Source organism: Lepisma saccharinum, chromosome 24 (genome assembly GCF_977018435.1).
Source record: "Lepisma saccharinum chromosome 24, izLepSacc3.1, whole genome shotgun sequence".
In the NCBI taxonomy this organism is placed as follows: domain Eukaryota; kingdom Metazoa; phylum Arthropoda; class Insecta; order Zygentoma; family Lepismatidae; genus Lepisma; species Lepisma saccharinum.
Window position 1 is genome coordinate 60581764 of NC_139252.1, and position 72089 is coordinate 60653852.

The window sequence follows — 72089 nt, forward strand, 5'->3', positions numbered from 1 at the left end:
TTCTAACTTTCTTTTTGTACAGACAATATTTACTAATTAGAGGATGTAAAACTCAGTTATATTTTAATATTTTATCGATAATACTGAATGCAGAAAAATTGTAAATGATGAAATAGTGTGTTATATTTTTAATATGAGTAGTAAATAGGTGAAAATCATTGTGACGTTTGTTTGGCGTCTACCTTCTGCTTCCGCACTGTGCGCCTGCGCCCCAGGGCGCGGTGGGTGAAGTTCGGGCTGACACCTGGCGGGAAAAATGACAACCGTACTACAAGGGGACATGCAGATTCGGACGACTTGGACGTGACTTCGACGGCATGCGAGAGCAACGGGAGAGAACGGGATGGAGTGCTTGCCAATCCGGACACGGCTTTTTCTCTCGGGAACGATGTGCCACACACACACGCGCGCGCCTATTTATCTATCATGGGTAGATCATGTTCTGCGCATTTATTTGTTGCGCTGACACAGCGTGATGAGTAAATGCTTTTTCTTATTTTTGAAGTATGAATGCATTTTATTGTAATCTTCCAAGTCTCGGGGACACCAATGTTTGTATATCGCGATTTTTGTAAACCTCTCTCGGGAACAATGTGCCACACACACACACACACACACACACACACCAACATTGCTGTAAGATGAGGAGGGAGAGAGACCTATAGCTGGCAACAGTGGTGAGCGAATACGTATTATTTCCAAGTCCCGGGCGCCAATGTATATCGGGATTTTTGTAAACCTCTCTCGCGGGAACGATGTGCCACACATGTGTGCGCGTGCTTCTTATTATTTTTGTATTGTGATGCAAACAAACAAATAATAATTTTTTTATTTTTTAGGATTTCTGGCCTCTATAACCTCGCCAGGGTGCGTGGGTGCTCAACACCAGTTCTAACGGTCATAGCTATCAAAAGCCTAATGCCTCTGTAGAGTTTTGTGAGTTATTATTTTTTTAATTTGCGCATCGAACTAACTTATATTGGATTTTGATCGTAGTGTGCAGTGTTAATTTGATCAGAGGTGCCTTATTGGCTGGATTGTTGTTATTCTGCAGCACTGTTGAGGTGAAATCCAAATTGTACATGTGCTTGTCGAAATGTTTTTGTATGCGTGGAAGAGTGTGCTTGGACCAGTAGGGAAATTTATTTTTCGCACCGAGGTCTGTCGCGAAAGTCTTCGTGCTTGAATTATGCGAGAGAGTTGTTGTCGAAGATTCGTCCAATAGGAGTTGTCAACACTGACTAGTTGCTTCACAATTTTTTTGTTTTTTAAATATATGATATTTCACAGGTGAGGCTAACCTACAAGTTACAAGTTGACGGCGTAATCTTCTATAAGATGATAAGTATGCAATAAGATGAAGAAGATGCTAACTGGCAATAGCGGTGTTAATGTTTCTAGCTTTCTACCCCCTCTCACCGGGCTTCCTCCCTCTTATGGTGCAGTGGTATTTAAGGATTCGATACTTGCACAAGTGGTTTTTGAAACTGTAGGTCCACCCCTGATTAGTCTTACTTACAGGGGACTCTTGTAAACACTACGAGGACGAAAAAAAGCATATTTTTGTTTTTCTACATGTATGTATGTATGTAATGCGATTTGTGTGGGGGTCAAAATTTTGAATTTACGGCTTAATTAATCTGCATGAATGCTTAATGTTTGATTTTTCTTATTTCTAGTTTGATATGAGATATACACAATTTTATTTTTTGAAGTACAGTTAATATTACCTAGTTTGGGTTAAGCTGTAACATACAACTAGCGATCGACACGACCACCTGACACACAGACAGAGAGAGTGTGAGTAAATTCAAAGTGTGATTTATTGTGAACTAAACTAACCTCACTTACCTACCTACATATAGTCTTACAGGTAACTCAAAAAGCAGAAAGTAGTACATAGCATGACAAGTCGATCTATCGTAAACTAAACTAACCTCACTCGCCCATTCACATATAGCCTTACAGGTGACTCAAAGGCAGAAAGGCAGTTATATCACTTGTAAGGGTCAACACACAAGATTTATTGCAAACTAAATTAACCTACGACATAAGCCATGGACACATCTTCCAGATAGGGTATAAGCAACTCACCTTTTTGCAATTGTATAACGGGGAAAATTAACCTACAGCTGGCAACACTGTTTGAGTTGCTTTCGACGAGCCAAACTCAAATAGGCTAAAGCTAATCTTCTACAGCTAGAAGCTTGAAACATATACCCTCGCAGAGTATGCCAACTTACCTTATGTAAAAATATTACCTAGTACGGTTAAGCTGTGACATACAACTAACGATCAACACGACCACCTGACACACATACGGAGAGAGTGAGACAGCTTATACGCAATATATTCCTACACATGTACTGGGTTTAAAAGGTAATTTGCAACAACTATTTCATTCACTCCCTATCAAAATCTTCTAACCATATGTTTTTGACACTTGCCGCCAGAACATGGTGGTTTTAGACTGTAAATTCAACCCGATTATTCTATTTGTGCATGATGCCTGCATTTGGAATATTTTATTCTTGGCATACGGTATTTTGCGTGCTCCAGTAACCTTGCGCTCGATTCACGGAAGCTATGACGTGTATTTCCTGTTTCGCGAACATGCGAGAATTTTTCACAATAGATAATATATTGCAAGAGCGAGTTGTTTGTGTATATAAATCTAGTTTTGGAAATAGACATGAATATAATGTCAAAAATTATTGCATAACTTAAAAATATTGATATTTATTGCACTAGCAAAGGTAAATGTGGAATGCCCCGGCCCCTCAGCTGTTAGGTTAAACACCATAAAAATTTTATTACTGATAGCAAGCATTCTCATATCGACAAAACAGATCTAGTAATGAGCTGTCTTGCAAGTCTCCCGAGTGAAGGAATATGATGCCACTATAAACTGTAAACAAGATATGCAGTCCCTCGCATGAGATGTACGAGGCTTATGAACCTCGACCTATAGAGTTGTACAATGGATGTTTTTTTTTTTTTAAGCATAGTGGTGTGTTTTCGTTTATTTCAATGTCATCGAGCGGGCATGTAAAGAAGGGGAGAGAAAAAAAAAGGAGGAGGGGTTATAACGGATAATTCATATTTCGATTTCAATATTTTTGCTAGTCACGATTCACCTGCTATCTAGAAGGACACTGGACGAAGGCTAAAAGCGAGTGAAGGAGAGAAATGTTATTTTTTTTATCTTTTTGATTGTGTGTGATGAAATAGTTTTAGATAATAATAGTAGGCTAATAGAATTGTAGAAAACGGCTGTATCGTGATGCGAGGCTGAAAGCAATTTCGAAAGCAGTCTCGGGCATCTTCGCGTTCAGCCAACAAGGAAAATGCACATGGAGGGCGCAACGGTATTGTCCATGGATGGTTTTTCTGAATAAACATACATATCAGTTTTTGCAGTCTCCAGATGGGACCGGAGCTTTTGTTTTGGTTGGACAAGGGGGTTCAGATAAATACATGGACATCAAAATAAAAGAAAAAAAAATTATTCCACTGCTCACATGTATTGAGTCTTCCAATAACACACCTCGCGGGGGCGTACCTACATGTATGCAAAATATAGTTAATGTCTTATTTCTCGAACCTGTGGTCTGTAGATTTGCTTTTGTTGGCAACAGAAACAGAAAAAATGGCACCATGTTATTGAATACTGATATGGGTGTACTGTAATCATAACAATTTTTCTAGTTAAAAATCTATGTCGAAAAGCAATGTTGGGTGACTTGTCTGTGTTGGGTCTTATTAACAACTTCACAGCTGTACCTGCACAACTCATCGACTACAAGGCAACAATGTTAGGAAATGTGTGCGTGGCTCCGAGAATACAATTTAAAATCACTAATGTGGCATGAACCCCCTCCACTTGTGTGTATTTGAATATGCGAAAATTAGACATTTTGAATAATCGATGAGAACAATCACAAAATCAGGTTGCACCTGTATGACGTGTTCAAACTTCAGACGATTTTTGTTAATCTACAAAAGCCAAGTGTGAACGGAGATTACTACGAAAATTGGGGAAAAGAAAAGAAGCGAGGCTATTTTGGCTAATGGCAACGATGAGGATGAATAATGGTTGTTTTGATAAAATTGACGAAGTCAATATGCCTAGCCTAAAATAAAATTCAACAATTAATGTTAAACATTTGCCACTCTGAAATGGCGACGGCTATCATCATAATATCACTTGTTTCTAACCTGTTCATATTGGCCCTCTCTCTACCCCTCCATAAATTCGATTCGAAAGGCACAATCATTCCAGTTCTTGAATAAGACTCGCATATGCCCTCAGAAAAAACAAGAGAAGAAATAAATAAATCAAGTCATGTATATTCTTCATCCCCCCAATTTTCTTCCACAACACCGCACGAAGCCTCGAGTTTCGGATATTGTTGTTGTGCGACAGGATAGGATAGATGAACCGTATGTTTACCGAGGACCAGACGTAATCAAACATTTTTTTGAAAAGATAGTTGAAGAGGTTGAGACCATTGGCAGCCTCTTACGCGAATCGAAACCAAATGCTCCTATTATCCAGCGATGAACTTCAATCTCACAATAACATTGAAACGTGTCCGGTGTGCGATCAAAGGTTTTACCGACGAGAACCGGAAAGTAATTTCATCATAATTATTTCACCGGAAACTACATCGGTGGAATCTGTAACATAATGTATTTATGTATGTGTTTGACAATCATATATCACTTACTAGAACAATTTTCACATTGTTTTCACTATGTAAGATGATATTTTATTTATATTTACGATAAAATAGAGGTTTGGGTGTAATAACAGTTTTTATTAATTAATTTAGAGATGTATTTTTTATTTGTTGAGTTAATGATTAGGTTAATTTGTTATTTTCTCGCGAAAAAAAAGAGGGGACCACAGCTGAAAGAAAATACACAACTTGTATTATTGAGGTCAAGAGTTTGTTTTAACATCACTTTTTGCACACATAGGCTAATCACGACTCGGGATATGTTTAAAATGGAATCTGAAACATTGATTATGCGACCTGACTGGAACTCGGAATAGGACACACTGATTACAAAACGTCGATATATTACCACTTGGTAAGAAATTGAAGTGTTTCAATTCACACACACACTCACAATTTAAAACAACTAAACTGATCGCAGGCCCAACTGGTGGCTGGCATACACAACTATCCATCCACCAGTTGTCTTCTGGGGCGTGTGTCTCGATGAGTGTCAACAACCTCCATTGTGAAGTAAAATCTGTAGGGGTAACATCACTCTCCAATTACAATGTTGGCAAACTTTCCAACTTCATCGTGAACGACGACAAAGGTATCGGCTACCTGATAAAAATTATCAACACGCTACCTCCGAGATTCTGGAACGTTGCCGAAGGAAAGGGACTCGTGAACGACATCATCAACAAGTTATTTTTCGAGATGCATTTACCTGGCTACCAATACTGCGAACCGGGTACCAAACTCGAGAAAAGATTGGAGAGAGGAGACAAGGGTGTGAATCCGTTGGACGCGGCATGCAAAGATTACGATATTGCTTACAATACGCACACGAATTTGGATGCACGTCACGAAGCAGACAAGAAATTGGAGCATGTCGCTTTCAGGAGGGTCATGAGCAGAGACGTTTTTTTTTTTTTGGGAGAAAAAGTTGTAGCATTGGGCATCACTATCGCCATGAACACGAAACAAAAATTTGGATGGGGAATCCTACCTAGAGTTATTTTTAACTGGCAACGAGGTGATCTTGGTCAGCACGACGAACCCTCAGCTGTTATAGAAGATATCTGAAACCAGCTTACACTAGTTACTTATAGCTCCCCCAATTTTCTCACGATGGTGGGTTGCTACCGACCCTATACGTAGGCCGGATAAATTCCGACCAGAGCCGGATTCGAACCTATGCCGTCTCGCAGCGAACAATCTCAAGACGAGTGAACGCCGTAACTCGCTCAGCTATGGAGGAGGACTCTCTCTCTCTCTCTACTCTTTCTCTAATTTTCATCATTATTGTTAAAATTAATCCAAGAGAAAATATATATTTTGTGTTGACATGGGAAATATGCAATAAAAAATGCATGATCAATAGTTAAGGTCAAAATCTGAATAAACAGTGAGGGTGATACACGCAAGCTTCCAGGCATGTGATTTGCACAGAATTAAATATAAAATGAGAGATGGAAGGTTTTTGTTACTATTAGAATTTAAGGACGGAAAATATGTACAGCGAATGAATACTACGTTTGACTAATCGTGAAGATGAGTATCACAGTACGTTTTTATCGTTCTTATATAAACGTTGAAACGTTTAAGAACATATAAGAACGTTTACCAAAACGTTTCAACATTGTTGATGATGTCGTTCACGAGTCCCTTTCCTTCGGCAACGTTCCAGAATCTCGGAGGCAGCGTGTTGATAATTTTTATCAGGTAGCCGATACCTTTGTCGTCGTTCACGATGAAGTTGGAAAGTTTGCCAACATTGTAATTGGAGAGTGATGTTACCCCTACAGATTTTACTTCACAATGGAGGTTGTTGACACTCATCGAGACACACGCCCCAGAAGACAACTGGTGGATGGATAGTTGTGTATGCCAGCCACCAGTTGGGCCTGCGATCAGTTTAGTTGTTTTAAATTGTGAGTGTGTGTGTGAATTGAAACACTTCAATTTCTTACCAAGTGGTAATATATCGACGTTTTGTAATCAGTGTGTCCTATTCCGAGTTCCAGTCAGGTCGCATAATCAATGTTTCAGATTCCATTTTAAACATATCCCGAGTCGTGATTAGCCTATGTGTGCAAAAAGTGATGTTAAAACAAACTCTTGACCTCAATAATACAAGTTGTGTATTTTCTTTCAGCTGTGGTCCCCTCTTTTTTTTCGCGAGAAAATAACAAATTAACCTAATCATTAACTCAACAAATAAAAAAATACATCTCTAAATTAATTAATAAAAACTGTTATTACACCCAAACCTCTATTTTATCGTAAATATAAATAAAATATCATCTTACATAGTGAAAACAATGTGAAAATTGTTCTAGTAAGTGATATATGATTGTCAAACACATACATAAATACATTATGTTACAGATTCCACCGATGTAGTTTCCGGTGAAATAATTATGATGAAATTACTTTCCGGTTCTCGTCGGTAAAACCTTTGATCGCACACCGGACACGTTTCAATGTTATTGTGAGATTGAAGTTCATCGCTGGATAATAGGAGCATTTGGTTTCGATTCGCGTAAGAGGCTGCCAATGGTCTCAACCTCTTCAACTATCTTTTCAAAAAAATGTTTGATTACGTCTGGTCCTCGGTAAACATACGGTTCATCTATCCTATCCTGTCGCACAACAACAATATCCGAAACTCGAGGCTTCGTGCGGTGTTGTGGAAGAAAATTGGGGGGGGGGGGATGAAGAATATACATGACTTGATTTATTTATTTCTTCTCTTGTTTTTTCTGAGGGCATATGCGAGTCTTATTCAAGAACTGGAATGATTGTGCCTTTCGAATCGAATTTATGGAGGGGTAGAGAGAGGGCCAATATGAACAGGTTAGAAACAAGTGATATTATGATGATAGCCGTCGCCATTTCAGAGTGGCAAATGTTTAACATTAATTGTTGAATTTTATTTTAGGCTAGGCATATTGACTTCGTCAATTTTATCAAAACAACCATTATTCATCCTCATCGTTGCCATTAGCCAAAATAGCCTCGCTTCTTTTCTTTTCCCCAATTTTCGTAGTAATCTCCGTTCACACTTGGCTTTTGTAGATTAACAAAAATCGTCTGAAGTTTGAACACGTCATACAGGTGCAACCTGATTTTGTGATTGTTCTCATCGATTATTCAAAATATCTAATTTTCGCATATTCAAATACACACAAGTGGAGGGGGTTCATGCCACATTAGTGATTTTAAATTGTATTCTCGGAGCCACGCACACATTTCCTAACATTGTTGCCTTGTAGTCGATGAGTTGTGCAGGTACAGCTGTGAAGTTGTTAATAAGACCCAACACAGACAAGTCACCCAACATTGCTTTTCGACATAGATTTTTAACTAGAAAAATTGTAATGATTACAGTACACCCATATCAGTATTCAATAACATGGTGCCATTTTTTCTGTTTCTGTTGCCAACAAAAGCAAATCTACAGACCACAGGTTCGAGAAATAAGACATTAACTATATTTTGCATACATGTAGGTACGCCCCCGCGAGGTGTGTTATTGGAAGACTCAATACATGTGAGCAGTGGAGTAAATTTTTTTTCTTTTATTTTGATGTCCATGTATTTATCTGAACCCTCTTGTCCAACCAAAACAAAAGCTCCGGTCCCATCTGGAGACTGCAAAAACTGATATGTATGTTTATTCAGAAAAACCATCCATGGACAATACCGTTGCGCCCTCCATGTGCATTTTCCTTGTTGGCTGAACGCGAAGATGCCCGAGACTGCTTTCGAAATTACTTTCAGCCTCGCATCACGATACAGCCGTTTTCTACAATTCTATTAGCCTACTATTATTATCTAAAACTATTTCATCACACACAATCAAAAAAATAAAAAAAATAACATTTCTCTCCTTCACTCGCTTTTAGCCTTCGTCCAGTGTCCTTCTAGATAGCAGGTAAATCGTGACTAGCAAAAATATTGAAATCGAAATATGAATTATCCGTTATAACCCCTCCTCCTTTTTTTTCTCTCCCCTTCTTTACATGCCCGCTCGATGACATTGAAATAAACAAAAACACACCGCTATGCTTAAAAAAAAAACATCCATTGTACAACTCTATAGGTCGAGGTTCATAAGCCTCGTACATCTCATGCGAGGGACTGCATATCTTGTTTACAGTTTATAGTGGCATCATATTCCTTCACTCGGGAGACTTACAAGACAGCTCATTACTAGATCTGTTTTGTCGATATGAGAATGCTTGCTATCAGTAATAAAATTTTTATGGTGTTTAACCTAACAGCTGAGGGGCCGGGGCATTCCACATTTACCTTTGCTAGTGCAATAAATATCAATATTTTTAAGTTATGTAATAATTTTTGACATTATATTCATGTCTATTTCCAAAACTAGATTTATATACACAAACAACTCGCTCTTGCAATATATTATCTATTGTGAAAAATTCTCGCATGTTCGCGAAACAGGAAATACACGTCATAGCTTCCGTGAATCGAGCGCAAGGTTACTGGAGCACGCAAAATACCGTATGCCAAGAATAAAATATTCCAAATGCAGGCATCATGCACAAATAGAATAATCGGGTTGAATTTACAGTCTAAAACCACCATGTTCTGGCGGCAAGTGTCAAAAACATGTGGTTAGAAGATTTTGATAGGGAGTGAATGAAATAGTTGTTGCAAATTACCTTTTAAACCCAGTACATGTGTAGGAATATATTGCGTATAAGCTGTCTCACTCTCTCCGTATGTGTGTCAGGTGGTCGTGTTGATCGTTAGTTGTATGTCACAGCTTAACCGTACTAGGTAATATTTTTACATAAGGTAAGTTGGCATACTCTGCGAGGGTATATGTTTCAAGCTTCTAGCTGTAGAAGATTAGCTTTAGCCTATTTGAGTTTGGCTCGTCGAAAGCAACTCAAACAGTGTTGCCAGCTGTAGGTTAATTTTCCCCGTTATACAATTGCAAAAGGTGAGTTGCTTATACCCTATCTGGAAGATGTGTCCATGGCTTATGTCGTAGGTTAATTTAGTTTGCAATAAATCTTGTGTGTTGACCCTTACAAGTGATATAGCTGCTTTTCTGCCTTTGAGTCACCTGTAAGGCTATATGTGAATGGGCGAGTGAGGTTAGTTTAGTTTACGATAGATCGACTTGTCATGCTATGTACTACTTTCTGCTTTTTGAGTTACCTGTAAGACTATATGTAGGTAGGTAAGTGAGGTTAGTTTAGTTCACAATAAATCACACTTTGAATTTACTCACACTCTCTCTGTCTGTGTGTCAGGTGGTCGTGTCGATCGCTAGTTGTATGTTACAGCTTAACCCAAACTAGGTAATATTAACTGTACTTCAAAAAATAAAATTGTGTATATCTCATATCAAACTAGAAATAAGAAAAATCAAACATTACAGTTTCAAAAACCACTTGTGCAAGTATCGAATCCTTAAATACCACTGCACCATAAGAGGGAGGAAGCCCGGTGAGAGGGGGTAGAAAGCTAGAAACATTAACACCGCTATTGCCAGTTAGCATCTTCTTCATCTTATTGCATACTTATCATCTTATAGAAGATTACGCCGTCAACTTGTAACTTGTAGGTTAGCCTCACCTGTGAAATATCATATATTTAAAAAACAAAAAAATTGTGAAGCAACTAGTCAGTGTTGACAACTCCTATTAGACGAATCTTCGACAACAACTCTCTCGCATAATTCAAGCACGAAGACTTTCGCGACAGACCTCGGTGCGAAAAATAAATTTCCCTACTGGTCCAAGCACACTCTTCCACGCATACAAAAACATTTCGACAAGCACATGTACAATTTGGATTTCACCTCAACAGTACTGCAGAATAACAACAATCCAGCCAATAAGGCACCTCTGATCAAATTAACACTGCACACTACGATCAAAATCCAATATAAGTTAGTTCGATGCGCAAATTAAAAAAATAATAACTCACAAAACTCTACAGAGGCATTAGGCTTTTGATAGCTATGACCGTTAGAACTGGTGTTGAGCACCCACGCACCCTGGCGAGGTTATAGAGGCCAGAAATCCTAAAAAATAAAAAAAATTATTATTTGTTTGTTTGCATCACAATACAAAAATAATAAGAAGCACGCGCACACATGTGTGGCACATCGTTCCCGCGAGAGAGGTTTACAAAAATCCCGATATACATTGGCGCCCGGGACTTGGAAATAATACGTATTCGCTCACCACTGTTGCCAGCTATAGGTCTCTCTCCCTCCTCATCTTACAGCAATGTTGGTGTGTGTGTGTGTGTGTGTGTGTGTGGCACATTGTTCCCGAGAGAGGTTTACAAAAATCGCGATATACAAACATTGGTGTCCCCGAGACTTGGAAGATTACGATAAAATACATTCATACTTCAAAAATAAGAAAAAGCATTTACTCATCACGCTGTGTCAGCGCAACAAATAAATGCGCAGAACATGATCTACCCATGATAGATAAATAGGCGCGCGCGTGTGTGTGTGGCACATCGTTCCCGAGAGAAAAAGCCGTGTCCGGATTGGCAAGCACTCCATCCCGTTCTCTCCCGTTGCTCTCGCATGCCGTCGAAGTCACGTCCAAGTCGTCCGAATCTGCATGTCCCCTTGTAGTACGGCTGTCACTTTTCCCGCCAGGTATCAGCCCGAACTTCACCCACCGCGCTCTGGGGCGCAAACAAACATGACAATAATTTCCACCTATTTACTACTCATATTAAAAATATAACACACTATTTCATCATTTACAATTTTTCTGCATTCAGTATTATCGATAAAATATTAAAATATAACTGAGTTTTACATCCTCTAATCAGTAAATATTGTCTGTACAAAAAAAAAGTTAGAATATGGCTGCCAAGCGCAGCGTCACAGCAAGTTCAAGCATGCATCTGTCGCGCCTCTCTACTCTTCCCTCCAACTCCACGTCTACCGCAAATTCGGACAACAGAGATTGGCTGAGTCCCGGATGGAACAGCGCTCTAGGTAACATCTGTTGCTAATTCGGACGCAGCCCTGGCTACCTCCACTAGTCAGTATTGCCAACTCCCATTCGTAGGTTAGCTTCGCCTGTAAAATATCATATGGTGAAATATTCTTGAGGTGAGTTGGCAACACTGAACCGCAATTGATGTTGCCAGTGTTGCCCGGGACTTGGAAATAATACGTATTCGCTCACCACTGTTGCCAGCTTAGTCTCTCTCTTTATCTTACAGCAATAGGTATCTCTATCTTTTTTAGTTGCAGATGGGTTGCCAACACACTCTAGTTAATAATACTACATATTATACGCACACACGCACACACATACTGTGTTGCTATCCATCCATCTCTTTCTCTTTTACGGCAGTATATATTTGTTGCCGGCACTCCTTGCTAAATTGGCTAAACCCTTGCCAAGTAAAAAAGCTGTAGATAGATGTTGGCAATACTGCCGGTTGTTTAACTCTTCCCTCTCTCTTTTTTTTTTGTAAAAAACTATGGCAAAAATACCAGTAGGTTGGCAAATTGCTTTATGCACTGTAAGGCCTCAAGCAGAATTGCCAGCTCCTCGCTTTAGGTTAGGTTAGACAAAAACAAAAATCTTGGTGACTTTTCGAGTAAAATGTTGGCAACTCTCCTTTATTCTCGGGATTCATGTCAAACTGCAGTTTGCCGGAGATGGGGAACTGGTAATAATTCAAGTTGTTGTTGAATATGTAGAAAGTCTTGCCCACATCCTCGTCGTACTGGGTCAGGATGCTATTCAAGTGTATAATCAACAAACCGTTGAGTTTAGACAATAGGGAGGGCAACAGGTCCAAGCTCGCAGGTGGCGACGGTGCACTTTGGGCAAATGCCTCCATAGCCTGCTTCCTGAAGCCAAACAGGTTCATAGGCATTGTTATTTTATTTTATATTTAGCGATTCGTTTCGAGCGTCAAATAATAATTCGAGCCTCAAATAATAATTCGAGCCTCGTCAGTACTGCCACTATTTGTAGGTTAGCTTAGCCAGTGAAAGATATAGTGGAATCTTCGGATGGGTTGGCAAAACCCCCTCAAAAAACTAAAAAATTATACACCGTGAAAGGCTACGCCGAATTAGAAACACTGGGGTTAACACCCAAAAAGCTACGCCGAGTTGGTAACACTGCTTGTGTGAGGTTGCCAACTCCCCCCCAAAAAACTTCAAAATATCAGTTGGTGAAATTTTCGTGGGGTGAGATGGCAACACTGAGCCCCACATGATGATTCGAGCCCCAAATGAGGGCTGTGAACTCTCTAAATGGGGCTACTGAGGCGGAAGAGGAGCAGATGGATCGACCCTCTAGCAACGCCACTGAGTCGATACAGAGTCGAAACAAGTCTTTCTTGCTTTACTTTGCGACTTCTCCAGCGATTTAAAACGAATATCTCGTTGTTTATATGTCATATTTTATTTTAAATATTTACAATTGTAATATATTATAGTGGGAATTGTGACCCTGTGTTGCGCGATTGCATATCTTTTAAAGTTAAAATTCCTATTTTCAAGAGTTCGTAACGTCACGACGAGGCGTCAAATGAAACAAGTTTATTTAGCAGTTTGTGTTAAATGATCTCTCTCTACACGATATGTTACAACTTGGGGCATCTCGGAGGGCCGTTCGCAGTATATGTCAGACTACATACATTTTTCGAGACGAGACAGAGACAGACTTGCTCTTCGATACCGAGAACGAGGTAGGTATATGCATGACTATGTATGCCGAGACTATAACCTGGATTCTGAGGAGTGCCTCTAATAAATTTTATAACAATGTCCATAACTATTGGAACTAGTAAAGTATTTTCCTTGCTTAGAAAGTTTTCTTATTTTTATACTCATTTCCACACAGTCATATTTACATAATATTCCACTTCCCCAGTTGTGATTTGTTGCCAAGTTCAAAGCATACCAACAATACATCTGTGTTTCGGTTTTCAGTAGCGGTTCCTGGGCTAAATGCATATACGTCTTCAACCTGGGCTTACATGAGGCGACGCCTAAGTTATGTGGCCCTATTGACAGCAGCAGATAAAGCTCTCATACTTACCACATTAGAGTCCCATAGCATAACTGGACTTCATGGCACGGTGCTGTATGCACGGGAAACTTTACTTTTTTTTTTTTTTTTTTTTATCTTACCTCGGCTTATCGACAATTTCAGTCTGAAAATTTGGATCAACGTTCGAGAGTAGAAATACGAGGGTTGGGGCATGGCAACTTTCTTTCCCGTGAGAATGCAAGACCGGCACAACAATTCGAAATATACAAATGGAAGAGGACAGTGTATGAAACTGAACAATGTATGAAAAATGAAGTTCATGTGTACCAAGGGTTTTGGTAGGGAAGATCATTAAAACAAGTATTTTTCTATACATGCGTGTATTTGTTTGTTTGTTTGTTTGTTTGAGTTGGTGTTTTAAGTCCACTTTATGCACAGTAAGGCTAATCGGGACTGGACCTACAGTTTAAAGTGGGATCCGAACCACTTGTGCCTCCACCGGGTATCGAACCCGGGACCCCTTCATTACAAGGCAATGACGACATGCGTGTATTCGTCACAAGGCTACATTAGTTGTACAAAAAGAAATAAAAAAAATTTGGGAGACAGAGTCATAACAACTACAATATGTGTTGTGAAGCTCTGGGGTACTACTTTGAGGGTTCATGGAGCACTTTGTGCACGTATTTCGTTTTATATATTTTACAGATAATGTTACACATTTACGGTTTTAACGAAGGGGAATAATAATAGTCTTAAAAATACCTAAAGTTTTACTGTTAAAGAACATTTTTATTGATATTTAATGACTAAATAATCGTATGAAAGTAACAATAATCTCAGATAAATTTCAACATGAATTAGCAACTTGCTTATTATGTTATGCAGTAGTAACTTCCATTAATTCTTGTCAACAATAAATCCGACACTTTTTTGGAAACAAATAGCCACGCATCCAGTGAAAGTACATAGTGTTTCGGATCCCTGTTTAAACTGTAAGTACAGTCCTGATTATCCTTTTTGTGATGAAAGGGACTTAAAAATAACCTCAAAGAAAGAAACAAATAGTCACGCTTGTGCAATCACAAATAAGTTTTTGGTGTTAATCAAGGGAAAGATCCGGTTTGGCACCCCGTGCAGTTGTCCAGGTCGCCAGGCCCTTTTGCCGCCCTTGAATATCTGGCTGAGTTTTGCACAAAAATTGACAGAAAATTCTGTATAGGATTTCATATGCATTAAAAATGGCAGAATATGCATTACAGCCATTCCACAGAATGTGAGCCTGGATTGTCACGACAGTAACAGCGCTTTCAAGGTTTCTCTGTTGGTCACCACTTCAAAGGGAAATTGGTAAAAACACAATCGAGACTGATGACCGTTAGTAGTACATGATTTGCTTGATTACTTTTTATCATCATTCATTTATGAAGAGAAAATTATGTTTTATACACAGTTACGGTCTTGTCATCTAGCCTTACTTTTATTTCTGTGAAATGGCACATTAACGACATTCCTGCCTTAGCCTATCTGTGATTAATAGTGGACCTAAATAAAAACGCAGACAGAAGTCGCCGGTTTTTAGCGAATAGTAGATGGAACGTTCATGGGTGAGACGGTTGTGGTACCGTTAAAGGTAACATTCCAGCACAGGGGTGCACCCTCCCACACACACACATCAAGGCCAATGGCGCGTCCCCCCCTCCCCGATCATATAATAATCCCAACAAAGTGTTCAGTTACAATAGAGTGTCTACTACCATCCTATTACTGAAAGCCGCTTTTATTTATGCTTTACTGAGCATTTGACTTGATCTGCCCCCCGTAAATCTTCCGTTTCTTCATATAACTGATTGAATGTGGTGCATCTAGTACAGCAGTTAAAGTAACTGAATTACTTAACAAATATATCCTCATTCACTCCTCCCCCAGCCACATCTCAGATATTGCAGCATGTTACCATGTGTAATCTGTTACGTGTTGAATTTTTTTAATATTAATTTATAGAAAAATCCCTCTCCCTCATTTTGATGGCACGGTAGGCGCCATTACTCCGCCTCCTCCCTCGACTTCGTGGTCAAGCTCGTGCCAGAATCAGCAGAGTAGCTGAGCGTAAAATGGGAAAACTTTGAGGAGAGCCGCCACGACTATTTGTTCTGAACAACGGATACATATTATTGCATTGCGGGTTCGAGACCTGTTGAAAACACTTTTTGGTTCCATTCCTAACTTAATTTGTAGGTCCAGTCCCGAAACCCTGTGTGCGCATAAAGTTGACTTATCAGGAAACTGAAACTCCAACATTATGTATATGGCCGGATCCTGTGTCAGAGTGGTTAGTACATCGCGCTACGACGCCAAGGATCCCGGGTTCGAATCCCAGTCAGGCTTGGTTGTTTGTGAATGTCCATTCATCAATTTCATCATTTCATCACTCATCCCCATCTTCGCAAATTAGTCAAGAGGCACAAGACGCCAAGTAAAATAAACTAAATCAATCAATCAATAAATCAATCAATTTTGTATATGAAGTCATCCATAACCATCTTATCTCTCCCTGATGGCGTAGTGATAACACTGTTGCCTTGAATCTAAGAGGTTGGTCTCGATGCTCGGTGGAAGCGCATATTTGTTCGGATCCCACTTTAAATTGTAAGGTAAGTCTCGATTAGCCTATCTGCGCATAAACGTCAGATCACATAAATTTTGAAATTCTGAACAACTTTCTTAGCTAAATGACAACAATCTTCCTGAATTCGAGACGCAAGGCTCTCAACTCTAGCGTCCTGGTGGTCGAAGAACTTCCGCAACCATGTATTGTAAGCCACTCAATGGAAAGGAGACGCACATTCCAGGAGTGTAGTCACGGCCGGGGGTAAAGAGAAGACTGTAAAGTAATTGAGAAGGCCGTAATGTCAACCTCCCATCCGAGCCCTAGACAGGTAGGGACAATGAGACGTCGATAGGTTTTGACCCTCCACGTGTGTGAAAAGTTGCAGCTATTGTGCGAAGACAAAGTTGTCCGGGGTTTAACAGGATTTATGTATTTGGAGACCCTGGGCTATAACAATACATCGAGCTTTGAAGAGGAGAGCGTCAAGGGCAAAATTAAGCGCATAAGACAGACGAAAATCACTCTGTAACAAGTGGGAGCACGATAGATCCTGCGAGGCAAGGGGTGACCTAACAAGGCACCCAAATGTAAACCTCCCTTCCACGTAGTTCACCCTGGAGTGTATTTTGCAGACTAACGAGGTTCTGGCATCCAGACTAGCCGATAGGAAAATCGTCTGTGGGGCTTGTATTTCTGATCGTCCCTTCATCCACTTCATCCTAACACCTTTCATCCTAATAATCACGATTAGCCAAAAGTGGCAGAAAGGCGATGTAAAACAAATCAATGGCAGTTACTGCATATGGATTATAATTAAAGTGACAAGAGTAAGGAGAGTCCACTCAATAGTGTACGAGGATTCACTCTTGCGTTTTAACCAGAGTCGCAGGTTCAGTCCCCAGTAGAATCATACTACATAGTATTTCCGATCCCCTTTTAAAATGTCAGATTAGTCCTGATTACCGCAGCAGAAAACGAAGTGAATGTTAAAAGAGGTATGAAAATTGTGTACGATCTCTAATGCGAATCATCTATTAATGTAGAAACTACAAGAGAAAGGAATTTTCCAAACAAATATAAGATTGATTGATTGATTTGTTGTTTTAAGTCCACTTTATGCACAGTAAAGCTAATCGGGACTGGACCTACAGTTTAAAGTGGGATCCGAACCACTTGTGCCTCCACCGGGTATCGAACCCGGGACCCCTTGATTACAAGGCGACGACGCTACCACTGCGCCATCGGGGAGGCTCAAACAAACAAATATACAAAAGTGGACAATTTGCCATTTATAACCAATGATACAAAAATATCTGGAATTTTAAAATGTTTCCCCACGAGCACCAAAAAGGAGAAAATTCCAGTTAGAATTATTGGAACAGGTAAATTACGGTGCCGTGCCATGAAAACACATTTATGGGGTAGGGCCTCATACATTCTCGATGTCTATTTTGGACCTAATGTGTTCACCATCACGCTACAATCTATCCCAGACTGAGTGAACATCATGTACGCACGGACAAGGTCTGAAAATTTACGAACTTTCATCACCCACCCCGTGAATAGAACCCAGGCCTCCCACGTGGAAGTCAGACACACTACCGACTAAATTACAGTGGGTCCCATAAGTTAGAAACAGTACATAACGTTTACAAAAAAATCCAGCCACCTCAACATTTTCAACCGGAGCAAGGGTGTTTGATAAAAGAGGAGAGATTTTTTAATATATATTTTTAACGAAGTTCGAGTTTACAGTTGAAGAGTCATCTTGGAAAACATCTCCCCATCCCAAATCTCCATGCATGAATTTTGAAAAATATTTCAAATGTCATTCATAAATTTTGCTTCTGTGAAACTAGTACAATATACATCATTGGCAAACATATTTACACACTTCTTTTAATAAAGAGGGCTGACAAAGGCAAGAAAAAAAGAGTCACAACCACACATGAGGTTCTCAAGAACTTAAGATAAGTACGTATATATGAAGGAACACTAAAACAGGGAAGATAGGTGAAACACTGAATTTCATAGCAAGGGAGTTGTTGTCCTACATAAGAGTAATTCCATGCCAAATCAACACAGATATGTGCAATTTTTAACCTGACCATCTCCGATTTTCATGAAATTTGGGGAGTTCAAACTATGCATAGAACTTAGTAACTATGAAAATTTTTAGTCTCGTGCGTCTTGTAATTGTTAAATTATTCAAGGTCAAAATTTGCAGAAATTGCCTTTTTTGAGCCCGCTTAGCTATACTAAATGTGCTGTAACTCCGCCACTATTTTGCCTAGGAAGCTCAAATAGCTAAAGCTTATTGTACAGGGAATTGAACAAGCTTTCCAGTGATATATAACAAGCCTACCTTTGGATAAAAATATAATTTTGTCACGTGACCTTCACTTTTGACCTTGAATATCTCAAAACATGTCATCATCCAAAATCGTGAAAAAAATATATTTGGTCCCTCATACCATACTCTAAAACATACCAAAAAATCATTTTGGGACAGCAATGGGATCAGAAGATACAAAATAATATGTGTAACTATGTGACTGATAAAAGCCCCATTACATGAACTATGAAGAGTCAAATGTCCCTTAACACTCCCTACAAAATGTGAATGAGTTATCCTGGGTATAATTGGTCATGAAAGAAATAGGTTAGGCACAGGGAGATCCCTAGCCGTGTGTGTCAAGCGCAGGTCCGGCATATTGTTGACCGCCATATTGAATTCAACGGAAAAATTTCAAAGGAAAGGGGGTGATGTGATATATCAAATGAGGCTAGAAAGTCCCTGATATTGACCATCTGAGAGAAGGCATAGTTGCTGCTTGCGATGTTGTTGCACATGCTACATTGCCAAATGTTCTATGCGAGTGTGAGAGACGTCAACGAGTGTGCTCACAGGAACATTGACAACATTATAATGTGCATATATCGTAAGTGAAAGATATGTGTTTAACTTTGAGATACGTTGGAAAATCCTTCGTCACTTCATTTCTCATGAAATTCTAGCCTCATTTGATATATCACATCACCCCCTTTCCTTTGAAATTTTTGCGTTGAATTCAATATGGCGGTCAACAATATGCCGGACCTGCGCTTGACACACACGGCTAGGGATCTCCCTGTGCCTAACCTATTTCTTTCATGACCAATTATACCCAGGATAACTCATTCACATTTTGTAGGGAGTGTTAAGGGACATTTGACTCTTCATAGTTCATGTAATGGGGCTTTTATCAGTCACATAGTTACACATATTATTTTGTATCTTCTGATCCCATTGCTGTCCCAAAATGATTTTTTGGTATGTTTTAGAGTATGGTATGAGGGACCAAATATATTTTTTTCACGATTTTGGATGATGACATGTTTTGAGATATTCAAGGTCAAAAGTGAAGGTCACGTGACAAAATTATATTTTTATCCAAAGGTAGGCTTGTTATATATCACTGGAAAGCTTGTTCAATTCCCTGTACAATAAGCTTTATTTGAGCTTCCTAGGCAAAACAGGGGCGGAGTTACAGCAGATTTAGTATAGCTAAGCGGGCTCAAAAATGGCAATTTATGCTAACTTTGACCTTGAATAATTTAACAATTACAAGACGCACGAAACTAAAAATTTTTATACTTACTAAGTTCCATGCATAGTTTAAACTCCCCAAATTTCATGAAAATCGGAGCTGGTCAGGTCAAAGGCTGTGTTGATTTGGCATGGAATGACTCATAAGTATCTTGACCGTAAGTACATTTCACTGAATTTGAGAGCCTCGTTTAGAAATAGGCCGGTCTTTTGAATCCGTTTTTCGCTTCAAGTGTTCCTCGTTCGGGCCGACGCAACGTTCAAATTCAAGGCGCTGTAGTTCAAAGTGACGACTTTGGAGCTCGATATGAGGGGGTAGATAGGTGATTCTATAGGTTTCTCTCAGGTTGTCCTGTTGTGCGACATGCGTACATTGACGATAGGTTCATTTTAGGAAATTGTATCCCGTAATTTGAAAATAGACCGGCCTTGAATTCGGCTTTTCGGTACGTATCTTCAGGATTTCGGTTGGTCAAGAATGCCGTTCTCAAGAAGAATGGTTGTTCTGACAACTACTTCAGTGTAGGACGAGCATCAAAGTTTAATCGGAAGAGAACAGAAACACTGTGTGAGCTATACCGATTTTATAATAATTATTATCTTTTTATTTCATTTATGTTTGTGATGTATCATACATATCATACATACTTTAAAGAATATTAGTAATAGTGATAATAATAATAATATTAATATTGACATTAATGTAATAATTAGACCTAACCGATTTTTAAGGGGGTGGTATACTGACCCTCTTGGGATGTCCCCTTTTCGGGGCAAGATGTTATCCGCACCTTAGCTACCAGGCCATGTACATCGGGTTCGAATACTGTTATTATTTGTTAGTGTCACCACCAATTTCATGAAATGACATGATCAATCATCCTCATCTACGCGATTAACCAATGGGAGGAGATAAGGAAAGGCTAATAAAACAAATCAAATCAATCATGCCCACCTAATAACTGTAGGAGTTATGGAGTTATTGTTTATTGATTTCCTTTATTTTACTTCGCTTATTGTGCCACTTTTGGCCAATTTACGAAGATGGGGATGAAAATTTGCAATTAAAATCCACTCATCGTCGTAGAGTTAGGAGACACACAAAACACCTATATGGGAGGTAGGTATGTGATACAATGGTATCCTTATGTATAGTGCTGTTGTTCGATTTATGGCCGATAATGAGTTATATGAAATGTTGCGCCTCATATGTTTCCAAAAGGGCGAACTGTGATTTTCCTTGTGCCCCTGTAGGCCAGGCCACCCTACAATTCTTGGAATTCTTTTGGCAGTGGAGTACCCACCCGAGAGGTGCGATGGTATTGGTGAAGTCATAAAGCATATATAAGTCACAATACACTTTTTTGATATTTATACTGGATTGCAGTACTATTTCTCAACGCGTTTTTAAGTCAGGACCCATCTTCAAGGATATTACACTTCATGGGACCCATAAGCATAGCCGCCAGCAGAATTAGTTGTAGGAGTGTGCACCCAGTTTATAATTACATTTTTGGCAACATCGAGTACTTTAAAAAGCCTCCTTTTAAGCTTGCTTTAAAAAGCTGTAGTGCACGTAAACTAAAAAAGAGCGCCAATTCCCGATAAACTCTTGAAACACCCGCAATCTATTTGTTCATAGGCGATTAGCTCTGTAATCCAAGCAGTCCATTACCTTCTCAATCTGAAAGTCTCATGACTATGCGTCATCAACTGGAGGCGAGATAGCCGCCATGTGTGATTTGCTACTTCGGAATCAATGTTGGACATTTTTAGTGAATATGGAATTGTAATGCAAATTTAGGAACTGTAATCGTTTACATGACGTGTAAATATGCTTAAATGTGCAAGAGGTATGGTGTATAAGTGTTGTGTGCTAAATTACAAAGGCAATTATGATGAAAAAGGTAAGAGTAACGTTAACATTTCTTCAAGATGTTGCTGAAAATGAGAAATGTTTAGGGCAATTCCATGTGATTCGGTTCCTACGAAAATATACAAGTTAAGTAACAAAGGTTTTATACTCATAAATAAATAAGAGTAATAGTTCATGATGTAAACATTTCATGTGCACGGAATAGGCATCTAATATACTCTTAAATGTGGTCATGTTTTATCTCTTGTCAACATTTTTTTTAGAAATATCAAATAATTTACCCTGAATTACAACTATCCAAGAATATATTACTTATGCTTCAAATACAAATGTTTTCACACAGAAAGCATATTGTTACCTAGCTACGTTAATATGAACTACAAATGTATTACATTTTATAAAAGTGTTTCATATGAACTGCTTTTTATTTTTTGTCTTTGTAAAGCTTCAATGTTCGTAACTTTTATTATTAAATCAGTGATAATGTTTATTGTTTCATAATTTATTAACATTCTTCACATTGTTATTAACAGAATGTTAATCAGTGTAAGGAAATATTACAAATGTTTATATCCCAAGTGAACGCTAAGATCGAAATATTATCTCGCTTTTTTTCAATGAAACTCTTAAGTTATTGACACAGATCTTAAGCCCGCATCACACGGAACTGGATTTCCAGCAGGTTTGCCCTAGTTGGCGCTGGACTGGCTACCAATTTGCTAGTTTTCGCCTCACACGATACTTATCAGCGTACTTGTCGATAGACTTTTGTTCCCATACGAGGGAAGTTGTAATGGCGGCCGCGTGAGATGTAAACAATGTATCACTTCACATTTTTAAAAGCCGATAACTATTCAGCCGAGAGGAATAACGTTTCGTATAAAACATTATTAGGTACAAAACAATGGCGCTGCTTAAATACATACTTTACAACGTTTACTGTACACGTATAGAAAAATATTTTAGTTGTTTCAAATGTAAACACCGTGCACTCAGCATAGATGGTGTAACTCAACGCGCCTTTCATGCTGTATACGTTATGCATTGCTGGAGTAATACTCAGAAACCACAGACAAAGCGCTCCCTTGCACACTCACAGATTATCTTCACATGGTGAAACTTTGCGCTGATTGGCTGTTCCACAGATTCCAGTCGAGGAAAGCAAGTAGCAATTAGAACATGTCCTATTCCTCCAAACCAGTCAAGCAGTCAGCCAGGCGGCCATGATTGCTAGAGTTGACGAGCTGTATCTTTGCGGGTGACCTTGGCTACTCCGCGTAGTGTGTGGTGTGAGAGAGATACGTTTATGTAGTTGCCACCTACTCGCCCGTTGGGTGGTCGACAGCAAGGACACAACGCAAGGATAGCTCCTCCACTTTGCTAGTGCGCAGCCGGGCTTGGGCAGAGTTCACCCGCAAAGATACAGCTCGTCAACTCTACCTAGAAAGTTAGTTCAGCGCAAACAAGGGCATTCCAACTAGAAATCCAGTTCCGTGTGATAGGGGCTTTACTAACGACAACGAAAAGATTCAATTTGTATATTATCTTTCGTTCAATAAAGTCAATAGGATTGAAATTACAATATGACAAATGAATTTGGGTTTACTCTTTATTCACAGAAATGTAACATTGCCCTTGTACTAATTTGTTTCGCTTTTGCTGCAAGGATATAGAAATTAAGCTTTTGTATTGAGATTGTATAGCTAAGCAGAATATCTGCATATTTTACATACAAAAGTTCATACAAAAGTGGTTACGAGTTTTACTGCAGCTGACAAATATTCCCGATAATATTTTTGAAAGATATACAATGTTTAAATTTTTCCGCCAGGAAGTTTCTAACGGTTATCAACTCTTTCTTTGTGCTATGGTAGGAATTTTTGTGGTGGCCTGAATGAAAATTTTGATGTAAATATTCAGTATTATACATTTTTCTTCTATATTCGTCGGGAGGGTAAATGTCAAAATTTAACATCATAAAAGAAATAAATATACCTTAATTATCTACTGTAAAATTACGACAAGGGGTTTACAGCGTTAAGACTATCGCCTCCAGATGATGACGTCTTGACTGAGCGCTGTGCTGCGCTGTTCTTGACTGAACCTCAAGATGGTCATCAGCAGTCTCGATAGCAATGTGAAATAAAGACAGTTGACACCTCTCGTCCAACTAATATACACACACAAACAAGCGGACGCAAATATAAAGCAATAGCTTAGGTCGACATGAATGTGCAGTGGCGCACTATGCTAAACACTTCTACAAACGGATAGTGTCTTTGCCCCCTCCCCCCGGCCCCCTCTCAGCTCTCGCACCTTGCCCACCCAGTTTAGGAACCCAATCGCCGCTACAGTGCACGTGGCACACAGATAATTAAGAACTCATGATGCGACCGAAAAGAAAACGATGCATATTCTATTCCCTTGACTCAGCGATGCTGGTTAAAAGCAATGGTGGACTGCGAATAACAAAAACGTAGAGCTTAATTTACACGGGTTGAAATAAAATTGTTAAGACAATGTATCTGATTTATATAAATGTAATAGGTACTTCATAAGTATAATGACCGTAATAACATTTTGTGGAATTCGACGCCCTGCTTTAGAAATTAGCACAATCTCTTTTGCACTCCTGTTCTCCTGGTAGTAAACGGTGGATATCACTTCGAAATTTTAGAAGTGCAGTACAAAGGGAGGGTGCGAGTGATTTGTCGCTCCCCTTTATTCGAGAAGTATATTTGATATGTAAACCTTAATTTAGTTTCATAGAATATAACTTGAACATATTGATTAATAAGACTTTCTGGTTATTGTAGAGTAGATCCGAAACGAGGAGGGAGAAGATAGAATTCATTCCCGGAAAATAAATAGTAAGAGTTATCTTATTTTCATAGACAAGTTACGAAATTAAATCCTTTCAATAACAATTAAGCGTGAAAATTGTATTTTTTTTAAAAAAATATTAACTTTATAATTTTTCACAAGATTATACGAATAACGCTTGATTCAGCCGGTTCTTTGGCACGGTATGAAAACGCGTTTAATAATAATAATAATTTCCGCAAAAATATAATTTTATGTATATTTCTGTAATTTGATATTTGATTCAATGAAGAGATAGGCTGGCCTTGAAATCGGCTCTCCGCTTCTAGTGTGTTGCGCACAGCCTAAGTACATGCTTAGCCCGAAGGATTTTGAACTTTCTTTAAAGGGGTAGATTGGGGCAGCAAAGTATTTGATAGAATGAGGTTGTAGTACTATATAAGTATAATTACAGTAACTATATTTCGGGGAATTCGAAGGCCTATTTTAGAAATAGGCGGGCCCTTTAAATCGGTTTCTCGCGTCAAATGTTGCTCGTTCGGGCTGCACAACCTATCTTGCACTCCTGTTCTCCTGGTAGTAAACTGTGGTCACTTCGAAATTTTAGAAGTGCGGTACCAAGGGAGGGTGCGAGTGGGTTGTTGCTCCCCTTCCTTCGAGAAGTATATTTGACATGTAAACTTTAATTTAGTTTCATAAAGTATAACTTGAACATATTGATTAATAAGATTTTCTCGTTAGTGTAGAGTAGATCCGAAACGAGGAGGCAGAAGATAGAATTCATTCCCGGAAAAGAAATAGTAAGAGTTACCTTATTTTCATAAACAAGTTACGAAATTAAATTCTTTCAATAACAATTAAGCGTGGAAATTGTATTTTTTTTTTTAAAAAAAAAATATTAACTTTATAATTTCTCACAAGATTATACAAATAACGCTTGATTCACCAAATCTTAGAGCCGGTTCTTTGGCACGGTATGTAAATCCGTTTAATAATAATAATAATTTCCCCTTAAAAATAATTGTATGTATATTTCTGTAATTTGGTATGTGATTCAATGAATGCAATGAAACTTCACCTTAGGCCAATACAGTGAAGATTCGTTGCATCATGAAGAGATAAGCTGGCCTTGAATTCGGCTCTCCGCTTCTAGTGTGTTTCCCGCAGCCGAAGTACATGCTCAGCCTGAAGGATTTTGAAATTACTTTATGAGGGTAGATTGGGGCAGCAAAGAATTTGATAGGAAGGAGGTTGTTGTGCTACATAAGTATAGTGACGGTAACTACATTTCGGGGAATTCGACGGCCTACTTTAGAAATAGGCGGGCCCTTAAATCGGGTTTTGGCGTCAAATGTTGTTCGTTCGGGCTGATGCGATGCACAAAGTGCCGATTTTGGAATTCCATTTTAAATGGTATATCGAGGCAGCTCTGTTTTTCATAGCAACAGGGATGTTGTACTACATAAGTATTACGACCGTAAATATATTTGAGCGAATTTGAAGGCTTACTTTAGAAATAGGCTGGCCTTGAAATCCGATTTTCGGCACATTTCTTCATTTGTCCGGCGTGCTCTGAGGGGGGGTTGATAGATGAGAGAAATTATTTGATTGCAAAGCGTTGTAGTTTGACATGCCTTGAGTCACCTTAGGCCAATACAGTGAAGTTTCATTGCATCATGAAGACATAAGCTGGCCTTGAAATCGGGTCTCCGCTTCTTGTGTGTTGCGCACAGCCTGACTACATGCTCAGCCTGAAGGATTTTGAAATTACTTTATGAGGGTAGATTGGGGCAGCAAAGAATTTGATAGGAAGGAGGTTGTTGTGCTACATAAGTATAGTGACGGTAACTACATTTTGAGGAATTCGACTGCCTACTTTAGATATAGGCGGGCCCTTAAATCGGTTTTTCGCGTCAAATGTTGTTCGTTCAGGCTGATGCGATGCACAAAGTGCCGATTTTGGAATTCCATTTTAAATGGTATATCGAGGCAGTTCTGTTTAATAGCAACAGGGATGTCGTACTATATAAGCAATACGACCGTAAATATATTTGAGCGAATTTGAAGGCTTACTTTAGAAATAGGCTGGGCTTGAAATCCGATTTTCGTCACATTTCTTCATTTATTCGGCGATCTCTGAGGGGGGGTTGATAGATGAGAGGAATTATTTGATGGCAATGCGTTGTAATCTGACATGCTTTGAGTAACCTTATGTCAATACAGTGAAGTTTCATTGCATTATGAAGAGATAGGCTGTTTTAAGTCCACTATGTGCAAAAGGCTAATCGGGATTGGACCTACAGTTTTAAGTGGAATCCGATGCACTGTGTGATATGTGCCTCCACCGGGATCATAATATATGTTCTTATCAATCCCATCTGCGGTAACTTTATATCTATACAGTAAAATCTCATTTCAAATTTTATATGTCGCATTTAATTTGATTTCATAATTCGAATAGCAGACGAGAAGAATATTTTCAGGTCAAGACCAGACGGTGATTGAGAAAGTAGTTTCTTTCGTAGTCAAAAGGTGACGCTAGTGTAAGGGAGGGAACTTGACCTCTACCGGGCAAATGGAAAACTACTACGGAAGCACTGTCCTGAAAATCTCTTTTGCCCTCCTGCTCTCCTGGTACTAAACAGTGGAAATCGACTCCAAGTTTTAGTGAAGTGCGACACCATGGGAGGGTGCGAGTGGGTTGTCGCTCCCCCTCCTTCGAGAAGTATATTTGATATGTAAACCTTAATTTAATTTCATAGACTATAACTTGAACATATCGACTAATTAGAGGATACAGGACCATAGCCAGAGAAGATTGATTTTGTGTTTTAAGTCCACTTTATGCACAGTAAGATTAATCGGGACTGGACCTACAGTTTAAAGTTTGACCCGAACAACTTGTGCCTCCACCGGGTATCGAACACGGGACCCCTTGATTACATGGCAACGACGCAGCCACTGCACCATCGGGGAGGCCAATAGCAAGAGAGGAAACTCGTGGTAGTTTTTATTTTAAAATATTCATCTTATATTTTGTTATGTGAAAACTGTAAAAACTGCTTCTTGAAAAGTGTAATATGAGTGTGTAGATTTTCTTGTTATTGTAGATCCGATACGGGGAGGGGGAAGATACAATATATTCCTGGAAAATAAACACTAAGAATTATCTTATATTAATATAAAAAATTACGAAATTTAAAATTATTAACGTTACAATTATTTCAGACGATTATACGAATAACGCATGCTCCACCAAGTATCGAAGCCAGTTCTTTGGCATGGTATCAAAATGCGTGTAATAATAATATTATTATTCAAAATAATTTACCTTAAACTTCAACGTAAACCTTAATTGATGGCTGAAATATAAATCAGTGAATGTCCAGAAATATAGTGGGAAGGCGGAAACATTTCATGTAAGAGCAAAACAAAAGTTTCGACACAAAAAAGGATTACATTCACCGTTTTTTTCTACTTCACTGACTTTTTCTAACATTTTGCACTTACATCCCTGGCAACCTTTATATCATACACCCTGCACCCTGATACAGCGGGAAGTTAGCTACGCTACGCTACCTTCCCGCTATTGGTGACTAAGGAAGGACAATGTGTGGCTAGCTTCACTGAGGGATGCGCAGATCAGGCTGGCGCTTCAGGCTAACTTCACGGACATCAACACAGGAGGTTTTTTAGGCGGAAATGGGGTCAATGGGAGTAGCGAGCGTAGCAGTGACAGGTCATGACCAGGCACGTACCTAGAATGTGTTTCGGCGGGGGGCGGGTCCGAACCAAGTAGGCTATCTCAGGAATAATAATAATAATATAGCAATAATGTTTAAATTAAAATATATTAAATGGTAAATGTCTGTTATATCGGAGACACATTTCTATCAGATATTTTCAGTTTTAAATGGTTCGTACTTACCAATTGTGTATTGCGGAACATAGTTGAAGGTGCCATTATGCTTTTTACACGAAAATAACTTTGATTTTTCACATTACGAGTAATTCTTTAGGGTTCTTTCTTCCGTTGCGGAACATACAATATGGCATGCACAGCTGTGGATTATCGCGCGTCGTGCTTGTGTTTTGTCGATTTGGAGTGGGTATGCAGTGTTTCAACCTTCTTAACCGAAAAATACCTACTTTCGTCTTCATTATGTCATCACAAACCAGTGACGGAAAGCCCCCAAAAACCATTCACGATAGCCACACGAACCATTGACGGATAGCCCCGAAAACCATTCATGATAGCCCCACGGACCATTTCCGGCAAGGTTAGGTTAGGTAAGCATAGTTAAAAAAAAATCTTATAAAAAAAGGCACGTTTGGAAACACAGCGTGACTTTCGACGCTCGCGCCATCTGCAGGTACATAATGGAAACAACGGCATAATGTTGTCGCTTTGAACAAAATGCAAGTTTATTATATCAAAAGTGCTTATTTCTTGTTGTGCAGCATTTTACGGTGAGAAATTACCTCCACGAACTTTCAAAATGCTACAGACTGTATAAGAATAGAGATTTAACAACGTAGCTTACCTGTAGTTAAGATCGGAATAATTTACATAAAAACAAGGGTACTAATCTGATATTCCCCGGACAGATTTCTTCATTTTTACAGAATAAACTACTTACGATAATAAGTTCCTGTAGCATTGTCTAACATCTGGAAGGTGTTTTGTGTGATGTGGGAATGTTTCATAACGGAAATTCAACCATTGACGCATAGCCCCACGAACCATTTCCGGTAAGGTTAGGTAGGGTCACGTATAGGTTACAATAGTTAAAAATTTGTTTCGAAAAAAATATGCGTAGCCCCACACACCATTCTCGCATAGCCCCACGAACCATTGACACATAGCCCCACAAACCATTTGCGGAAACATATGTTCTTCAGTTACAAAAACACTTTTTTTTTAAAAAAAAAATTGCAATTACTTTGATCAAAAAAACGTGAATACACGTTAAAGAATGTTCCGCGAAGCAGATAGGTAAGTACAAATGTCAAAAATTGACAAAACGAAGAAGTTATAGGTGTCCGGGGAATATCAGATTAGTACCCTGGCAATGAAATTGATATCAAATAGATGAGTAATTGAATACTTATCTAATAACAAAAATGATGTTACATGTATTTGGAGAAAAGTAAGTTTCTGATTAATATTTTATGCATATTATTTTGAGTAGTAGTGAACATAAATCATCTTTGTAATGTCATTCAAAGCCATGATCCCAATATAATCCTTGCCTTCTAAAATGTTCCGAGGAAATAATAACCGTCGATTATGCAACAAATGCTTATATTTTCATTAGTTATTTTAGTACTTGGCAAGTCTTTCGGGGGAGTCCCCCCCTGTACCCCCCTAAATACGTCCTTCAAAGCCGTATGATGCCAATATAATCAATCCTTGCCTTCCAATAAGTTTAGACGAAATTATACAACAAATGCTAAACGAGTATATTTTCATTATATTTAATTTTTATACTTCATAATAAGTCTTTCGGGTGGGGAGAATGGGTCTGGACCCCTAAATAAGTCCTTCGTGTCCTTCAAAGTCATATGATCCTAACATAATCCTTTTTTTTTTCAATAAGTTCAGAGGAAATTGTACAACAAAGGCTAAACGAATATCTTTTTCATTACTTAATTTTAGTACTTGGTAAGTCTTTGGGGGGGGGGGGAAGCTCCTTAAATACGTCCTATGTCCAGACCCAATCTTGCAGCTTTAGGAAGTTTTAATCAAACCCGGTCGGTAGCTTAGGAGTACTTCAAATGTTGTTTTTTTTCCTTGCTCGTGAAGTATCATGAGATGAAATAGTCAAATCTCACATACGAGAAGTGTGTAATGTTCCGCGTAAATGAAGATTCATGAATGAAAAAGTTCATTTTGTGCTAATTGTTTGTAACGAACAGTGAAATCGAAGTTGAAATTTGACAAATTTTCCTTCGTATGATTAATTTCCTTGGTATTTGACACTGAAAATTGTGAATATTTGTAGTGATGCATTTTGTGGGAATGCTTTGCATTTCACAGCATGTATGGATTAATCAACCACAGACAGAAGAGAAATGCAGAATGCCTGATCCGTCGTGCACTCTACTTCATAAAAAATCCACACTTTTCTTGTTTCTAATGTCAGGCAATTTTCTGATACGAAATCTAGGACCACGCTTTTGCATTGTAGCATGCATTTCTACATGTCTGTGAACATACCTACAAGATGTGAAGGAACAGTGTTGCAATATGCACGTATAAAGAACAACGAACACAGATACTTGAAATAACTTTGAGAAACAGGCTAATAGCAAAGAGTTCATTCACGTACTTAATGTTAATAGAAAGAAGTAATATTTTCACCAGACCTGATACATTTTTACAGATTCAGCATGGAAATAACGTTGCTGGATTTTAATAGGGAGAATGCCAGAGGTTCAAAATCGTTTGATAAAACTGTTCCAATGTTCTTTATTTCTCTGTCCGATCTGTTACTCAAATCTTCACAGATGTGTATATTGTAACATTATATGTAGATTTCAATGTATTCTTACCTCTTGAAGACGATTACTGTATGTGTAATATATTGAAATGTTAATAAATTAAATAATTTAAGGCTTATACAAAATATTATTTGTTGATCTGTTGCATTTAAGCTGTTGTGCATTCAAGAGGTATTCAAAATGATAATTCACAATAACTGCAATTTTGTATTTATTCATTTATTTATTTTATTCTTGTGCATGACTTGCTCGGAAGCTAATATATACAGTAGTTGTTTTTAAAACGTTAATACAAATGGATGTCTTGTATTTGAATGAAAAGTTTTGATGGCTTAGATGAGTTATTACCTTTGAATCAAGGTGTCCTGAATTCGATTCAGAGGTTCATATCCTAATTTAAGCTGTAAGTCAAATACAGATTAAACTATCGAAGAAAAAGGCAAGCTTAAAAGGGGAAGAAGTTGCTATTAAAAAAATTACGGAATCGATTGGGAAGTGACTAGGTTCATTTATATGTTTTATTTAAAATTTATTTAACGCACAATGATCTTGTTAATAATTTGCGAATAGACTCATCATACAAAAACGTAAAAAAATGTTGGCGTCAGCCAATGGTCCAGCTTAGCTTTAAGTGCTTCTTCTCTAAATTAAATTATCACCTATTTTACCCCCATAAGTTAAAGTTATTAACTTTGTCAAAAGGTGTCCGAAAAACTTTACTTTTTGGCCAATGGAGATTTTGTTGAAATTAGAGATGGTAAGGAGATGAGAGAAATCTGTTTTTTTTTTCTGTCCTGTCTCGAATTTTGAGACTAGTTGCGGTGATATTTTAGAACTTGACACCAAAATGAAACCAAACCTTTTGAGAGTTTTTGAGACGAGATCGAAGAGAGTTCCTCTCTCTTCCTCGTAGCTACGTGGAGTCAATGCTGTTCGCATTTCCTGTGAACACATGTTTACGGACGTAATGGAAAGTGAACAAGTGTTATTTCAAGAAGACGTTTCTTGACCTGTATTCGATTTTAAAATCATCTTGGGCGCTAGGACGTTTAGATTCCGCCACTGGTGTACGCACACAGGGAACTCATGGGGCTACATCCCCTTCCAAAATTTTGATTGATTTTGTTCATTTTATTTCACTCTTCTGCCACTTTTAGCTAATTGCAAAGATGGAGATGAAATTGATGAATGGACACTCACAGACAATTATGTCTAAGAAGCCTGGACCCCTGGTGTTGTAGCGCAATGTGCTAACACACCGCCAAGGGGACGGCTCCGAAATTTTGAGAAAATTCAGGAAAAACAAAGTGATAAATGCAAAGTCCCCTTAAAATGACACCAGATAACCAACCATTCTTGTCTTTGAACAAGTTTTAAAATGAAATGTTTTATTGTTGTATCCTGCTTCCTAGAATTAGCTACACCTTTACAATTCCAGCCCTTCCGAAAAAATCCTGCATATGGTAGTGGACTCCGCACATAGTCTTCTGCATTGAAATATAAACTATACGCATTTTTGTATGTTTTATATTGCTATTTCAAAAATTTGAACAATGTAAAAATGTAAGTATTGCTGTCAGAGTCCTCGTCCGTGACCGTGCAGTCTAAGTTTTGGACTCCGACTGTGGGACGGCATGGATTTGTGTCCGCCTGGGTTCAGTCTCCGGCTACTCGGCCTGTGTATAGGACCGGCGGCATCCCACCATCGTGAGGAAATTGGGGAGCTATACTCTTTCCCAGCTAACTGTGGAGCAGGTGAACGAAAACAAGTCTCTGCACAAGTAGTAACGAGAGACAGCTCCACCAATGAACACATGAGAGGGACGGAATTGCGTTAAGGGGGTAAAGCGACTGCAGTTCGAGCAGCGTGTTCTGCTTTGCTCTGGCCACTCGATTACCTTCGCTTCTCTTACGCTATGCACAGCCTTGCTCCACAGTAGCTGGGACAGGGTATACGAGTGAGTAGCGTAACCCGGTCTCTGAAATCTCCTATAACGGTTGAGGGTTTGACGTGTTGACCTCACGTCACCCCATTACCGGTTGAAGATCTCCACACCTCTAGGTAGGATTGCGGGAAGGAGACTGGCAGTCGAGAGATAGGCCCAGGCCCTTCGAGGGCTGTCGCACAACGGGTTATATTGCTTGCATCTTGACGCTTGCAAGCACGAATTCACTGGTCACAAAGGAGACGATTTCTTTGGCAACTTCAGAAATTAGTAGTATTATAACGTAACCATATTAACAAAACAGCTTAGTGTATTTATAAGCACAATACAACTTTTTTCATGTGTAAACACTGCTTATGAATCGTTGATATGGAATATGCTGCTTGAATACCGTAAAAAAATCATAAACTTTCCTAATTCAGATGAATCACAATTTTGATAGTCTTCTATGTCGAAAGAAAGAACTTAAACGCTCTTGTATGACACAACAGAAAATTAGTAAAAATATTAGTAATGTGGTTTTCCTCAGTTGAAAGATTGCGTTCAAAGACATCATTGTTTTTTTTTTGTTTTTCTTCTAGAAATGATGAGGTTTTAATTTCACAGTTACATAATGGTATAATTTTTCACGATTCAGTAAATATTGATCATTTTAAAATGGATTGTACTTACTAATCATGATATAAATTATTTTCCACTAAAATAAACACATATTTAAATTTTTCGAATTAAGTGAACCATATGATGTTTCATGAAAATATCATGTTATTCCATACAGTTATTGACAAAGATAATCAGAATCAGCAAAATACAAATAAGAAAAAAAAATCGCTACCGGATTCGATCTTACAATCTTCAGATTGTGAAGCAAAAACGATACCACTGGACTAATTTGCCAATACAAGATATGTGAGTTATGAATCGTGTTTTTAGGGTTGCACTAGGAATCAAAATATACTGCTTTAACAACTTATAATTGCTTTTCAGTTTAAAAACTTGCCTTTGCATGTTATTTTGTTTAACGTGTAGCACTAATTGTGTAAAAGAGTAGCACAAAACATTCATTCTGCAAATCTGAAATGCTGAAACATGGCCTCGGATTGCATATTAGATAGCTTGCATTTAAATCTGAAAATTAGCAATTTAAAGCTTTTTGATACGAAAACCTCTAAAGATTGTTAATAATTAGGAAGCATAAATGAACTGGCATATCAAGATATAAGCATTTCTGTGTTTCATTTCAAGTTTACAGCTCTTTTTTGATATGTGGATAGTGCAACACTTTTATGAAAACTTTCGGGGTTTAGATTCACTGGATCCCACGATTCATCATCAGATCGCATGCATTTTGAGTAAACAAGCTTACGCCCCAACCTTATATAATTCTAATAACCTTGGTTTTAATCGCAATATCTATTATCGAAGTTGCATTAGTTTGCTGCTTGTTCAGACTGGAAAAGTTTTTCTCTCTGTTTCTAGTTCCCACACCCCTCACATCCAGTCTCTAAACAGCTGCAAAGGTCGTGGTTTCAAGTAGTCTAAAAGCCTGTCACTGTCACCTGTAGGAACTGATTGGGGATTGTTTTCCATCGATGACCTTTTATTTCACCCGAAAAACTCGCGGGAGAGATTTATGTGGCCATTATACACCTGTAATATTACCACCATAAATTACATATTACATTTATGCATAACAGCACGATACAATCATATGGTTTGAACTGTCTTAACAATTTATGAAATGGTAGACATCAAATACTTGGAAATGTTATAATTCTCTTCAATTTTCTCAAAATTAACATATTATTATTATTATTAGAAGTAAATTCAAAGAAATTTCTCTAGTTTTAGTAGTATTTTTTTTTAAAAAAAATATGTTCATATCTTGTCTGCAAGTGCAAGTGCTAATCAATACAGTAACATAGCATACAATCAGGAATCTGCAGGTGTGCCTGCAGAGGAGGACCACTTGCCCCCCTGAAATATCAGGAAAAACTTCATAGTGAAATTGAAGCATGAAAACATGGATGAGGGATGCCATGGAAAGACAGCATATGAAGTGGTCTCTGATACATGTGGTTTTGTGAAAAAGCACAAAAGACAAAGATTTGTTCATCAACAATGTGATAGATGTTTATGGAAACCAGTTTCTAAGTTGATTTAAGTCTGAACGTGATAACAAAGCCAAGGTACTTTCAATTTCAATTTTATAATTTGTAAATAATAATAATAATAATAAAAACATAAAATGCGAGTTTTTATGACTGAAGGGCAAGTGTAATGTAATTAAGCCTTGTTTCCATATTAAAAACACTAAGTTTAGTTTGTTAGAGGAAGTTGAAAGGATGGGATAAGAAGAAGGAGGAAAGAAGAAGAATGAACAAGGAAGAAAGAGAAGAAGACCAGGGGAGGAGGTATTCATCCATATCCAAAAAGACAGGTGGGGTGGGGAAATGATAAACAGGTAGTTCCAGACACTTGCTAATCTTGACCTGTCAATGAACTGTCAAGAGGCGATATGTATTTAATTCCTTTGGATAAATCGTCCAAGATAAAGACTGTCAACATGATTTGTTTTTGTGTGGCTAGTCACCCTGCTATGTGCATGTAATCTTTCTGATTTCATCATTTTAGTTTAGTTCTTCGTGTGAGGAAGACCCTGATACAGGGTTGAAACGTTACATGTTAAGTGTTTTATATCTTAATAAACTCCCTTGGTCAGCAACTTAGTGTTTTTGAAGGGCAAGCTATGAAATCGTATTCTGCCTCCCCAGTGCTCAAAGTGTAAACTTCTAGTTGGGGGATGCTTTGCCCAGTTTAGGGAAATGTGGGGGGATGCTTTATGAGAATTTTCGTAATGGGGAGATAGCTTCCCTGTCTTAAGCACCGATGCTCACCCCTTGAGAAAAATCCTGCGGGCACCCTTGTGGGTGTGCTTTGTAATAATCTTGCAGTGTGGGTAAATTTCTTATATCGGACAAATGGATTTCTTCAAATTTACAGGAGAAATTACTTACCGAATGCAGTTTCTTTATAGTTGTGGAAGTTGGGGGAAGTGTTTTCTCGCATCGTTCATTGAATGTTGTTGGTAAATTATCTATTTTTCGATATAAATATGTGACCGATGCACGAAAGCTGTTGCATCCATTTCCTTCCAGCTGGATGTTGCCTGTGTGTGATGACGTAATCATGGTCAATGCCGGTCAGTGTTTCCAAACACGTGTTTTTGTAACTGAAGAAGGTACATTTCCGCAAATGGTTTGTGGGGCTATGCGAGAATGGTGTGTGGGGCTATGCATTTTTTTCTAAACCAATTTTTAACTATTGTAACCTGAATGTAACCTAACCTAACCTTACCAGAAATGGTTCGTGGGGCGATGCATCAATGGTTTGTGGGGCTATGTAGGTATTTTTGGGTGCACTGGGGTGGAAACACTGCATGCCGAGTACGGTAGTGAAACTGTGACCGCCAATTTGCGTGTTACCGAAGGCAAAAAGAAACGAAGAAAACTTACTCGATATGTCGCAAATAGAGCTTATTTCCGTGAAATAAGTGAAATGCCACCTTCAACAATGTTTCTCAGTGCAGAATACGTAAGTTCGAATATTGAAATAAAAAAAACTAGCAAATTTCAGCAGTGTGTCTGATATAAGACATTTACCAAAAATTTATTAGCGAAGATGAAAATAGGTAATTGAATTGAATTGAATTGAAAAGTCCTTTTATTTACTACAGAGCGAGATTCAGTCTTGGGTTGCTCTACCACCTAGTAATGAACTCGTAGAAGTGATGAGGAAAAGAAGCCATAAACATAAGTTATGGGAAATATAATGTGTAATACTCCAGTATATTTCATATACATACAAATAAATAAAATTTTGGTTGTACCAAAATACCAATTTATCAACAAAATTGCCAAAATCTTTTTCTGGTGGCCCTTGGTCCAAGTACGCAATGCAGCAATCTATGTATTTGTATGTAGGATGGTTACACAATGCTTTAAAGCAAGACCTCCTGCAGGCTTTTTCCTCAAAGGGGAGGCAGTAGTGTTCAACATGGGGTGATACTACCCCCCCCCCCCCCAGTTTTAGAGAATTCTCATAAAGCATCCCCATTTGCATAGGCACCCCCTACCCACAGCAGATTCTCTACATTGATCCATATAAGAATCCCATATCTTTCTCCAAACTGGGCACTCACCCCCCCTCCCCTGCATGAATTTCCACTTCGAACCCCGGGGGAGGGGGGGGGGTAAGATTTCACATCAAATACCATGGTGGCTGGTATAGACTTGAGTCCACTAATTAAATAGAAACTGGATTCAACTTGCTTCCATAAATGTTAATTAATATTGTTGATGAAAAGTTCTTTGTCTCTGTACTTTTGCATGATGCTCATAGACCACTTATTCTGCTGTCTTTCATGGCACACCTCGTCCATGTTATTCACGATACGATCCATATATATCAGGGGGAACATGTGCCCCCTTGTCCCCTCTGTGGATGTTCTTGCTTTGAAGCACTAATCATGAAAGTTGTAAACTTAATGATGTCTGTATACCCACACAAACACTACTACCCCAAGTGTGGAGGTCATTGCACAGCACTGGGTGTGTTGAAGCAATGCTTTATCCACGACCCTCCATAAAAAAATTCTCAATAAACTCCCTGTGCTCAGGAATTTCTTAAGTAATGAGTACAACCAGTGGTGTGTCATACGGAAAAAAAAAAACAATAAAAGGACTGTGGGCCTCGAGTTACTATCTCATATTCCCAGACTTATACACATTAAATCAACAATTTGCCAAATTTTTAACACAGTGTATTATTCATCATGTATGACAAAAGGAAAAAAAGAAGTATTTAGGATAATGCTTTTCTTTTTAGCACTGTAAATTTCTTATCATCCAGTGCATTACATAGTTGATAGTCATCCAACTTATAACATACATGAAAACTTTCATATGCCGGAGAACATTCTCTGAAGTTAATAGATGGAATATTTATGAATAAAGTTACTTATAAATAATTTATAACAGTGGGTTGAGCAAATTGTTTATCAGATGTTTTGTTGTGATGTTTTATAATTGAAGACTACAGGGAAAGAATGGGCTTTGTCCATTTTTAGGCAAATTGAGGTGAAGGTGTTATCAAATAGCTCTGTGAAGGGTCTTTCTAGCTAGGAATCTTACAAGAATAGAACGTGCTTTTTCCATCCATTGCAAAGAGGTTTTGGTTGCGTATACAGGGAAAGAATTTGCTCATAAAAAGGAAGTAACATGCTCTCCTGTAAAATCAAGAAATCAAGAAAATGGACAAAGCACATTTTATCCCAGTGGTTTTTAATTAGAATCTATTTGAAATAAAATATATTTATTATAAAATTTCAGTTGTATACTATCCTATGTCCTATGACATCATAAATGGAAAACAGTTTTAGAAGAGTGACAATTGGAGGGTAAAATTGACCACATCACCAATTATTTCATTGGTTGCCTTTTATATTGGCCCTAAATCTGTGCAGGAAGTTGAATACCTATCTGGGGGATGATGATATTTGATTCAACATGGAGACAGTGAAGTAGGTGGATGCTTCATAACAATTTTCTTAACTGGAGGATAGCATCCCCCTCCCCTCAATCACTACCACGATTTGAGCTATATCAAGTGATCAAGGTTCAACTCTGATTACAATATTAACGATCCCTTTTACCAGATAATTTCTCTACTCAACAGTTAAAAAACTAAGTTCTACTAGACTGGTTAATATACGAAATCATTTCTCACTTTGAATTCTAGAAATGATTTTGTAAAATACGGGCACTAGTCTCAACACATATATTTTAACAACATACTTTTTAACTTATGTATTCACATGTAATAATCAAATTTTTAATATATTAATAAATATTTTCATATTTAACAAGTAGAATTCATGTACGTTATGAACTTGAGTATTTACAAATATTCTAATTTCATTTTGCATGTATGTTTGCAGATGGAAAAGAATGAATAAGTGCTGACAGGAGGTTTAAGTGCACAGATATTACCACCATCTGACGAGATTGAATCTGTTGCTCCTTGTATCAAACGGCAGCAAAATATGTAAGTTATATATCCTTGTTATCCTTATAGTAATGGGTTATATCCACAGCTTGAAGTGGAAATTGTTAGGTGGAGGATTTTTGCTAGCTAGCTAGCTAGGGAGATGTTCCTATGTTTAACATGGTAGCAAGACAACTGTTACAGTGCAATTATTTATTAATTATAATAATTACAAAAAATACTAAATTAATAAAAAATAATAACCAATTATTGCAGCCGTGCCTCACATATGTTTTATCATTCACTAAAACTAACAAAATCCTTAATAATTTTTTATCAATGCTTTTTTGTTTGTAGAAGTGTAGTTGTTTATTAAATATAATAATTACAATAATTACCATCAAAGGCATTTGACACTGTCAACCACAAACTCTTGGTAAAAAAAATGGACCAGTATGGGATCAGGGAGTAGCAAAAGAATGGTTTAAACCATATCTAACGGACAGGAATCAGATAGTAGAAATAACTCGCATCGATGAGGCTAATAAGAAGGAAATTTATCGATCAAAGAAACAACGTATTACATGTGGAGTACCCCAAGGATCCATTTTAGGACCCCTACTTTTTAAATTTCCATCAATGATCTTCCACAAAACTGTAAAGATGCAAATGCAACTCTCTTTGCTGATGATACAACCGTTCTTATAGCAGGAACAAACATGGAATGGTTAAAACTCGACATAAAGAATACAATCACACACATCTCAGAGTGGATAGAAAAAAATGGTCTTGTGGTAAACACTAAAAAACAAATGCAATTAGATTTCAAATCAACACCTGTAGTAGTGAAACACCAGAAATTAACTTTCAAAATCAGGGCATAGAATATGTATCTAACATAAAATTTCTTAGCATACAACTATGTGAAAATTTACATATTGAAGCTACAGCAATAAGAACAGTAAGAAATGTAGTAAATATAGAAGCAGCAAAAACACTATACTATGGAATCATTCACTCTGTAGTACGGTACGGCATAATTTTCTGGGGGAAGATGAATAAAAGCATTACATTATTCAGACTACAAAAAAGAGCTGTTTGAATTCTGTAAAATGCTCCAACAGATGCACCATGCAAACCATTATTTCAAGAACTGAAGATATTGCCACTTCCGTGCATATACCTATATGAAATCTTAACAGGCATGAAAATTGGTCAAAATACACACACAGCAAATAAGGACTACCACACCTACAACACCAGGGAAAAAGAATGACTTCCATATGGAATTACACAATACCACATTCTACCAAAAAGGGGTAACATATAATGGTATACGCTTATTTAACATGCTACCAAATGCATTCAAAAACATAAAGTCATTGCCAGTATACAAGTTACATCTAAAAAGATTCCTAAGGGAACATTGTTTTTACACAGTTCAAGAGTACATTGACACCGTAAGTGGCAGGAATAACAACAATAATGTAACAAAATAAAACTGCCCTATCATTAGATTTTTATTTTTCCTTTGTAACTGTTTGCTGTTGGATTCCATTTATCTAGATGTAAGTATAGGTGACTATTTAATGCTCAATATGTGTTTGTGTGTACATATATATGTGTACATAATGTCATAGCAGGTGAAGCAAACATTGAATGTAGAAAACAAATTTTTAGCCAATTTGTATCAAGAAAATAACATTGAGCATGCATTTATTCTCTTTTATTTATATTATATCTTGTATCTCATGCTAGCTATTGTATTTTATATTATATTATGCCTGTAATTTTATAGATGTATTCTAATTGTACATGTACAATATGACAATTCCAAACTGTTGTAAAGTTGAATGGATGCTAATAAATCAATCAATCAAACAAACCAATTGCACACTGTCACTGGTATGAGTGTCTCGAATGAGACACATTTTTGAGATGGCACCTGTTATGCCCATCAAGTGCAGTTTGCCTCCTATTAACGTTACATTTATGTTTTTATGAACAAAAGCAATACAGAAATATTGAGAACATCGTAGGGAACAATGTAATTTATTTTCAAACAGTTGAAAAATCTAAAAAAATAGAGGTGGTTGGTCTACAAGCCCCTCCTACGTGGTAAGCTAGTGTTAAAACTGTATCTGAACCACTATGCAATATGTGTCTACTGGGATTGGCCAATATCTGTCTCTTGGCTGCTACATCATGTAAATTTTTTTAGCTAGTTGTAAAATATGTCAATACAAACTTGTAAACTCATAACAGGTAACTTCAAGTGAAATAGAATAGCTGTAATTGGTAAAAAGGCAAAAGAGCCAAAATTTACAGTTCCCCTTCCCCCGAAAAGGCAGCTTTTTATCGAAAAAAGCCAGCTTTTTGCAACTCTAGTTTTGCCAACGATCGTTCTCTTTGAAATTCTATAAATAAAAAAAAAATGGGTTGTCCGATCGTGATTAAATTTTAGTATGGTGCAGACAGAAAGGTTTAAAACACAATTCTTAATTTTCAGATATTTAAAATTTGTCAAAAAAAAAAAAACAACTGTTCTTATCAATTTTGCAAAACAACTTTTTCTTAGTATTGGGCTTGGTTTGAAGCTCTTTGCATTTGTTTTTAAAATCCATTATCATTGTCAATTCACGTTTGTGAAACCGAGTTTATACAGATTTTTATTCAACTGAGTAAAGATGTATGTGGAACGTGGCAACACCGCATGCAGGGATGTCCGTTGACTTGTGGAAACTGCAGATTGTCAGTGCGAGCGGTGTTGCTATGTTCTACGTGCATCTTTCCTCTGTTGATAATTTTTAATCTGACGGAACATTAATTAGATGTAATAGAAATAGAACACCAATGAAGACATGCAAGTAAATGAAAAACAGAAGTCAGACCACTTCAAATTTTCCGGCAATTTATATAATTTTCATAAGTTTTCCCCCTTTACCTAAATTTAGACCTATATTTCCCTGCAGCAGCGTTCTCTCGTCAACACTTGTGGGGTTTGTGCAACTCATGCTACAGGCCATGTTATTTTAAATAGCCTCTTTCCCATTTTCTCTGCGACAACCTAACCTCCCCACATACAATCGGAGGGGAAACATGGTCGTCAGAAGGATGCGATAGAGAAAGATCAGTGGCGAACATTAACCAGTTTTAAGTTCTTTAAGTAATTTTCTTAAATACTGGTTTAGAAACTTGTTTTAATAGTTTGCATAACATACAGTGCATTCATTCTGGCTCGGTGCCGAGATAGCTGGGAATGTGTGAATGCAGTTGGCCAGCACTTTGAACAATTCTTATAACACAGGTTAGAACTCGTTATGCAATATAAATATAACTGTCTGCATGCTAAAGATATGTGCGTAAAAATAAGCAGGACGTTATGGATCAAAGATGCTGGCATATGGGTCATGCCTCGCGTTCTGCAGTCACACGCTATCACTGCCCCGAACCAAACTGAACGCACTGTATAATAAGCATTTACCCATATATTAAAGCTAAATACATAAATGTATATGAAACATGTTCAGCACGGTAATGAGAATATGGCACTGAAGTTGTTGACCATCGATCGAGCTTCATTCAGACAAATAGTCTCCCTGCTGCTAAAAAGGCAATAAGAGGGACTGTTTTGCAGGGTGCAAAACATTGTAAACTGGTGGGGGGGGAGAAAGTTCTTAATATACAACCCCCCCCTCCCCACACACATATGTGTAAATTATACGATATACATATTTGTAATGTTATTAAAAGGAAATAAATTACTCAATTAAAATATATTATTATTATGATTATTAGTTACATAAAGGAAATTAATTTGTTACTTTTAATTTGTTTGTCAGACAGTGTAAAGCAGCTAACTAATTCCTTTACTAACTGGTCAAAGATGTTAATAAATTATGAAATAGTTGAAGTGGTTTTATTGTGTGTAAGTTTTTGTTTAGTTTGTCCATTATATTAATATAAATCAATTAGATTCCATAGTTATTATTGTCTTGGATTCGTTTTACTTTTATTGTGTGTATTGATGTAGATTTGTTAATGATCTCTTGAGAGAGAAAAAAGCATTGAACACTCACAACTACACTAATTTGTGTGTGTTTTCAATATTATTCTTAGTAAAGTATATTTGAAATTAAAAGTAATTGCTTATCTTTTGTTTGTTATAACAAAACTCCCCCCCCTTGGAAATTTTTTGGGGGATTTTTGAGGCCAAGATTGTTGGTAGGAAGGGAAATCCCCTCGTCCTCCTCTGGATTTTGCACCCTACTGTTTTGTCTCCTAGGAACAGAATTCTGACTGTTAGTTTTGTGAATGTGTTTGTGTAAGTGCATGTTCTGTGCATGTGTGTTGTGCAGGCAGATTTGTGATCTCAGTTTTTGTCTGGCTTGGAGCACCTTTCCAAAAGATGAGGTATGTTTGCATGAAATTTTAAATTTACTTTTTGTCTTTACTAAAATTGCATGTATCATCCTCATGTTGTGAGTACACTATTTTTAACTTCGACTTTGTAGTCAAACATTTTATTTTTATTGTTGTTGAATTACTGTTTAAAGTCCAATTATGCACAGATGAGCTAATCATGACCTGCAGTTTAAAGTATGATCCAAAGCATGATGTGCCTTCAATGAGAATCGAACCCAGGTGTGCCGGTTAATAATTCTTAATTGATCCGAAAGAAAACAAGTGTATCTGGGGAGAAAGGTAACAAATGCTTTATTCAAAGTATGCACCATCGCTAGCTATACATTGTGCCCATCTGTCCGTCAAATTGTGGATGCCCTTCCAGAAGAATCGTTCACATTTTGAGGTGATCCAGTCAGCAAGCCATTGTTCGACATCTTCGTAATTGTTGAAGTGTTGCTGGGAAAGTGAGTGAGACATCGATGAAAACAAGTGGTAGTCCGAAGGAGTTAAGTCTGGTGAGTATGGTGGGTGGGGCAATAATTCCCAGTCAAGTGCAGAAATGGTGTCTCTGATGCCTTTCGCTGTGTGTGATGAGGCGTTGTCATGCTGCAAAATCACTTTTCCATGTCTTGTTGCCCAATAGGGCATTGCATGTAGGTATGGGAAAAAAAATATTTTTAAAATTATATGGTGCACCCCTCCTATGTTGTTTCTACTGGTAAAATATGAATGCATACCAAATTTTAGGTCATTTGGTGATGTTTTGACCCCCGCCCAACACGATTAACTGATTTAGTTTATTAATCATCGCTTTCCTACACTAAAATCATGACAAAAATGTTTGCAATGTTAGACAGTTTATTATACAGAGAAGACAAACTCCATATATAGTAACTAACAAGTATGGTAATATTGAACACACAATTATTTGAAATCACTTTACAGGATTTATGGTTTAATGGAGGAGAGTGCTGTTAAGTTCTTTAATGTCTCTTTTTGAAAGTTGGGAATTTTTTTGCGGTGATATTCGACCACTTGCAATAAGAACTGTTTTTTTGTTTCATTATTGGTAACACTAGTTGAGAAGTCTTGGTTTAGTTTCACAGCCCGTTCCGACAGATCATTCACCACTTTGACATGCCGCACATATGTCTCAGCTTCTTGGTAATTGGGATCATTATGCCATTCACTAACAGGTTTTCTTAGCCAGTCGCCGCCAATTCCCATACTGTGAAACAAGAACCAGGATTTAGGCCCAATAAGGGATGTTAGTTTTGTACTGTGGCTAAGAATAGGAAAAGTTGGATGGGCCCTTTCAAACTCTTTTGGTCGAGAAATTCGGAGCAATGTTCGAGCAATCTGCTGCCGTTCTGAAGAGGAAAGTCTGTTTGAAAATAGAGAGAACACAGCACATTCTTCGGTTAAGTACCAGAAGTGCCTTTCCATGGCTTTTATGGCTGCCTTTGCAACTTGAGGATCATGCTTGCAATACTTCTTCAAGTTATGCCATAGCTTGAGATCATTATACACTGCATCGGCACCAATGGATGAAGAGAGCCAGTTTTCAACGTATAATAGTGCATTAAATTTGCATAGTGCTTCCAGTTTACTGATCATGTCCTTGTCATATCCTGCTTGAGCACTGAAAGCAAACATCTTTGCAGGATACAAAATGGATGGCATCCATCGAGCTTGATGCGCTGCTCCTGGTTTCAGCCAGTGTATTCCTCTTTCAGGTGTCTCACCCAGAAGTATCAACATCAATTCAGCACACTCCCGAAAGCCAGCGCGAGGTAGCAAGTTCTTTCTATTTGGAGTAGAAAGTATTCTCTTCAGTGATTGTATAGAATTTTCCATAGTGAGTTTCAAACTCCTGTCTTTGATTTCTAGGATGTTAAAACCAGCTTCTGTGTTAATAGTTGACCAAATAGAGTCTCTGAATTGAATGAAATTGGTGTTTTCAGGACCTGATGTTGCACCAAACAATTCTTTGTGAACTGAACTCAGAATTCTTTCAAATATGTGATGCCGACAAGCCAGCATAAACAACTTCTTGTCAAAGAGTTTTTCCAGCCTAACACAAGCTCCAATTTTCCATCCTGAGTTTGAAGCTGTAGTGTCAAAAACAAGGGATCTCACATTATCTGAAATCTCCCACTCGTTTGCTAGGGCAAACGTAGCGCTTGCTTGTTCTTCACCTGTTGTGTTTGTAATTACAGGGATACCAAGAACTTTGCCTTCTTCACAGACTGGCATACCAGATACCAACATCGCTAGTCTTTCTTTGTTTTCTTTTTTGAAGTCTGGAACCAGCTTACCATCCCAATGTAGTGTTGAGTGCTTCGGTGCTGTGAATGTAGTCTTAATTGCTTGCGCTGATGATTTCCTAACTTCCTTACCTGCTTTCCAAGTGCTTTTAATTGAAAGAGTTGCTTTTTTCAGTGGAACTCCACCTTCTGTAAGAATTGCTCCCATGAATGCTGTTCGTTGACCAGCTGATAGATTAAGCCTGTCTCCCATGGTTGATATGATTTTGCTTGTAAATGGATTTCTTGGTAGATTTAAAGCAATTGACGAACTTTTTCTACGAAGTGTTGTACCTGTACCTGTTGCACCACTGCTAGTTGAAGGGAATAGAAACTCAGGATCTTCAATTGCATCAGGTTCAGCATCCAAGCCATTCGAATCACTTGAATCAAGGCTACCAACTTTATCAAATTCTAGGCTAGTACTTGTGTTCATGTTTGTCTTGGTTGAAGCTTCTTCTTGGCGACGCTTCTCCCTCGGAGCACGCTCAATTTCTTTTTCGTTATGAGATAATTTCCTCATAACTTTTGCAAAGTATGTCTTATCAAAAACACCTAACTCCATTTTTCGACATGACCTTTGATCTTCTAAGAATTGCACATCTTCCAGAATCATTTTTCTAGTCCTACATCTGTCATGATCTATAATAGAAATAGCATTGTCATGTGCTATGTCAAAGAGTAGAAGAAGAGACTTGAGAAAGCTTTCACTCTCAGCTGGGAAGTTCTTCCTTGTTTTATGTTTCCGAAGATTTTCGTATTGCACAATTAATTTATTGAGTTTTACTTTGGAATGTCCCGCTCTGACAGGCATCACTGGAATGCCAGAAAGCTCCCAAAACTTTTCTGCGTTCAGGATAACGAATTTTATAACATCATCCCTTTTATCTTCCTGCATGGGTCCACGATTGAGAAAAACAAAGTATCAAAGCACATCCCCATTGGTGGGCAGTTGAGATCCTTTTTTTCGGGGTCAAATCTTGCAGTAAATTAATTAAGAGCCACGATTCAGACACTTCTCTATCATCCTTTCTAAGTACCGGGCGGTTTGGTGTGGATGAAATTGAAGGAACTGCTTCATGGGGTGGTTCTTTTCCCATATTTACACTCATATCTGCCTTGGTTACAACCTATAAAAGAAAAATATAAGAGGTTACAACTTGTTGCCATGTTGTTAATGTCCGTAAAATGAACAAAGTATATAAAATTACAAACAACAGATCAGACAACTATTTTTGAGGTGGGCGGGGGTCAAAACATGGCCTACAGACCTGAAAATTTGCAGGCGATTATGTTTCAATAATAGTAACAATATGGCAGGGGTGCACAAGAAACTTTCGAAAAAAAATTTTTTTGCAATGGTCTATTGCCCAATCTGGGCACTTTTCGATCAATTCATGGTTCAAATTGATGAGTTGTTGACGATAGCGAACGGCATTCACTGTTTCACCTGGTTTCAGAAGCTCATGGTACACCACACCCTTTTGATCCCACTAATGCACAGCATTGTCTTCCTTCCGAAGCGATTCGGTTTTCCGGTCCATGTTGGAGGTTGTCCTGGGTCAACCCATGACTTTTTGCATTTTGGGTTCTCGAAGTAGATCCATTTTTCGTCCCCAGTCACTATCCGATGCAAGAAAGACTTTTTCTTTCATGCCAAGAAAGCAACACTTCACACACCGTTTTTCCCTTTTCCATTTGTCTTGACGTTCAGATGATGTGGGACCCATTTTCCTGCCTTCTGGATCTTTCCCATGGCATGAAGATGATCAGATATGGTTTGGCGAGCAACATTTAACTCTGCCAGTTGCTGTTGCGTTTGCGTATCGTCTTCGTCCAACAGTGCTTGCAATTTGACGTCTTGGAATTTTTTCAGCTTGCCCGGGCAATCTTTGTCTTTGAAGTCGAAATCACCACTTTTGAATCGTCGAAACCAACTCACACACGCATCTTGCGTTAGGACATTGTCACCATACGTTTCCACAAGGATACGATGGCTTTCACTCTTTTGATCGAAGAAGAAAAGCAGGACATGCCGCACATGCTCCTTATTTGGTTCAACATGTTTCCCACACAAACCCAATATCACGATCACTCGCACTCGGTTGCACATCCACGGCATTTTGACAGGTACTGTCCTGACCACACACTGACGTAACAGTTGAGACTGTGCACCAACCCTTGCTTCCAGCACCATCCAGCAACGAAATTAAGAATTATTAACCGGCACACCTGGTACCTCTTGATTACAAGGGGACAATGTTACTGCTATGCCATCGAGGAGACCCTACTTACTTTTCTTAGAGTACTTATAATGCAAGGTGCATTGCTTTATAAGTACTCTAAGAAAAGTAAATAGGATGCACTGGAAGTTTCAGTAACATCCTACAAAAGGATCAATATATTTTACATACTTACATGCATGCTAAAAATATTAAACTAAAGAGGGAGAAATCCTTCTCATCCCCAGCCTTCGTAAAACAATTTACGTTATTATTGTTTGAAGAACCACTAACAATTTTATCATAAGCTCTCACTGCATCACTTCTGCTTTAGTGTATTCACATAGAAATTAAGTTTGTAGTCTACCTGTGCAAGTGTATCCATATTCTTCTTTTTTAAGTCTGTTTTATGTACTTGTGAAATACTAAGAATTTTTTCCCCTTCTTTCAGCTAAAGAAGAATCAGAAGTGTTACTATGAACAGGCAGTTTGCAAAGAAGATAGTGGAGTCTTTGATTGAGCTGAAATCCGTGGAGCAGAAAGAGCCCTGTTTCTACCACTGCGGAGAGAACGTTCTGAAAGCTTGCTTCTTTGCTGGGAAACACAAGGCTGCCTTTGAAGAAAAAGAACAGCTGCAGATTGGTTCCCTTCTGAGCGAGAACATCAAGAAGATCGACACTTGCATCTTCAGTCTCGGATTCACCTTCGACCCAGATCGAGGATCTTCAGCACTTGTCTTCAGATCGGGACTTCAGTTCATCCTCGACAACTTCAAGAGCTTTCCCACCGAGACAGGAGACACCTTGGAGAAGGATCTCGCCTGCATCCGAGATTCCGAGAGCTTGGAATCGTTCGACGAAGCCATCCATGAGTGGAAGGAGAGCACCACGGTGGGTTGGGGTGACATCGACCACTGCTGGGAAGACCTTAAGAAGCCTTTGGACGTACCAGATTCACACACTTGGTGGTTTTAAAAATGGCGCCATTTAATGAATGGAAGAAAGAAAGTGAGTCTCAGCAAGAGAATTTATCGAACAGTCTTGGAGATCGAATATGGGATGAGTTCGAGTATCCTGACGATGATGACTATATTTTTAAGAAAATAGCTGTTCCGCTGCTTGGGTCACCAAAGAAAGAAAGCAAATACCTGGGTTTTAATCAGCAACAGATCGATTTAGTTAATAACATCAAAGATAAATGTATTAATCACAGTGTTGACAAGAAAAAAATTCGCCTGGCTGTTATATTTGTATTTGTCTACATGGATGACAAGACACAGACAGTGGTTCCATTAATAAGAGTTATGACCCACACAAAGGAATGCCTAGACAAAGTTCCAAACAATGTTTTTGTTGATCATTTAGGAAGGGTCTATGATATGTGGGCCAGTTATCAGAATGATAATACCTGGAATAAATGCTGGTTATGTGTCCCCAAGAATGGCTATTACTCTCATAACCTTGATGTAGTCTTCCTTGATCAAAGCTCTCGTGGAGAAGTACTGGAAATTGTCGACAAAGTTTCAATGGTTACAAATATAGGGACAAGCGTAGGCATGATTGCTGGAACAATCATGTGTTTTTTTCCACCAACTGCGCCGATCGGTGCCATAACAGTTACTAGCTGTGCCGTTGCAGGTGCACCAGGAGCTGCTTATGGTGTTGGAAGAAGCGTTGGAAGGCTTGCTGATAGAGTAGCGCACGAACAGAGCATCAGCTTGTCAGATTCAGAAGCACGGCAATGCTGGTTGATGACGGCTACAAGCCTCATCTCGGTTGGTGCCATGGGATCGGCTAGACTTCTTGCAAGCACCGCACGGGCAGGGAATTTGGTCTCTTCAACAACCAGAGTCATGTGTACGGCACTGAATGTCACGTCCATATCCATGTCGGGGCTCGGGGTTATAAATTCATTCTACGAGCTGTCGCAGAAGAAAGAAATCACACCTTTGGATGTCTTCCAACTCACAACCTCGATATTCTTCTTCACGCACAGCGTTTGCACTTTCCAGACAGCTAGCTCCATAATCAAGCAGGCACAGAAGGAGCAAATTGCGCAAATGAGCAAGAACTTGACCCCGGAACAGAAACAGGTTCACGATGCATTATTGCAAGGATCACGAGAAAACATCGAGAAGGGAAAGGTGAGAGAGATGCACGGGAATGCAAAATTCATCAAGGAAATGAAAAAAATTGACAATGTCGGTGAATTTCTCAGCCATTTCCAAATAAAAGCAGACGGACAGCTTCATGTTAACAGCGAACTGACCATACATCCACGAGCTTTTGTCCAGTTAACAGAAGCCGACAGGATAAAGTTGGTAAAACTATCAGAGCAGCTGAACAATCAGGAATTGTCGTTAAAGGATTTCAACAAGCAGACGGTTAACATCCAGAAAGAGTTCAAGATCAGATTAGATCAGCAGCGAGCAGAAGGTCAGACCTACCTCCAGGATGTATTTGGAGTTGGAGATGTTCGAGAAATTGATATTGGAGGTACAAAACTAGGGGACGTGAGACCAGAAGCCCTCGATAGACTTGAGCATGTTCTCAAACACTCATTTAATGGTGACAAGGAGCTATTGGAGGTAGCTAAGAAGATGGCGGAAAAGCAAGGAGCTACAAATGTCTCAGAATTTTGTGCAGCTGGCGAGTATGCCGTGAGAAAGGTGCAGGCGGAAGTAAAAGCAAGACAGGCAGAAAATCCAAACCCAACCCGACCGAAAGGCATCAAGGCGAAAAATTATTACAAATCTCAAGTCGTTGAGGAATATTTGAAGAATGACGCTCGCATGAATGACCTGAGCGAATCATTCAGTAACCTGCGTACCGAATGTGATGCTGCTAATACCGGTACACCGAAATTCAACAACTCGATGGCTGCAGCTAATCATTACGATAAGCATGCCTTCTTCCCAAGGATTGATGCACGCAATAATCTTAGCTCGGAAATGTATTTTAACATAGCTACAGAAATGGCCGGGGGTCCAGTCACCGATATCAAATGGACTCAAGATGGTTCTTGCCTCAAATGCACCTTCAAGTCTGAGAAGTATGGGGCCGTAGCAATAAGATACGACAATCTTGCAAATGGAACATCGGTCATTGCTACACTCATGGCAGAGGATGGAAACGTTATAGATGCAAGATTTTACAATAATTCTGGCCAGGAACGCGAGGGTGAACTTTGAGCTGTTCTGAGCAGCAATAAGAACAAGAAACATTTATTTCTATTTCTGTCTCAAATTTACTTTTTTGTAGTTTCATGTAAAGTTTGTCTTATTTCATGAATATTTTTTTTAGTATTATACAACTTCAGATATCACTCTTTTAAGATGTCACTACATAAGCTTGATCACAGCTTGGACAGATGAAGAACAGAAAATAACAACAGATATTACACTCCTCAAAAAAAGTTTGGAATATTCTTGTATTAAGCATAAAAGTTTGGAATATTGTTAAATTAGGCAATAGGTTTTGATTGATTGATGTTGTGTTTTTCAAGTCCACTTATGCACAGTAAGGCTAATCAGGACTGAACGTGAAGTTTAAAGTGGGATCCGAAACTCTATGTGCCTCCACCGGGAATTGAATCCAGGACCCCTTGATTACAAGGTGACGACGATAGGTGATAGGCAGGGTGGCACATGTCAGTGAGAACATGCAGCAGACAGATACTGTATTGCCTACTGTAACAATGTTCCAAACTTTTTTATGAGGAGTTTATATATTCACTATCTGTCATAATTGTACATGATATAACAGTTATAGTGCTAATGAGGCATTCCTCTTATCAAAGATTGTGTCATATTTACAGTAAAATTGGGAGAGTACTAGTTTCGGATGAAGATTTTTGGTTGTGAAAAATGACATTTAATTCTTTCCAGGTTCTACCCTTGTGTATTAACCAGTGCTTTTTCTCTGTATAGAAAAAAAGTTCTGTAACTGTACGTAAGCCATTTTATACATTAATAAGTCCCTCCAGGATTTTGGAAGTCTGCAGCTCAGGGTCAACTTCCAAAGGGATGAGAGCATGTCAGTGAAAAAAGTAAATACCGAAATTTTTGACCTACCTTACAAATGTTCGATATGTTCTCCCTTGGTGACTCGACAGACGTCAATCCTGTAATGTAGCTCCTGCCATACCCATTCCCATTGTTTGTTTTGCAGCACAAACCGAGTTTCCTCAAATTTTCTATGCAGGTTTCTAATTGTTTTGTCTGTTTGTGGTCCTGCACGATACTTGGTTCGAAAACCACGTTCCATTGTAACAATTGACTTTGTTTTAGCAAATTGCAGGACACAAAAAGCTTTTTCTGTTTACCTGAAAATGCCATGTTTGCATGCTACTGCCTCCTAGTGGAGAAATGGGTAACTAAGAGACAGCATCTGTCCCGAAAGGAAGTTGGAACATTTTCTCTACTCTTTTGGATGCTTTCATCTTGTGTGTGTTGTTTTGCTACTGCACAGCCACACTTCAAAATTCTGAAGGGACTTTTGAAACATGGTGCATAAGTAGAGTGTGCATATTCTATAAATATAATGCAAGGATAGAAGATACTAACAAATACTAGAGACAGATTCATATATATTTACATGCATTTGGTTTGTTTATTATCATTTAGGAGGAAAACAAATGCTTGTACGATGCACTGTTGTGAACAACTGGAAAACATGCACTGGTATTTGCTGTTAAAATCAAATGAAAACTGATATGGTGCAGTGAAACAATATTTTGTTTAAGACAGAAAGAACAACAATAATAATAAAAAGTTCTCAAAAAACACTAATTGCTTTAATAAATGAGACTGTCATTGTGCCTAAATATTTTGGTGCCAAAAATAGTTGTTAGTAAAGAACAAAAAAGTATGAATATATTTTATAACCACTTTTGTGTAATTTTGTAATTGTTAACTTGTATCAATTTTGAAATTTTATAAAAAGTTACTATGTTATAACAGAATATTTAATTCAGTAGCTAAAAGCAGTAGATCATCAGTAGAAGATTGATAGAGTATTTTTTCATTGTTGTGCATTGCTTGTTAAATTACATATTCATTGAGGTTTGTTAATTTGTATTAAGAGAAAATTTAAAAGTTTGAACTAATTAATAGCTTGAGCTGTGTGAGAGCAATTAGACTAATATGAAATTAATTATTGTTACTATATTTTGTGTTATAATTTTTGTGGAATACCAAAGAAATGTTGAAGATATCATATGGTCTTTACCGAATAATTGACAATGAAAAAGAATCAGGTGTAAAAATAGACTACAAGTTGCTTTTTGTAACATGGTTGCTTATAAATGTGCCTTTGAACAAAGCAAAATTGAAGGAAATTAATATATTTATACACACATCATATAATTTACAAATACAATGTTATATATTAATATCTAAACTATATTTTTGGAAAATAGAATTGACTATTTTTACAATAAAACTGTGGATGTTAAATTCCGTGAGATAAGAATATATTCTCAGAAAATATGATTGTATAAATATTAATTATATTTTTGGACATGCTTGTAATGAAGATTCTGCAATATATGAAATTTACCTACAATATTAGAAACTGGATAAATTTTTTACATAGTGTGTAATTTTTGGAAGAATAAACTTCATAAAAATCAAATCCGTGCAATTATTTATTATCCTAGAACATGATATACATAAGAATGGATTCCTTTTCATCCATGTATCACATGCTTGCACGTACAAGTTGTCATGTTAAACACATGACTGCATTGTCTAGTTTGAGCGTCAGACCAACCTCTCTCAGGGGCATTTTTGTGTCATCCGTGACGTTTCCAGCAAATACTGTCAGTTCATAGGCGTGTGCAAGGGGGTGGGTGGGACCTAATCCCGGACGTTCACAGATTTTTCCACGATGGAACAAGAAAGAGTTATTTTTCCATGGGGCATATTACCCCAATATAATAGTGTTGTCCCCTCAAAAAACACCACTTGAATTTGAAATTATCGCATTCCTGCATCCCCATTACATAATAATGTAAATTACTATGACTGAAATCAAATTTTACGTGAGAAATATCGTACTTTGAGGTTGACATTCGTTTTCTAAGGACAGGTATGACCCTACATTATTATACAGGGTCCGGCAGAGGAGTTGGACTGTTTTGAAATGTGAATAACACACTTAATTTTCAAAGGTACAGAAATGTATTACTACAGAAATGCAGGTTATTGTATGCCATTTTTATTTACCACGGCAGTTCGTGTAAAAAGAAAATGATGCCTTCAATTTACTTCTATACACATTCTATGGCCTTTTCCCTTCCTTTTAAATGACCTACGTAAGATCTTGAGTCAGCGCTTTGTCCATTTGAACAATTGAAATAAATTCAAATCAACAATCGGCGATCCGGTGAGAAGTTGGCCTGCTTAACTGTTTGTCAGCCCAGTAAGCATGAGCTCCTGCAGGTTTTTGTTTGACCATTGTTTACAGATCCATTTAAATGGAAATGTGCTTCGTCACTCATAAGAATAATCGTTTCCTCGGACATTTGGATCATCCGTTCAGCAAATCTTTTACAATTGACAAAGTCATCATCATGCAGCTCCTGCACAAGCATAATCTTGTAAGGGTGAAATTTCAGATCCAGATGTAACATACGTCGTACAGAGCGATCTGAAATCCCCAATGCTAGAGCATGCTGGCTGGCAGACCGTCTGGGGCTCCTAACGATAGCTTCCCTTACTCGTCCTATGTTTTCTGGTGTCCTTACGGTTCGAACACGGCCAGGTGGTGACCTATTCATAGCTGATGCTGTCAATCTAAAGTTCTGCACCCACCTGTGGATAATGTTGTGGTTTGGTACACCCGCATGGCGTGCCACATGAAAATGACTTCGAAAAAGGCTCTACATTTTCAATACAGATTCTTCAGTCTTGAAGAATCCCTGCACAACAAACGCTCGATGTTGCACATTCCAGGGCTCCATGCTTACTGGGTTTACAGACAGTTAAGCAGGCCACCAACTTCTGACCTGATCGCCGATTGTTGATTTGAATTTATTTCAATTGTTCAAACGGACAAAGCGCTGACTCAAGATCTTACGTAGGTCATTTAAAAGGAAGGGAAAAGGCCTTCAAATGTGTATAGAAGTAAATTGAAGGCATCATTTTCTTTTTACACGAACTGTCGTGGTAAATGAAAATGGCATACAATAACCTGTATTTCTGTAGTAATACATTTCTGTACCTTTGAAAATTAAGTGTGTTATTCACATTTCAAAACCGTCTAACTCCTCTGCCGGACTCTGTACTTTCACCAAGTGTATAGGAATCTTATAACCAAGACTTCAAATTTTATGCAAATAAAATATGCTTTTCTTACAGTCTTGTCAAGTTCAGAGCTGTAGCTAGGGGGCGGCGAGAGTTGCGCTCTATTAAATCAATACTGTTTTCAATTTGCATAAATTTCGATCGAAAAATTTTTGCTCACAATTTGATTATTTTCTGTAATGCATTGTAAATTACCAGGAACAGAAGTAAGAACAAGTAAGTACTTCAGACAGTTGTTGCTGGAACAGTTTGGTTTGGAGGAAATTTCAAAGATAATTTATATAATTTTTGCTGTTGGTTTGTTATGGGGCGGATGAATAGATTATGTAATGTATTTAATAATATGTTACACACACACTCAGTCAGGGAAAAAAATCTCATTTTAGCTCGCTCTTTCAGTTTTATCAAGGCTCTTGCCTCCCTAATCAGAGGGTCTACGCACACCTGTGTGCCAGTTTGTAGTATTACATGGATTACAAAGACCAACTCTACACAAAGACTTTTCAATTCTCTTCCAAACACATGGATTCGTGCTCTGACGTGGCAACAGAGCGAACTTTTCCCACGTGCCTAATTTCATGGTTGTGTGTGTAACTGTCACAAAATGCCAAGAAATATTCCTGTGCATGTTACAGAAACTATCAGAATTAAGAATGTCGTTCAGAATAAGTAATGTGTTATGAGTTACTTTACTCTTCTAATGCATTACCACCACTGTTACTATAGTACAAAATTGACAAGTGAGGCCTCTCCAATGACATATGATCATGTCATTGTCTTGTAATCAGGGGTCCTGTGTTCGATACACTTTAAACTGTAGGTCTAGTCCCAATTCACTGCACTGTGCATAAAGTGGACTAAAAAAAAATATGAGAAAACAAAATGGCTGTTCTTCAAGTGTAACAAAGTAAGTTCCCTTACAATGAATAAATTTGCCAGTTCATTATTTTAAAGAAAGTAAATGCATTAGCATTTAAAACGTTTGTGGGATGCAATTAGGCGACGATGGCGTGACCTGTGCGCTTCAGGATAATGGTTTCTCTTTTATGACAACGCGCGACCACACACCGCTGTGCCTGTCCAGGAATTTATGCCAAAATACAAAAAGTACAGCTCTTTCTTACCCTCCATATGGCTCCATGTGATATGTTCCTCTTTCCACAGTTGAAAAGTGCACTGAAGGGGACATGTCATAGAGACTATTTGTTTGAAAAGTTGCAACTAAAGTCACACATATAAACAAACCAATTGAGCAAGAAACAGAAACACTGGCAGATGTGTGTCAATTGTCAATTCCAGAGGAGACTACTTTGAAGGTACCCAGGACAAATAATTGACGAGTACAATATTTTCATAGTTATTTTGCCAGTCTCTAAACTTTCCGAACAAAGGTTCTAATTTTGGTAATATGCTGTCAGTTATTTCTCAACTCTTCAAGCCAGTGATTTACTCTTACTACTAACAACCCCTAACATCATGAGTCACCAAAGGAAGAAAGGTATAATTTATGGTCATTTTAGTGCTAACCTCTTCCGGATCAGTATTACTCATGCCAGGGCCCGATAGCAGGTGGTGCCCAGCTGTTAAGCTGCACCTGGGTTTACAGTCATGGCACAAGGCCCTACTTTGGGTTAATTTAATGTGGCATAGTATATCAAAGGTACAAGTATGCGATATTATGATCCCGGAAAAAATGTAGATAGCTTATCTATCCATCCTACGCTCACATTATAAGATAACAAAAATAGAATATTTGATTGAGAGATGAGTGCCTTCTTTCACATCTTGAAAGAGGGAAAGAACCGAACTCTTTGTTTGAAAAGTTGCAACTAAAGTCACACATAAAAACAAGCCAATTGAGCGAGAAACGGGCAGTGTCCAAGATTCGAAAGAAGTCACAAGTGTAGACCTCAAGACAAGAAAGTGTAAACACACAGACTGATACAGTGTAGATTATATTATGTACTGAGATCACAATATGGCTACTGGAAGAACAGTTGTAAGTTGTTTATTGTTTATTTAAAAGTACACTTTATGCTCAGATAAGGTAACCGGGAAAGAACACAATTTAAAGTGGGATCTGAACGCAGGACTTCTTGATTACAAGGTGACAGCATTTGTTGTAGGTGAATGTATGAATGATGTTTGATTGATTTATATATTTGGCTTATTTAGCTAACCGCAAAGATGATGAGTTAATAGGACGAAATTGATGAAGGAACACTCACAGAGGACACCCACCTACAGGCTGGGATTCAAACTTGGGACCCCTGGTGTCGTAGCACAATGTGCTAACCAGACCACCACGGAGGTCTTTATGTAATATGTTTCCTGTGTTTACGACTAAAGGGAACACTATGAGAGCAGGAAAGTCATTGTTTCTAGCTCTGAAAATTTCAAAACATTATTATAATTAGAAAAAAAAGGAAAGTTAATGGTGAAAATCCGTTTAAACGTAACATACAGTAAAATATAATAAAAGTTGCCCGACTCAAGCGAAGTGGTTTTTGAAAATTCCTCTCTTTTTCGAAAAACCGCTGCGATTTTCCAATTCAGAGAAGTCACATTTGCTTGGAATCCCTTCTACAGCATCCATGTGAATCTTCGTGTGGTTTGCATTAGCTGTTGACTAGATATTATCAATAGTTTTAATAGGTTTACATAGCCACGAATCTGTGACCATAAAGGAAACCCGAATGTGTGTAAAGATCTCGTGCAGAAGGCTACCTCTGCCAGAACAATCGACTCCACAAGACACAACAAATTATGATATTAGCAAATAAAAAAGTATGAACTAGAACCACAAGGCACAAAAAAATATAGAGAAGTGTTTGTTTATTGAAATTTTTCCAGTACAGCATAAGCCATTTTAAACCAGAAAGAAACAATAATAAAACAAAACAGTATATTCTGCTAAACGGTAATAACAACACATTTCCATGTAGAGGGGAAGACTATATGAATGCTATGAGTATTAACAACCATAGTCATGTGCAGACCCTCTGATTGGGGGGGGGGGGGGCAAAAGCCATGATGAAAGTTCAGTCGGGAAAGAAAAATCTAATTTTATCTCACTCTTAGTTTTAAATGCATTCATGGGTATATATATATATATATATATATGTGTGTGTGTGTGTGTGTGTGTGTGCTTGTCCCTCTGGTAATTCACAATGCATTACAGAAAAGAAAGAAATTGCAAGTGAAGCGAGCAAGAAAATTTTTCGATCCAAATTTATATAAATTGAAAATAGTATTGAGTTAATAGCACGCAAAAAAAGAATCATGGGATGCCATGGCATTCTTGTTTACAATGTTTCTCATTCAGATCGTTCGTCATAGAGGGACAACTCTCGCAGCCCCCTAGCTACTACTGCTCTGAACTTGACAAAACTGCAAGAAAAGCAGATATTGCAAGCGAAGCAAGCAAGAAAATTTTTACGAAATAAATTTTTATTTGTATAAAATTTGAAGTCGAGAGGGCAATTGCCCCTCTGTGCCCCCTTGCAGGTGTTCCTGGCCGTCTGGAAGAAATATTGCAAGAAAGACGTGAAAACTAATCCCATCTTCAGTATTCTTTTGCCCTGCTACTCTTAGATTCTGCTAGTCTTGCATTCCTTTACTTCAATGTTTGCCCCCACTAGAATTGATTTCCATCCAAGGTTGGGAAAAGACAATGAATGCTCCCCTGCCCCCTTGTGGTTGTGCCACTGAATCCCCTTCTCCAGTAGTTACTTCGAACTTTCATCGGCTTGAAAATACTTCATTTTCTTTAAGAGTATAATATCATTTAATAACAGCAATAAGATTGCTCTACACTAAATTTCTAAGTGAAAGTATAATAATATAGGGGCATGGAATGTCTGGAAGGGGGGGACAAGGATGGCCACATCTCCCCCTTCGAAAACTAATGTCAACCTAAAAGTATATATTTTGCACATATAATTTGATTTCAGTCATAGTAATTTACATTAATTGTTATGCGATAATTTCAAATTGAAGAGGTGTTTTTGGAGGGGGCAACACTATTATCGGGGTAATATGACCCATGGAAAAACACCTTGTTTTTCCCTTTGTGGAAAAAATATGCGAACATCCGTGCCCCCCCCCCCCCCCTTTCACACACCTATGTTAACAACTTAATTCACTCTAAAATGGAAAATGCAGTGAATGTCTAAAAATTAAACGGAATGGTCTGTTGCCATTTCTGACTAGAAGGAACATGAAGGTTCCACAAATTCACGAACCAGAATGCCGGTCCATTTTGAGCCTTGCCTAAATAAATTATTTTGCTAATTCCTGCATTGTTGAATGGTATTTAAAGGTAATAAAATTAGGTAGTGTCTGCTGCCACATTCTTTCTCTGCTGGAACCTCAAAAAAGATATGCGTGGCAGTGGAAACGGTCTTTGTTTTATCGTGATTTCATCATGCAATGTATGCAATTACGTCTGTAACACATACTGTGAAGTTGTAGCGATTAGTTTCACAAAAATGTTTTAAGATTAGGCCCCTTAGCATTCTTCTAATAATAAACCTAAATGCTCTCGTAGTTAGGTTAGGTTCTGTTAGCATTAAAATAATATCGCTAAATGCTTTCTAAAGAAAAAGGTTCTAAATTACCTGTACATTCATTCCCACTAATCATAAACTTGCATTTCTCTCGTCTTAATCTGTTCTTAAGATTTGTAACATCCTCTTAGCAGATGAATTACGTGGCAGGAGCAAATTTGAAGCTTATTCTTACTGCTGACACGTGCGTGGCAGCAGACTCATCCATAAAATTATTTCTAAAGTACCGTTCTGACTTTTTAAAAACACAACCTTTTCTATGCTCTTTTAAGACTTGGAATTGTGATTCAAATTTGTACTGGAAGTGTGATGTCCCACATTGTGGTACACTTCACACACCCCTAACAGAGGCCCCGAGAGAGAATGACTTTTGTTCCACACTGTGATACCGTAGTGAAAAATTTGCAACTTTTGGTATAAGCGTTCGAACTATTCATGCTAAAACGACTTATCATTTTCCCACCTTCCTTTCAATGTAGTTATTCAAGAGAATTTATCTTATCTCAGGTGAGATAAGATTATTACATGCGAATAACACTGTGTTTAAACAGATTAGTGTTAACCAACACACTGACCTTGAATAAGATAATCCTGTAGTTATCTTGCTCCAAATTTCAATGCCTTTCTCCATTGATAAGCAGAACTTAGTAGGGAGAGCAGAGTAGGAAATTATCGTAAGGCAGAATAATCTACAGGGGTTTCATTAGGGAAGGCCGAGGGGATAGGGGGCAGAGGCAAGAGGGTGAAAAATATAGAGAGGTGTTTATTTATTGATTTTTTTCCAGTACAGCATAAGCCATTTTAAACAAAGAAAAAAATAGTAAAACAAAATAGTACCAAGATGATAAACAGAGCTATGTACAACACCTCGTGAAAGTTATATTTTATTATATTATTGAAATGGGATTAACAATATTTTCACTCTCATTATAAGCATTTATAATAAGTATGAAATTATACCTGCTTCTCAAAATCTGAGTTTATGTATCTGTATGATTTGTTAATGATACAGGATAACAAACTCTATACGCTGGAGTGTTTTCAAATCCAAAATGGTTAAAACCTGAAAATATGTTTGCTTTCTTGAGGCATAGAAATTATTCTGTTTTACTTTATAATGGCAATCATGAAAATATCTCGTTGTGGAATTATATTACAATTAAAGAATAGGTTTAATTTTCCAGTGATTTTCTAGTAGAAAGAGTATAGTGATCAGTGCACCTTTGTGGATGTGTAAATTCGCTGGTAGCCACAAAAGTAGCCTGTCTGCATCATTCTTCATGTTATTATTGACAATGTAAAGTCTGAGGTTCTATATTTGTTACTTCCAAATAATTTCCTGCTGGAGCCAGAAATTTTTATTTGAACATAGTATCTATCTACCAGTCGATTCAGGAGAATTTTCATGCCTCAAAACCATATTGATATTAGAAAAAAATACTTGTGAATATTTTTTGAGCCTTTAATAGTTTTGTTTTTCACAAAAAAACATAATTGGTAATAGGTTTACTAACATTTAGTGTACAGTGGGATCCATGAGTATTACCAAGCAAATTGTCCAGCACCAAGTTTACTCTCTATTTTACGCAATGAGAGCTTCAAGAATTCGAACAAAATGCCAAATAGGCTGCTGGCAACCTCTGCATCAACATAATTAAAAATTAATACCTTAAAAACTAACAGGATACAAGAGAGAAATTAATGAAAGTAGAGTAGTCATGGACAATTTGTTGAGCAATACTTGTGGATCCCACTGTACACAATAGGATAAAATCTTATCTGAGGAACAGATCAAACCAGGAAAGAATGTCCACTTTGGCAGATTTGCAAACAGTGCAAGAAATTTCAATCCCATTGAGCATTGAACTCTCGTGAAGCATCATGGACTCTTTTTGCACTGTAAACGAAGCGACATCATTCCTTGGTAGTAACAGAGGTGGAAACTAGTCAAGTGGTCAAAATTACTGATTTAAGTGACCAAAATTTTAAAAAAACTTACCAAATACTGACCAGTTTATTTACACTATGCCAATAAATTGCCATCCTATAAGCAGAAGTGGGGTATCATAAATAATAATAATAATATTATCTGGCCTTCAACATCCCCATAGCCATCCATCACACACCTTTTTATTCAATGTGAAACAATTTTTCATTATTGTGCTAATAACATTCCTTATTTAAACCAAATAACACAATACATACAATGACACAGCAAAACTTGTTTAGTCTTTGGTTTCTTACTGAAAAAAGAAGTTATGAACAAATTCTTTCCTTTCTCAATACAGTAGACTCGCGATTATCCAAGCTAATTGGAACTGAGATTACCTCGGATACGGAAAAACTCTGATAATACGGAGATAATGTGCTAATAGGTCATAAATGATGAAACAACACTTAAAACTGTATAGTAATTATTTATTACTAGTACAACATAAATGAGAAGATTAATTTTTCCCCTTAGAATAGGCCTACACAGACTTAAACACCACCGTAACAATTGGATACGCCGACAATGTAACGAACACATGCAGTGCGGACGGTGACTTGACTCCATAAACAAACAGGGGGGTGCGTTATGAAGCACGATGTTTTCCAACCACTCCCTCAGTTAATCGGGACTCGGTTAATCGCGAGTCTACTGTACTTTTTTGCACTTTATCTGCGTGCATTCTTTTCTTGTTCTCTTCTTCCATTGCTTTCTCCACTCCTTCCAGCATGAGCTGTGCCGTGTTGACCCCCACCATGTCTTTTTCATCAGCAGCCGCCTTTATACAGAGGTTGCATCAGTTAGTAATGTTTGAGCAATCATTCTCTTTTTTTTCTGTTCCTCTCTCAGCTTTTGCAATTTTGCTTGCTTCTCTTGTATACTAACTTTTTCATTGTTCATTCTCATCAACTTTTCTAACTGTTCTGCTTTCTCCCTATCATTTATTTCCTTTTCTCTTTGCTCCTTGTCTTTAATAGCACGTTGTTTGTCACAATATTGCTTATAATGAACATGAGCTGGTCTTGCCATCTGCAAAAGCTCCTGTGTGATATTTACAAGGTACACCTTGTTCTCATATACATGATATAAAGTTTCTTTGACTAGCAGGTGGGCATTCAAAGTTCTCTCTGACATGCTGGCTCTTTCATCAGTCAAAATGCATCGAGATTTTAAAAACCCTCTTTCTATGTCTCCACTACCATATGATAATGACCAGTGGCGTGCCCAGGATTTTCGAAAGGGAGGGGTTATGTATACTTTTTCTTGGTAGTCAGCCCTCATTTTGCCATATTTTCCTACCTTTGACGTTCCTTTTTTTAGGAATACTGAGCCAAAAGGGGGGGTTATAACCCCCACCAACCCCCCCCCCCCCCCTTGGGCACACCACTGATAATGACAGTGCTGCTTTCACTACCTTGGTAACTAGTGGTTATTTAGGATCTCCAGATAATTTTGTCTTCTCAAAGAACTGATTCCAGTACATATCTATGCGGCAAGTTTCACTGACAGTTTCACTTTCAAGTCTAAGAAGTTTCCATTCATCTGCAATCATGTCCAGTGGAATATCCATTGGCAGTGCTGCTGCTACTTTCATCGTCCTTATGGGTCCCTTCTTTCACTTGCTGTGCAGGAGCTAAACACTGAAGATTTCTGAGGATGGGTTTGTCCAAAGATGACTGAAGTAAAAGTGCTTGCAGGCTGCTGTGAAATGTTTTTTTTCTGCCGTTAAAAACAGTAGCTCTTCCTTTTCAGAAAGTTTCCTCAGTTCATCACATATTCTACTTTCATTGATTACTTCTGTCACAGGTACTCATCTCTAAAAGCTTCAAGGGACACTGGTGCTTAACTCTTACAAACGCGGTTCAATACTGTTCTTGTTAATGCTTTTAGTTCACAGGTGGCTGCGGTGGCTCAGTCGGTAACGCGTCTGACTACCACGCTAAAGGTCCCGGGTTCGATCCCCGGCCGGTTCAAATCCGGGAACTTTTCTAACGATGGAAGCGGCCCCGGCGCCCACCCAGCGTCGAATAACATGGGTACCTGGGGGAAACCCTGGGGGGTAAAGGCGGTCAGGGGCGTGATGCTGATCACATCACCCTCACTCACGACTGGATCAAGAAAGTGTGGGGCGTTACCTCCACACCCCCTATACGCCTTCATGGCGTAGTGCTATGCACAGGGGAGCACTTTACCTTTTTTTTATCACTGTATATCACATGCACCAAAGGCTCTCTTTGAAAGAGACCAGTGAACTTTGTAAATAACCGGGCACTTGTGCAACAGAACATCACCTCTGCTTTCAATGTCTCATGTTTTAAGAGATCTATTATACTGTAGTTCTTCGAATCTAAGGGGCAGGTTTTTGTCAGAGTTTAGACGTCCAAAATTCAGGTGCGCCTTAGATTCGATGGTGTCTCCGATTCGATGTATATACTACAATATACGTATTTCATGCACGTAAGATTACCGGTAGCTGCAATGCAACAATCAAGTGAAGTGAAAAAAAAATGTAAAAATAGAAGTTACTGATGTTGCAAGGTAAAATACCATATAGGTATTTGTAAACAAATAAACATGTACCCTATAAATGTTTAAATAAACACTGCAAAGGTTAAAATATGAACGTCTTTGTGCATATTCCTGTGACTTAAATTCGAAGAATTTTTGTTTTCTGAAAAAAATGAGGCAAAAATTCAGGTGCACCTTAGATTCGATGGCATCTTCGATTCGAAGAACTATGGTATTTCTATACTTTGAAGAAGATGTCACCAAAATACTTTTACTTTTAGGAACAAATTCCTTAAAGTACCTTGTAACTGCTGGCCATTGTTCAATTAGTCTCTCAGCTGCATTCTCTAGTGTTAACTACCTAGATGAAACATGTTTCAAGAAACGATGATTTGGAATCGTGATGGCTACCCATCAAAAAAATAATGAAGAAGGAAAATTAAGTTTGATGCATCATCTCCATGCCATGCCCCTGCAGAAAGCATTATGGACTATATGGATGTTACAAGTGCCAATATCTACAAGAGGCTGCCTCTCTGCCAAAATAAGATAATCATTCGTGAGTTTTGTGACAGCCTTGTTGACATTGGGCCCATCATTACTTAACATTAGCAGTTTTGATCGAGGCTGAATCCAATGCTTCATCAAGTTTACTGTAAATATCTTTACTTGTTGCTGATCCCAAAAAAAATGATGTTTAGCAGTCATCATGTGTCCCTCAAAATGGAGCAACAAAATTTAAAAAAAATGAAAATAGTAGTCACATAAACATAGAAATACTGGCTTTACTGACTGTTTCTTTTTAAAAAAACTGAGAAATTACAGACTAAGATGAAAAACTGACTTTTACTGATCATTTTCCAACCCTGATGTAACTTTCAATAAACTCTCTTGTGTCCAAATTAATGGCCTTAGTCTCATGATCAAAAATTGTTATGCAGGTAGGTAAGCTCGCACACAAATTTATCAACAGTCCACATAGGAGAAATGCAGATATTGTACAAATATATCTGGAAATCCTGTATAATATTTAAAATTGTTCATATAAGCTTGACTGTAGTGTTTTTTTGCATGTCTCAGCAGTAACAATTTTTTTTAAACATCTCTCCTGTGAAAGTGTTACGTTGATTTTGTAAATTCTGAAAAATGAGTATGTACAGGACTTCACCTACACACTCGGAAGAAACCTTGTCATGATTGCATTCGTGGCTGGGTTGAGACGTAAATGTAGTAAGCTTTGTCTCTCCGTAAACTTAATATCCAATATCTAGACACAGTGGCGGTAATTAGGGGGTGCAAGGGGGCACTTTTGCCCCGGCACTATACTAAACCTTATATATACAGGGAAATATAGTGTCTTTGCCCCCTCCCTCTAGTTTTAGAACCCAATCCACATGAAGATTCTCCAGAATGTATTGGAGAAATAAAATACAGAATCATGTATCAGAGTGAATGAATCAGCTTAGCATTTCCACAACAGAGATGGTTTCAATAATAATAATAATAATAATAATAATAATAATAAAAAGGGATTGGCGATAAGACAACCACAAAGTGCAATAAATTATGACAAACTGCTGTGAAGTAATAATTTGATATAGTGAGTACATAAATTGATATGACTTCCAGAAAATTGTTGAATTGTAATGTTTATTTGAACTCTAGTATTGACGCATGTATTACATACACACTTTCTATTAGTTTTATATTCGTATACACTGTGAATATAGCTATACAGCAAAATTACACACACACACCCACACATACATATTAGTGGTGTGCAGCATCAGTTTCTGGTAATATTTTAATAGGAACAAATTTCAGATTTGGCCCCCCAAATAAATACATACATAAATACAATAAAGACAAAACAATTAACTGAAATAAAATCCGCCATTTTCCAAGATGGCGACCATAACACAGCATGCATTAGGGTTGGTTTTTGGTATGATATTGCTGAGCACCGGTAGTATTCACAAGCGAAGTCTTCCCTTGAAAATATTTTTTTTCAGGTAGAACCCTAAAATGAATGTAATTACATTCAATTTTGCTTTCTACTTTCAGATTGTGGAAAAGCATTCCAAATAACATACCGAGTCTTTGGTTCAGCTCAAATTAGAGTAGCTCCAAGGACTCAGTTTCTACGATTGTGAGGAGAAGGTCCTGCAAGCTTCTTTCTACACTAAAGGTTATTTTTGGAAGAGAAGGATCAGCTGCAGATTGGTTCACTTCTGAGTGATGACATTAAGAAGATCGATGCTTGAATCTTCAGTCTCGGCTTCACCTTCAACTTAGATCGACGATCTTCAGCACTTGTCTTCAGATTGGGACTTCAGTTCATCCTCGACAACTTCAAGAGCTTCCCCACTAAACCAGGAGACACTTTAGAGAAGGATCTTGCTTCCATCCATGACTCCGAGAGCTTGGAATCATTCGATGAAGCCATCCAGGAGTGGAAGGAGAGCACCACAGTGGGTTTGGGAGACATCGACCTCTGCTGGTAATACCTTAAGAAGCCTTTGGACATACCAGACTCACAGACATGGCGGTTTCGGAAATGGATGCTGACAAGAATATTACTTCGGATGTGGCGGTTTCGGAAATGGCTGCTGACAAGAATATTACTTTGGATGACTGGAAAGCTATATGCTGGCGTGATCAAGTAAGGATGTCGAAAAATTTCTGGGATAGAATTTGGGATGAATTCAATTATCCTGACGATGAAGACTCCATTTTTCAGAAAATAGCTTTCGCACTCTTTGGTGAACCCACAGAATGTAGCAAAGACATGGGTCTCGAAGATGAACAAATTAAATTAGTTAATGAAATCAAAAACAAATGTATTAAACATAATGTTGATGAGCAAGATATTCGTTTGGCATTCATATTTGTATATGTCTATGTGAATGAAGAGACACAAACAGTTGCTCCATTGATAAGAGTTATGACACACAGGGATGAGCATCTAGAGAAAGTTCCAAACAATGCTTTCGTTGATCATTCAGGGAGGGTCTATGATACGTGGGTAAAATATCAGAAAGAGAACACATGGAACAAGTGTTGGTTGTGTGTTCCTAAGAATGGTTACTACACCCATGATCTTGATGTAGATTTCCTAGATCAGAGCTCTCGTGGAAAGAAACTTGAAACAATGGACAAAGTTTCAACAGTAACTAATATAGTTACAAGTGTAGGTATGCTTGCGGGCATGGGCATGTGCTTTATCCCACCACTTGCACCTATTGGTGCACTTGCAGTTACAGGCTGTACTATTGCAGGTACACCAGGAGCTGCTTATGGTGTTGGTAGAAGCGTTGAGAGGCTTGTGGATAGAGCAAAACATGATCAAAGCATCAGCTTGAAAGATTCAGAGGCACGGCAATGCTGGATCACAACAGCTGCAAGTGTTCTCTCGCTTGGTGCAATGGGATCAACCAAACTTCTTGCAAGGTCAGCAAAGGCTGGGAATGTGGTTTCAACAACAACCAAAATTGCATATACAACAATTAATGCCGCGTCGCTCTCCCTGTCTGCTGTGGGAGTTATAAATTCATCCTATGAGGTATTAAAAAAGAAAGAGGTTACCCCATTGGAAATATTCCAGGTCACAACCTCAATATTCTTCTTCACGCATAGTTTGTATAACTTCAAGACTGCTAGCTCAATAATCGAACAGGCACAGACAGAACAGATTGCAGAAATGAGACAAGGACTAACCCCTGAGGAGAAAACATATTATGATGCCAGGTTAAAGGAATCACTAGAAAATGCTGGGAATAACAAAGAGAGTACAATGGCAGGGAAGGCAACATTTATAAAACAAATAAAAAGATCTGGAAATATTAGTGAATATCTCAGTGATGTGAAAGAAAATCCTACTAATGCAAACAAGCCAGTTAACAGAGAAAATAAGTTAGGTGTAAAGAACAATGAATCAACTGGAAAAGGAAAAGAACCTGATAGCAATAAAGTCAAGTCAAGTGCTTCAGACAAAAAAGCAGGTGTAAAATCAACTACCAGTGAAGGCAAGCCAGATGGGGAAAAAGTTCACACAGCTAAACCACAAAAAGTGAATGCTAAATCAAACAAAGCATATAGAAGAGAGGCACACTCTGAAGCAGGAGGGAAAGGAAAAACAATCGATGGGAATGCATTTGAAAGAGAGGCTGGTGTGAAATCAAATCCCACTGATACTAAAGAAAGTAACTCATTTAAAATGTCAGGCAAAATGAATGGTAAAGCATCTGCATCAAATACCAAGTCTGATACTAAAGCAACCAAACCAGATACACAACATGTTAAAAAAGAAGATCACTCAGCTAAATCAAGTGGAAAGTCAAGTCAAGCAAATGCAAAGCCAAACAAAGCAGATAAAAGAGAGGCACACTTTGAAGTAGGAGGGAAAGAGAAAACATTGGATGCTAATGCAAATAGATCAAATGCATTTGAAAGAGAGTCTGGTGTGAAATCAAATCCCACTGATACTAAAGAAAGTAACTCATTTACGATGTCAGGCAAAATGAATGATAAAGCATCTGCATCAAATACCAAGTCTGATACTAAAGCAACCAAACCAGATACACAAAATGTTCAAAAAGAAGATCACTCAGCTAAATCAAGTGGAAAGTCAAGTCAAGCAAATGCAAAGCCAAACAAAGCAGATGGAAGTGAGGCACACTTTGAAGTAGGAGGGAAAGAGAAAACATTGGATGCTAATGCAAATAGATCAAATGCATTTGAAAGAGAGGCTGGTGTGAAATCAAATCCCACTGATACTAAAGAAAGTAACTCATTTACGATGTCAGGCAAAATGAATGATAAAGCATCTGCATCAAATACCAAGTCTGATACTAAAGCAACCAAACCAGATACACAAAATGTTCAAAAAGAAGATCACTCAGCTAAATCAAGTGGAAAGTCAAGTCAAGCAAATGCAAAGCCAAACAAAGCAGATAAAAGAGAGGCACACTTTGAAGTAGGAGGGAAAGAGAAAACATTGGATGCTAATGCAAATAGATCAAATGCATTTGAAGGAGAGGCTGGTGTGAAATCAAATCCCACTGATACTAAAGAAAGTAACTCATTTACGATGTCAGGCAAAATGAATGATAAAGCATCTGCATCAAATACCAAGTCTGATACTAAAGCAACCAAACCAGGTACACAAAATGTTCAAAAAGATCACTCAGCTAAATCAAGTGGAAAGTCAAGTCAAGCAAATGCAAAGCCAAACAAAGCAGATGGAAGTGAGGCACACTTTGAAGTAGGAGGGAAAGAGAAAACATTGGATGCTAATGCAAATAGATCAAATGCATTTGAAAGAGAGGCTGGTGTGAAATCAAATCCCACTGATACTAAAGAAAGTAACTCATTTACGATGTCAGGCAAAATGAATGATAAAGCATCTGCATCAAATACCAAGTCTGAAACTAAAGCAACCAAACCAGATACACAAAATGTTCAAAAAGAAGATCACTCAGCTAAATCAAGTGGAAAGTCAAGTCAAGCAAATGCAAAGCCAAACAAAGCAGATGGAAGTGAGGCACACTTTGAAGTAGGAGGGAAAGAGAAAACATTGGATGCTAATGCAAATAGATCAAATGCATTTGAAAGAGAGGCTGGTGTGAAATCAAATCCCACTGATACTAAAGACAGTAACTCATTTACGATGTCAGGCAAAATGAATGATAAAGCATCTGCATCAAATACCAAGTCTGATACTAAAGCAACCAAACCAGATACACAAAATGTTCAAAAAGAAGATCACTCAGCTAAATCAAGTGGAAAGTCAAGTCAAGCAAATGCAAAGCCAAACAAAGCAGATGGAAGTGAGGCACACTTTGAAGTAGGAGGGAAAGAGAAAACATTGGATGCTAATGCAAATAGATCAAATGCATTTGAAAGAGAGGCTGGTGTGAAATCAAATCCCACTGATACTAAAGAAAGTAACTCATTTACGATGTCAGGCAAAATGAATGATAAAGCATCTGCATCAAATACCAAGTCTGATACTAAAGCAACCAAACCAGATACACAAAATGTTCAAAAAGAAGATTACTCAGCTAAATCAAGTGGAAAGTCAAGTCAAGCAAATGCAAAGCCAAACAAAGCAGATAAAAGAGAGGCACACTTTGAAGTAGGAGGGAAAGAGAAAACATTGGATGCTAATGCAAATAGATCAAATGCATTTGAAAGAGAGGCTGGTGTGAAATCAAATCCCACTGATACTAAAGAAAGTAACTCATTTACGATGTCAGGCAAAATGAATGATAAAGCATCTGCATCAAATACCAAGTCTGATACTAAAGCAACCAAACCAGATACACAACATGTTCAAAAAGAAGATCACTCAGCTAAATCAAGTGGAAAGTCAAGTCAAGCAAATGCAAAGCCAAACAAAGCAGATAAAAGAGAGGCACACTTTGAAGTAGGAGGGAAAGAGAAAACATTGAATGCTAATGCAAATAGATCAAATGCATTTGAAAGAGAGGCTGGTGTGAAATCAAATCCCACTGATACTAAAGAAAGTAACTCATTTACGATGTCAGGCAAAATGAATGATAAAGCATCTGCATCAAATACCAAGTCTGATACTAAAGCAACCAAACCAGATACACAAAATGTTCAAAAAGAAGATCACTCAGCTAAATCAAGTGGAAAGTCAAGTCAAGCAAATGCAAATCCAAACAAAGCAGATAAAAGAGAGGCACACTTTGAAGTAGGAGGGAAAGAGAAAACATTGGATGCTAATGCAAATAGATCAAATGCATTTGAAGGAGAGGCTGGTGTGAAATCAAATCCCACTGATACTAAAGAAAGTAACTCATTTACGATGTCAGGCAAAATGAATGATAAAGCATCTGCATCAAATACCAAGTCTGATACTAAAGCAACCAAACCTGGTACACAAAATGTTCAAAAAGATCACTCAGCTAAATCAAGTGGAAAGTCAAGTCAAGCAAATGCAAAGCCAAACAAAGCAGATGGAAGTGAGGCACACTTTGAAGTAGGAGGGAAAGAGAAAACATTGGATGCTAATGCAAATAGATCAAATGCATTTGAAAGAGAGGCTGGTGTGAAATCAAATCCCACTGATACTAAAGAAAGTAACTCATTTACGATGTCAGGCAAAATGAATGATAAAGCATCTGCATCAAATACCAAGTCTGAAACTAAAGCAACCAAACCAGATACACAAAATGTTCAAAAAGAAGATCACTCAGCTAAATCAAGTGGAAAGTCAAGTCAAGCAAATGCAAAGCCAAACAAAGCAGATGGAAGTGAGGCACACTTTGAAGTAGGAGGGAAAGAGAAAACATTGGATGCTAATGCAAATAGATCAAATGCATTTGAAAGAGAGGCTGGTGTGAAATCAAATCCCACTGATACTAAAGAAAGTAACTCATTTACGATGTCAGGCAAAATGAATGATAAAGCATCTGCATCAAATACCAAGTCTGATACTAAAGCAACCAAACCAGATACACAAAATGTTCAAAAAGAAGATCACTCAGCTAAATCAAGTGGAAAGTCAAGTCAAGCAAATGCAAAGCCAAACAAAGCAGATGGAAGTGAGGCACACTTTGAAGTAGGAGGGAAAGAGAAAACATTGGATGCTAATGCAAATAG

At 38.0% G+C, this 72089-nt stretch overlaps 1 protein-coding gene across 2 annotated transcripts; it reads left to right on the forward strand.

Moving 5' to 3' along the window:
* The first annotated feature begins 28317 nt into the window (after positions 1-28317).
* On the forward strand, positions 28318-53709 carry LOC145978317 (uncharacterized). 2 transcript variants are annotated; one of them, XM_083110871.1, is made up of 3 exons: positions 28318-28408; positions 39107-39213; positions 48540-53709. In XM_083110871.1, exon 3 carries the CDS (start codon positions 49065-49067, stop codon positions 51276-51278), a length of 2214 nt encoding a protein of 737 aa, XP_082966997.1. In that variant the 5' UTR covers positions 28318-28408; positions 39107-39213; positions 48540-49064; the 3' UTR covers positions 51279-53709. The 2 variants fall into 2 exon arrangements, with proteins under 2 accessions (XP_082966997.1, XP_082966998.1); XM_083110872.1 differs by lacking the exon at positions 28318-28408 and adding an exon at positions 35503-35522.
* The last annotated feature ends 18380 nt before the right edge of the window (positions 53710-72089 follow it).

Coding starts and splice junctions, on each gene's coding strand:
- LOC145978317 (XM_083110871.1), top strand. CDS start 49,065: ATGGCGCCATTTAATGAATGGAAGAAAGAAAGTGAGTCTCAGCAAGAG.